At 44.1% G+C, this 72,089-nt stretch overlaps 1 protein-coding gene across 1 annotated transcript; it reads right to left on the bottom strand.

The window, feature by feature from the left end:
* Window positions 1-51,618: 51,618 nt before the first annotated feature.
* LOC116973768 (histidine-rich glycoprotein) lies at window positions 51,619-52,547 on the bottom strand. Its single transcript, XM_033022076.1, has 2 exons — window positions 52,490-52,547; window positions 51,619-52,274 (listed from the first exon to the last, which is right to left on the bottom strand). Exons 1-2 carry the CDS (start codon window positions 52,545-52,547, stop codon window positions 51,619-51,621), a joined length of 714 nt encoding a protein of 237 aa, XP_032877967.1.
* Between the last annotated feature and the right edge of the window lie 19,542 nt (window positions 52,548-72,089).

Here is a 72,089-nt window from a genome sequence, read left to right as displayed (position 1 = left end):
TCCTTGCAATCATAGAAACATAGAAACATAGAAATTAGGTGCAGGAGTAGGCCATTCGGCCCTTCGAGCCTGCACCGCCATTCAATATGATCATGGCTGATCATCCAACTCAGTATCCCGTACCTGTCTTCTCTCCATACCCTCTGATCCCCTTAGGCACAAGGGCCACATCTAACTCCCTCTTAAATATAGCCAATGAACTGGCCTCGACTACCCTCTGTGGCAGAGAGTTCCAGAGATTCACCACTCTCTGTGTGAAAAAAGTTCTTCTCATCTCGGTTTTAAAGGATTTCCCCCTTATCCTTAAGCTGTGACCCCTTGTCCTGGAAGCTGTGACCCCTTGTCCTGGAACCCTTGTCATCTCCATTATTCTTTGCTCACGGTCTGATATGCTCCTAAATGAATATCACCTGCATTCTTGGCTATCTTTCCTCTGTCCAAACCATTTCTATAAATGGAATTGAAGCAGTCCTAGCACGAAGTTCTGAGAACACCACAGCTTACATTAGCCGGGCATGTTTGCTGCCATTGACAGCATACCAATGGTAGAAGCCGCAAATGCCACATACACCTTTTCTCAAGGCGTGAACAGGGAGTTTCACTTTCCCAAGTTCCCAGGGAGTGTCACTGATTGCTGCGTTGATTGATGGCTTTGTATGAGCAGCTGGCCAGTTAAACTTGCAGCAGGTGTCCTCGGACTCCACCCAACCTCTCCCCGAAACTGGTTGCCAGCCTGAAAATGTTTCCATTGTCCTTGACACCTGACAATCTTTTCAGGTCAGGGATGGGCCTGCACCAGGTGCCTCACCCTTTCAACCTCCTCGAATCTTTCACATTACAGCCTCAGAAATACCACTGAAGTAGTTGGCACCATGAGGCCTAAAACGTCCCCGCTCGTTCCTGCCCACTGTCTTGACGAGAGCCGTTTCATGTCTCACCCTCCTTTATTTCCCATGATTTAAAATTGGATAGTTGCAACAGCTCTGGCGAGTGTCACATTTTTGGCACAGTGCATCCCATGTATTCTTGCTTCAGTGTGATATTTGCTTGAGAAACAACTTAGTTGTGTTTGCAGCTGTCTGCGCACTGCCATAGCATTGTTTGCTTTATCTTGTCTTGCAGCAGGCATGACATAATTAACTCCAGGTATGAGCGCACAGGTAGAAGTGCTGATTGGGGCTGTATTTATGCAGACATCTGGAGCAAGGTTTGCTGTGTATGGAGCTAAACAAGTGAGTTGTTATGGTAGCATTAGGACAAGCTTGTGGGTGGAACTATCATTTGCTATATAAATTAATCCAGTGGATGAAGAACCTTTCAACAGCCAAATGCATTAAAAATCTTTGGTGCAACATGAAAAAAAAAATTGCTGGAAAAGAATGTAAACAGGTGCTGCATAGATCAAAGTCCCTCACTAATGGGTTTACTGAGACAGATGGAAAAATAGGCAAAAGACCAGCGAGTGGATTAGAAGCTCAAGTCAGCCTCTTGCCAGATATACAAGAAATCTGAATCGGCAACATTGTAGCAAAGTTCTGACAGAATTCACTGTTTCTAGAATTCCCAAAGGTGCAGTTGATAAGTTTTGTAATAAACTGAATAAAAACGCGCAATGTTGCCACAGGTTTGTGCCAGTTGTATCAATCTAGGCATGTGGGAAGTTGTAAAAAGCTAAACCTTAAACCAAATTGCCTGGGTTTAGACTCCACACCGTGGGGAAAGGACTGTGGCTATTCACTCTCACTGTGCTCTCATGATTTCCTATAAGGTCACCGCTTCGGTAATTTCAACCCATCCTAGCTCTACGTCAGTCCCAGTCGATATCTGGAAAGGTAAAATCATCCACCATCGCAACCCTATTATTCTTCCACTATCTATGATCTTCTCCTCTTCGTCTTCTTTCTTATCGAGTTTAGAAGTTGTTCAGCCAGAGCTGAACACACTCTCGGCATCTGCACAATGGTGTCTGTCTTGCGCTTCTGTGCTTCTTGTGCGTGGTGGGGTTGCTATAGTATAATTTGTCAAACATATCACCTCCTTATTACAAAGTACTGGATTAACTCAGTGAGTCAAGCAGCATCTCTGGAGGACATGGGTAGGCAGTGCTTTGGGTTGGGACTCTACTGAACAAGGAGCCTGAAGAAGGGTTCCAGCCCAAAACATCACCTACCTGTGTCCTCCTCAGATGCTACCTGACACGCTGAATTACTCCGGCATTTTGTGGGGTTTTTTGTCAACTCTCATTTGCAGTTTCTTGTATCTTGACCCCCCCCCCCCCCTTTTTATTTCTTAATTCCACCCATATAGCCTCATTGGACAATCCCCCAAGAACATCCTCTCTAATGTTCCCCATAATCAAAAACACAACTACCCTTCTCTCTTCCCTCCCAGAATTGGAACTGCCAATCCTTCCATTACTCAACCGTGTTTCAGTAATAGCTACACTATATCCAATTCTTTCCTAACATATTTGAGTTTGTTTGCAAATATCATATTAAGTTATTTTAGTGTACTATCCCTTAAAAATCACAATGAAAGTAAGTGCTTGGCTACCATAGTCTAAACCACACGTGTCTAGGCGTGAATTCCGCCAGATCTGCACCAGATCAGTGGTAGTTAGAAGGTTAGGTATTTGAAGAGATGGAGACCCTGTAAATTTGACTACTTGTTCGCTAATGTGCAGCGATTTGCACCAAAGGGGAGAATGACCGAGCTTGCTGCCACGCCAGTTAATTATTATATTTTTAAAAATCAAATGTTTTACCACATTGGCACAAATCGGTGAAATTAAACAGCTCAGGTTAACCCTTATCAACCCTTATTTGAAACTCATAAAGTATCATGTACAATTATAGCAACTTGAAGAAGGATTTACAGGCAACAAATCAGACAATGCATACATTTGTGCACACTTACATTTGCCGTGATGTCAGGCACACTGATAAACACACACACACACACACTTCAAAGTATTTATGAACACAATCATGCACACATGAGCACAGAAATATTTGCAAATGTAATTATGTACCTTTAAACGCACGTCCACAATCCCAGACCTACACGTTTGCACAAAAGCACTGGTGTGTACTAAAGCACACATGTAAAGTCACCACCTACAGTGGAAAAGGCAACAGCAAAGTCCCAAGGGACACAAGACACTATAGATCCTGGAAAGCAAAGTCCCAGCATTAATATCAGATAATGTGTTGCAAAGGGCTTGACTGACACAGAAATATTAGCCAGAACACTGGGGATAACTCTCTCCCTCCACTTATTCAAAATGAAGCTCTTGGGTTTTGGATCCATAAGAGACCATGGTAAAGTCTCCTTTGAAAGACTGCTCCACCAGCTGCGTAGCATCACCCAACACTGGTTGTTATGTTCCCGTTTCCAGAGTGGGATTCAAACGCAGGATCTTCTGACTCGGAGACAAGGGGATCACCACCTGAGCCACTGCCCTTCGGCTGAGCCACAACCCTTCGGAAACAGGCCCTTCGACCCATCGAGTCCGTGCCGACCTCGTGCACTAGCACTATCCCTCACACGAGGGACAATCTATAATTTTTACCGAAGCCAATTAACCTACAACACTGTACACCTTTGGAGTGTGGGAGGAAATTGGAGCAACCACACGTTTGGAGAAAACACACGTGGTCACGGGGAGAAGTGCAAACTCCGTACAAACAGCACCCGTAGTCAGGATTGAGACTGGGTCCTCGGCGCTGTGAGGCAGCAACTCTACCGCTGCACCACTGTCCTTGCCACGTTCTCACTCCACAGATGCTGCCTGACATGGTGAGTTTTTCCATCAGCTTTTGTTTATTAGGACATGATGAACAATCACTCCCTAACCTTGTGCCGGGAAGGCCCTCTTGGCTCCCTGTGTGCAGTTGTCCAAATTCCTAGCAGGTTGCTCTGAAATAATAACGGGCAGTACAGCTAGCTGGTCCATTAATCTGTTCAGCACAGAACAGAGTGATCAGGCAATGTTGTTCAGCAGCGCAAAACACCCTTACCTTCCACATGGACCAATAATTCATTCTGGAATGCCCTCCACATCTAAATATTGTTTGCGATTATATTTACACAGCTAATGTATAGGACCAATGGCATTATATATAACATGTGGCGTTTCATGCACTCCCTCTCCCTCAAACACCACACATCACTATTTCTGCCACCCTGACAGATTAGACTATGGTTATTTTTCTTAAAAGACATAGACCAAAGCTGTCCTCACCTGACTTCCACAGACTTGTTATTTTCCCCTTTTTTTGCAAATTGCAGCACATAACTTGAGAAATATGGAACACAAAAATCAATATTCATATCCTGTCATTCAGATGCACAAAACAAGTCACGGCCTTTCAGAGGTTTCTTTGTGCAGTCACGCACTAAATGCCACCCTTTAATGAGAGGGAGTGATGGACCAGCTTTCCATGTTGTCCTCCCAAGCCCTGGGCTACTGACACAAATGCTGCCTCCACAGGATTAAATAATTGAGGCACATACGGCAGTAAAAATTTGTGCTTCTTAAAATAATATAACATGTCTTTACATTTGACGCCCAATCATGTTACTATGACAATTAAGTCTTTCTGGCGTAAACAACCAATATGAAGAGATGAATGCTATATTGGATAAGCAGAAATCCTTAGTGAATGGAGAAACTGCAATTGCTGGTTTAGAAAAAATGGCACAAAGTGCCGGAGTAACTCCATGGGTCGGGCAGCATCCATGGAGAACATGGATAGGTGACCTTTCAGGTCAGAACCCTTCCTGGAGAACATGGATTGGTGACCTTTCATGTTGGGATCCTTCTTCAAACTGAAGAAAGGTCCCGGTGTGAATTGTCACCTATCCATGTTCTCCAATGGTGCTGCCTGACCCGCTGAATTGCTCCAGCACTTTGTGTCTTTTTTTTTACGTGGAAACCCTTGCTTTTTAATTTTGTTTATTCAGTATTTTACCGCAAATGTTGTCATTCACCATAAGTTTCCTGTAAAATGTTGAAACTGCACATTTAATTGTTGCACGCATTAAGGCAAACATAGATACCGTGTGGTTAGGTTTATATGGTTAAGTATACATCATTGACTGCACTGGATAGTGAACATAAATATTATTTTAAGAAATTGGAACCCTTAAACCAAAGTTTATTTGATCTCTAAAAATCAAAAAGATTTAGTTATTAAATATTTAAGCATTCTATCTTGAGTGTGCTCAGGCCCTCTATGTCCGTTACTAAATAACAACGTTTGCCATTATACTTTGCTGGTACACTATCACCATCGAGAGCAAGCCAGTGTGTTTGGCATCAGGTCTTAGAGTCATAGTCATACAGAATGGAAACAGGCATTAGAACCAACTCGTCCATCCCAACTAATAAATAAATAAAAGTTGAACAAATGATGCAGCACCAATTCTTTCAAAGATCTGTCCTTCTCTCTAGTTCTTTTCTCATAGATCCTTTCTTCCCCCTTGCAATATATTGATCCAATTCACTTTACAAAGCTATCGGGACTTGTCAGCAAGCCAAGCAGCATCTGTGGAGGAATGGACAGGTGACATTAGATACATAGAAACATAGAAACATAGAAAATAGGTGCAGGAGAAGGCCATTCGGCCCTTCGAGCCAGCACCACCATTCATTGTGATCATGGCTGATCGTCCCCTATCAATAACCCGTGCCTGCCTTCTCCCCATATCCCTTGACTCCACTAGCCCCGAGAGCTCTATCTAACTCTCTCTTAAATCCATCCAGTGACTTGGCCTTCACTGCCCTCTGTGGCAGGGAATTCCATAAATTCACAACTCTCTGGGTGAAAAAGTTTTTCTCACCTCAGTCTTAAATGACCTCCCCTTTATTCTAAGACTGTGGCCCCTGGTTCTGGACTCACCCAAAATTGGGAACATTTTTCCTGCATCTAGCTTGTCCAGTCCTTTTATAATTTTATATGTTTCTATAAGATACATCCTTCTAAACTCCAGTGAATACAAGCCTAGTCTTTTCAATCTTTCCTCATATGACAGTCCCGCCATCCCAGGGATCAATCTCGTGAACCTACGCTGCACTGCCTCAATCACAAGGATGTCCTTCCTCAAATTAGGAGACCAAAACTGTACACAATACTCCAGATGTGGTCTCACCAGAGCACTATACAACTGCAGAAGAACCTCTTTACTCCTATACTGAAATCCTCTTGTTATACATTCTGGGTCAGGACCCATCTTTAGGCTGATGGAACAGGAGAAGAAAGCTGGAAGAGAGGTGGGAACGGGTCAAATCCTGGCAAGCGATAGTTGGAGATAGACACAAAATGCTTGGGGTTGATTGGCAGATGGGTGTTGATAGGCTAGTAAAAAGCCAGAGGTGAAAAGAGACAAAAGTGCATCAGATAAGGAAAGAATAGGTCTTGTGTTATAAAGGAGGCCACATCGGGAGCACCAAATTGAACTGACAGGGTTGGACGAGGTGCACATGAATCTCTGGCTCACCTGGAAGTGCTCCTGTGGGCGCTGGATGGAAATGAGAGAAGAGATGTAAGGACAGGTGTTACATCTTCTGCCGTCGCACGGAAAGTGACTGGAAAAAGGACAGGTTGGGTGGGAAGGGATGAGCAAACCAAGTTGCTGTGGAGAGAGTGGTCTCTACGAAAAGTTGAAAATGAAGATGTGGCTGGTGGTGTGATCACAATCTGAAACTCTTTCCTCTCCACAGATTTGCTGAGTGTTTCCAGCATTAATGATTTTTAATTACCGTAGGCAATAGGCAATAGACAATAGGTGCAGGAGTAGGCCATTTGGCCCTTCGAGCCAGCACTGCCATTCACCGTCCTTCCCACAAAGCACCATGGTTAACCCTAAGTTGGTGGTCTAAATTGGACTTTGACATTTTTATTTATATTTTTTTAATATTTAATTTATTATATAGCAAAATTCTTCGCCCCACCTGGACTTGCACATATTTCTCCCCTCCCTCTCCCCTTCCCCTCAGATTCCTTCCATCAACTTTCACAACTCCCAACTCCGATTCTTTTGTCTAACAGCTTCTGTCTTTTCATCTCTGGCCCTTGTCCACCTTTTGAAAAACACCCCCCTCAACTGCATCAACCTATGACCTGCCGTGCATTGTCTTGCCCCTCCTCTCTTCTTGCTTTTTTTCCACTCCCTAGAAATCAGCCTGAAGAAGGTCCTGACCTGATCCATGTTCTCCAGATATTGCCTGACCCGCTGCGTTACTCCAGCACTTTGTGTCTTTTTTTGTAACATCCACAATCATCAATTCCACTTTCAGAGTGAAAGTACTTTGTCTTGTTCAGATCTCGATTGGCTCATGCCAAGTCCTCTTGCCCTGATGGTATAGAGGCACGATCCTCCCACAGATATCAAAAACAAATGGATGTCACGAAGACCCTCTCCTTTGTTCCCATTGCATCACCCAATTGAACATAAATATGCTCTGATGCTCTGAAAGCATTAACACATTTACACATATACTACACCTTAACAAAAAATATAAATGTCTAAAAGGAAATAATACCGACCAGTTCCATTGAATGTATTGATACTTAAAACAGTGATTGTTTTTTTTTAAATTGCAGGGCGCAGCTTTGTAAACAAAGACTGCGTTCCACTAGACCAGCACATAGCGGGGAGCCACTTGACGCATGCGGCCCAGAAACTGATCGCAGTATTCATAGACAATCATCATATCCTCAACATCGACATGCTTACACATGAATTTGTTCAAAAGAAAATCTGAGGTGGGGCATGGATTCAACTTTACAAACAAGCGTTAGCTGGGGGGGGGGGGGGGCACTGAGAACTGAGGGGGGACACAGCTTGAGGGGACTGCAGAGAATGAAGGGGGACACAGAGAACGGATGAGTACTTTTTTGCAACTTTGTCAGCACCTTTGTGGTGACTCTTTTGTGCACTTTGTATGCAAAAAACAAAGAATTTCGCTGCACCTGTATCTTGCGAGATACAAGTGACAATCAAATATCATCATCATTATCAAACATATGGATCCATGGATAGAAAATCCATAGATAATGAGGAATGAGTGTGTGGAGAATGTATCGAATTTCATGCCTTTATTTCAGATTCCCAGATGTGGTGGTGTCTTTTATCACCAACACTAAATGATGGCCTTGAATGACATTCACTAGTAGCCCATATGTATGGTCCATATGTTGCTCCCACACACATTGCCAACAATATGGGAGTCTCGAGCAGAACCAGCTGATTTTACATGATGTGTTGCTTGTTTTTAGCCCCTGAGTATCGCTTCACTGTGGCAAAGTTACCAGTTAGCAACAAAACATAAAATCTGACAAAAAAGTTAGTTGTGAGTGGAAATGTTTATGTGCCTTGCCTTATGTGGAACTCAAAGGCTGCCCTGCTTTACTTCCTGCGATAGCAGGTACAAGGCAGTGCTGGTGTCTGGCAACTTCTCAAATGATGAACCTTTAAATCACTCACTTCTGAGAAGGTTTCTCACAACTGACAAGTGTTAATGCAAAACCTGGGGCACAAGAAGGGCCTGGCACCCACCCAATATTTGCACCTGCGTGTTTGCAGCCAAGCTCTCCTGTGCTTTTCCTGGCAACATTCCTTCTCAGCACTTGAGGCGTAATTTTCAAAATGTTTGGGGGAATAATTGGTTCTAATTTGTTCGCGTTCTCTTGAGAGGAAACAGTAAAACCAATCCAGTTGGACGAAGAGTGGGAAAGTTGCAAGGAAGAGTTGAAGCCACCTGGTGTGCCTGAAGGGCAGCTTGATTGTACAATCAGTACTGATGAAACAACTGCTTCCAGCTTTGGCCATTGACAATTCTCACCGTACCGGTAAAACCAGTGCTATCAATCTTTACAATTGAGAAATTCAGATTCTAACGTCGCCTTTTGTTCTGCTCCAGCTCCTGTGTGTCACACTTCAGTGTTAGAACATAGAACATAGAACAGCACAGAAGATAGACAAAAAAAAGCTGGAGTAACTCAGCGGGACAGGCAGCATCTCTGGAGAAAAGGAATGGGTGACATTTCAGGTCGAGACCTGTCTGAAGAAGGGTCTTGACCTGAAACGTCACCCTCAAAAGCAGATGCTGCCTGTCCAGCTGAGTTACTCCAGCTTTTTGTGTCGATCTTTGGTTTAAACCAGCATCTGCAGTTCCTTCTTATACATAGAACAGCACAAGAATAGGCCCTTCAGCCCACAATGTTTGTGCCTAACATGATGCTCAGATTAGATTAGATTAGATTAGATTATTTAATGACCACACAGTCAAGCTGGTGGAATTCAGGTTCAGTACAGGATGTTACAAGGTTCCCGTCAAACATAACATAAAACACAACATCATACAATATACAGTACATGCATGGGGAGGATATGTGCAGTTATCATAGTGTGTTCAGAATTCGGATTGCGTGTGGGTAAAAACTGTTTTTAAATCGAGATGTCTTGGCGGGCAGTGAGCTGTAGCGCCTTCCTGATGGCAGCAGGTGGAAGATGTGGTGAGCTGGGTGGGAGGGATCAGAGATGATTTTCTTCACCCTTGACACGGACCCTTCAACTCTTATCTGCCTGCACATGATCCATATTCTTCCATTTCCTCCATATCTATGTGGCTATACAAAAGTCTCTAAAATGATCGATCATATCTGCCTCTATCACCAGCCCTATGTTTCAGATACACACCTCCCTCTGTGTAAAACACTTGCCCTACACATCTCCTTTAAACATTGCCTATAAAGCATTCTCACACACACATCTTAGAATGTCAACAATTTATAACAGTTTACAATACCAGAGGTATTTACACCAAAAGCAGAAAGTGCTGGAAATGTCTATCAGGTCAGGCAGCATTGGACAGTTCTCAAATTAAGTAAATGGAATGGAATATCAGGTCGGCTGTAACATGGATACTCAATTTAATGCTGTTCACTTATAAAAATTGTTATGATTATTTCTGCACTTGAAAATTATAAATTCATTCAAAAGTTGGGTCCTGTTTTTCAGCATTTTTAGCTTTGTTTAGTTTGGATACCACCGGACACAACTGCCTACACTTTCTGGTGGTAAATGCCTGCCTATACAATTGCAGCATATCTATCTGCATATTACAATCCCATCTGCTTCAGGTACAATGTCGTGAAAAGGTGATCATTGCTATAGTGTGAAAGCATTGCAGGGAATTTGAAGGTAGAGAGAGAAGATGCAATCCCTGCCACGTCTGTGATAACAGCTTGCAGTCTATACATCACAAAACTCAACTTGATGCTGCTGTCGAGTTGAAGTGCTCGCTACAATCTTGATCAAAATAAAGTACCCACATAATTTTTCATCATCTTCATATCTTTCGTGAAGATTGGGTCTCTTAGTCGGTCATTCAAATGAAAATTGTGCTGGAAATTGAATTATTCAAATGAGCGGTTGCAAACTGGAGAACGTGAAAACATCACTGTCTGATCGTAAAGAAAAACCCAGTACCGACGTATTCAATGAACAGTTAAATAGGCCCTGCACATATTACGCTTGTTAAAAGGTACTGAGAGCCACCATATGATAACATTGCTCGACTTCTTTAAAACTAATATTGATTTCAATTGAGTGTCAGTGATTAGGGAGCGTGGCAGTAGATCACAATTTTCTAAATCTTGCAGAAAGAATAGGTTTCATTAAAGGAATGAAGGTGAATAATGCTAATAATGCTATCTGGCTCATGCGTAGGTTCAGAATGAACACCCTTTAATGAGAGCTTGAGGTGGAAAAGCACCATACACGCCACAAGACCCCTGATCGGAGCCTCTAATCTATGCAAATGTAACCAACCTTAGCTGAATGAGATAAAGAATGTACAATTGGTCCTAGGATTAAAGAGGGAAGAGATATCACTCAGCGTTTCCGCTTCTGAACATTAACAAAAGCACCTTTTGGAAAACGCTAATGAATAAATGATAAATTGCAATACGATCGAGCTCGCTTGTAAAGGCTCTGCGGTTGAACAGCCTGATTGGAATTCAAAATGGTAGAACTGGCACCCACTTGGGGAACAGGACTGATGGCCAGCAGGGAAAATGAAACTCAAAAGAATTAACATTACCTTGGTAAAGTTAGAAAGCAAATCTCTCTTTAAAATATTAGCCACAATATTGCTCCTTGGGGACAGCCTCATTCACAATGAACACTCCAAAGACGAAACACCCATTTCAATTAACACATTGGTGGGGACATTTTTGGAAAAGTAATCGTTCTTGTAACAAATACCCAAAGGTATGAAACCCTATATCATTAATACACTTTCAAATACACATCCTTCAATGTAAGTGTCCAATGGGATAAGTGCCTGAAGTAATACTCCTCCCCAACCCTCTCCCTCTTTCCTGTGATCCATCCATCCCAGTGCTTACCCACTATCCTGCCCAAATCCCCCTTATTCCTTTCCCCTCCTTCGTACATTTATCTCTCAACTCCGTGTCCCTAATTTCCATTCAATCCACTATTTTTCCCTGCCTCCTGTCTACTTCCATCCATATCCCTCCAACTGGCTTCACTGTTCTCCTTATCTGATACCCGTTTGGTCGCCTTTTCATCTCTAGTCTTTGTCACTTACTCCACCCATCTCCACGTCAACCTCCCCTCACCTATATCCACTTGCCAGGCTTTGCCTCATCCCCACCTCTTTTTTTACAGCCTCCTCCCGTCTGCTCCTATCAGTCTGAAGACAGGTCCTGAAATGAAATGTGTCCATTGCCATTGCAAATTCTGCCTGATCCTTTGGGTTTCTCTAGCAATTTGTGCTTTGCTCAAAATGCCTTCCATGGTTAGTGATAAATAAATGGGAATGAGCTTTGTGAATGTGAAATGGCCTTTGGAAAAAACATTTGTAATAGTGAATGACTGCGGGAGTGAAGATATTTCTCTGTGAGCGACCATGGCATGAAATCTGCTACAAACCCACTGACTCCCATGGCTATCTGGACTACACTTCTTCCCACCCTGCTTCCTGTAAGGACTCTATCCTCTACTCCCAATACCTCCCTCTAGGCCTTATCTGCACCCAGGATGATGTGTTCCAAACCTGGGCATCGGAAATGTCCTCATTCTTTAGGGAATGGGGATTCCCCTCTTCGACTATAGATGAGGTTCTCACCAGGGTCTCCTCTATATCCCGTAGCTCCACTCTCACTCCCCAGCCCCCCACTCATAACAAGGGCAGTCCCCCTTGTGCTCACCTTCCACCCTACCAGCCATCACATACAACAGATAATCCTCCGACATTTTCGCCACCTCCAACGGGATCCCACCACTGGCCACATCTTACTGCAGAGACCGCTCCCTCCGTAACTCCCTGGCCAATTCGTCCCTTCCCACCAAAACCATCCCCTTCCCTGGTACTTTCTCTTGCAACCGCAGTAAATGCTACACTTGTCGCTTTACCTCCCCCCTCGACCCCATCCAAGGACCCAAGCAGTCTTTCCAGGTGAGGCAGAGGTTCACCTGCACCTCCTCCAACCTCATCTATTGCATCTGCTGTTCTAGGTGTCAACTGCTCTACATCGGTGAGACCAAGCGCAGGCTTGGCGATCGTTTCGCCCAACACCTCGGCTCAGTTCGCATTAACCAACCTGATCTGTCGGTGGCTCAGCACTTCAACTCCCCCTCCCATTCCGAATCCGACCTTTCTTTCCTGGGTCTCCTCCATGGCCAGAATGTCCCACCACAAATTGGAGGAGCAGCACCTCATATTTTGCTTGGGTAGTTTACACCCCAGCGGTATGAACATTGACTTCTCCAATTTCAGGTAGTCCTTACTTTCTCCCTCCTTCCCCTCCCCTTCCCAGCTCTCCCACAGCCTACTGTCTCCGCCTCTTCCTTTCTTCTTACCACCCCCCCCCCCCCCAACACCCGCACATCAGTCTGAAGAAGGGTCTCGACCCAAAACGTCACCCATTCCTTCACTCCATTGATGCTGCCTCACCCGCTGAGTTTCTCCATGTTTTTGTCTACATTCAATTTTTCCAGCATCTGCAGTTCTTTCTTAAACATGGCATGAAATCCCTTCACTGGATAACCATGGGAATGGTTCAATCCATGTGACCATTTATAGGAGCTCCGTGCACTATGAGTGGCCATGGAAGTGATATCCCTTCACTTTAAGTGGCCAGTGGAATATGTTCCCTTCACCGTGAGGTCCAATAAAGTGAGCTCCTTTCCCATGTTTAGTGAGGCACAATGAGAGTAAGGACCCTTCATAAGGTCATAAGTAATAGGAGCAGAATTAGACCATTCGGCCCATCATGTCTACGCCGCCATTCAAATCAAGAATCTATCTATTTCTGCCTTAAGAATATCCATTGACTTGGCCCCCACAGCCTTCTGTGCCAATTAATTCCACAGATTCATCACCCACTGACTAAAGAAATTCCTTTTCATCTTCCTAAAGGAGCGTCCTTTAATTCTTAGGCTATGACCTCTAGTGGAAACATCCTCTTCACATCCACCCTATCCAAGCCTTTCACTATGAGTATGTTTCAATGTTTCTCATACTTCTAAACTCCAATGAGTACTGGCCCAGTGCCGTCAAACGCTCTTCATAAGTTAACCCACTCATTCCTTGGATCATTCTTGTAAACCTCCTTTGGACCCACTCCAGGGCCAGCACATTCTTCCTCAGATATGGTGCCTAGAATTGCTCAAAATACTCCAAGTGAGGCCGGACCAGCGCCTTATAGATCCTCAACATTACATGCACTTAGATCCCTTAGGGCGGCTCAGTGTCGCAGCAGTAGAGTTGCTGCCTTACAGTGCCAGAGACCCGGGTTTCATCCTGACCACGGGTGTTGTCTATAAGAAATGTGTAACCACGCGGGTTTTATCCGGGTGCTTCAGTTTCCTCCCACACTCCAAAGACCTGCAGGTTTGAAGGTTCATTGGCTTTTGCAAATTTCCTCCAATTGTGTAGGATCGAGTTGGTGTACGGGTGATCGCTGATCAGCTCAGACACAATGGGCCGAGGGCCTGTTTCCACGCTATATCTCTAAACACTATAAGTATCCATGGGTATGAGCTCCCTTCACTGCGATCAATGACAGGAGTGAACTCCCTTCACTTTGAGACACCATGGGAATGAATTCCCTCCACCATGAGTAACCCTGGCAGTGAGCTCTCTTCACTGTGAGTAAACATGGGACTGAGCTCTTTATTTCATCGATAAAGGTTCTTTAGCATGTGTTCACCAGATTGACATTGATGATTTTCAGCACAACAGCCTTTTTATTGCACTTTTCATTATCTATGTTTTGCAGCTAATTACCGGGAGGTAAATTCTTCTCATTCTTACGTTCAGCTATAAGATTTTCTGAACATAACATCTGGAGTTTGACAGCTGCGCCATTCAATGTCAGTGATTGTGATATGATGCACATCTATGAAATAAATGCCCCTTCTTTACCTTAATATCATTTTTGTACAGAATTCAAAAAAATGCAGCCAAAAACTGCATGCAATCATTTCACATTCATTTCATACTTCACTTTTATGTTTATTGGTTCTTCTCAGGATCATTTTACTGTGACTATGTCATATCTTATTATTGCAAAATACATTTTGGTCATCCCAGTAATAGTGGTTATTTCTCTCTTCTGCCTGCAATATTTAAATGCAACCTCTCAAGGATTCAGTTAGTATAAGGCCCTGTTAAATCTATATTACTAAAAGTGTGACCACTTCCTGTTGTTCTGTATATTGATTTTAGAAATAAACGTTGCCACATACGGCTGTGATTTTTGGCCATCTTACTCAGAGTCCCCCTCCTCTGCGCAGGACAAGAAGATTTTCCCCATCGATGAAAAATAAAAGAGTTATTAGTGTTTAAAAAATGTTGAGATTCTCTCTCCTGAAGGCCACGCCCCTTCCGGAGAGGGACTATAAAACTCAGAAGTGTTGAGTGCCTCAGTCAGTCTCTGCAAGATGGGTGAGCGAGAGGGTCACGTCTCTCAGTCTGAGCTGTGAATAACACTGAACACATGTCTACTAAACTGAGTGGTTTTACTGACCTTTCAGTGCCGTTAATGTGGTTTGAAACTATAGTTTGGAAATGCTACTGTGTTGCCTTTGGTTTGGAAATACTAAAGCTGTGTTGTCTTTGGTTTGGAAATGCTAAAGCTGTATTGCCTTTGGTTTGGAAATGCTAAAGCTGTGTTCGCTAATTAAAGTTGCCTCGCCTAATTAAAGTTTCATTGCCTAATTAAAGTTGCTTTGCCTAATTAAAGTTGCCTTGCCGAATTAAAGTTGCCTTGCCTTGTATATAATTAAAAGTCTAATCTTGACCACTTCCTGCTTGCGCTTTATATTGATTTTAGGAAAAACGCTACCATGTACGGCTGTGATTTTTTCGCCATCTTACTCAGTCCCCCTCCGCTCATCAGGTGCCAATACTTTTTCCCATCGATGAAAAATAAAAGAGTTATTAGTGTTTAAAAAATGTTGAGATTCTCTCTCCTGTCAATAACGCCATGAAGGCCACGCCCCTTCTGGTAGGAGGGGGCGAGGGACTATAAAACCCAGAAGTGTGGGCATGGCTCAGTCTCTGCAAGATGGAGGAGGGAGAGTTCACGACTCGCTGTCTTTAGTGGACTTGCACCCTGCTTGAAATGGTATGAAACTGCACTTGAATTTGGTGGCCTTGCACCCTGATTGAAGTGGTAAAAAACTGCACTTGAATCTGGTGGCCTTGCACCCTGCTTGAAATGGAATTTCAAGGAATAGCCGAGAATCAACTGCCAGCCCACTAGCCGTGAGTGAGTGAGCTGCCAGCACAACAGGTTTGAGTGACTGAGCCGCCAGCCCAAGAATCCATTTGGCCCACAATGTCCATACTAACCCTCTGTAAACCAGTCCCTTCAGCCCACAACTCCCATACTAGCGCTCCAGAAAGCCCCCCCCCCCCCCCACTGGCCACCAATATTGGAATTGGTGGAGAGGTGGAATATTGCGTTGGGGGACCAGCCCTTCCGTGTGATGCTGGGACCCAACGGGTCCCACTTAGTCTAGTAAATATATAAAATTTCCACTCCTATAGAAGAGTTTCTAATATTACGAATGTTCGATGAAATATTTGTTAATAGATGAAACGCCACCTCATTGAAGGAAGGAGGAGCATCTTACAGTCTGCGGCTTGGTTCATGCCTTGTGCATTTTATTTTAACATATCAGATTTTGATTTTGTATTTACCTTGCCCTTATTTTCTCATTCCTCTCTGACTAGATTTTAAAAATATACGCCACCAGAGAATGAGATGCATACAGACAGAGATAGTGAGATGCATACAGACAGAGAAAATGGCGCGGCCCTGTCCAGTCACCGTTGTGGCAGCTCCGCGAATATTGTGTGTGTTTTTAACTTTTATGTTCCTTTTTAACTTATTTCTAATTTCTAACTCCCTAGTACGAACAAAGTATGACAGGGAAACCCTCTTAAATCTAAACTCCAGGGCAAACGGAGACTTTTTAAACTCTGTACTTACCGATCCAGCATGGCCAGCAGAGATCAGCAGAAGCTGCTGCAACAACAATGGGAGCTCGGCTGCAAGGAAAACCCGGAGAAAACATCGATGGAAGCGGGTGGGGATTCGGAATAGGCTGAAAGCCCAAGCCTTTCGTCCACCTCTGCCCAGCATTCTTCTGGCGAATGTCCAGTCCCTGGAAAATAAGCTGGATGACCTCAGGGCGAGGGTCAGATTCCAGCGGGACATAAGGGACTGCAACATCCTCTGCCTGACTGAAACATGGCTGATCTCGCTGATTCCGGATCAGGTAATCTGCCCAACCGAGTCCTTCACTGTCCACCATGCTGACAGAACAGAAGCATCTGGGAAATCCAAGGGTGGAGGAGTCTGCTTCATGACCAATAACAACTGGTGCAACCCTGGAAATATCAAGATGCTTTCCCGTTCCTGCTCGCCAGACCTGGAGCACCTGACGATCTCATGCCGCCCATTCTACCTTCCCCGGGAGTTCGGCTCAGTGATCGTCACAGCCGTCTACATTCCACCGCAGGCGGACACCGACGTGGCACTATCGGCCCTACACGATGTGCTATGTCGACATCAAAACAAGTACCCAGATGCTGCTATGGTGGTGGCTGGAGATTTTAATAAATCAAATCTCAAGAAGGTCATGCCAAACTTCTACCAACACATCACGTGTGCCACCAGGGGGGAGAGAACGTTGGACCACTGCTACACACCATTCAGGAAGGGCTACAAGGCCGTTTCACTCCCTCCCCTAGGAAAATCTGACTACGCTGCCATTTTCCTGTTGCCGGAGTATAAACAGAGGATAGTTCGGGAAGCGGTAGAGACGAGGGACGTAAAGCGGTGGTCCGACCAGTCAGAGGCCATGCTGCAAGATGCACTGAGTGATGTCGACTGGAATATGTTCGAAGCAAGTTCCAGTGACGTCAGTGAGTTCGCGGAAGCAGTCACGGACTTCATCGCAACAGTAACCGACAACATCGTCCCCACGGTAAGGGTAAGCACCTTTCCAAACCAAAAACCCTGGGTAGACAGGTCTGTTCGTGTGGCCCTGAATGCTCGCACTGCTGCCTACAACTCGGGCCTGGCATCAGGAAACATGGACGTCTACAAGGCAGAGTCCTACCGACTGCGAAGGGTGGTGAAGGACGCAAAGAGAAGGTACAGAGACAAGATGGAGTTACAGATGGAGCAGCAGGACACCAGAAGCCTGTGGCAGGGGCTACGGATTGTAACCAACTACCGGAGCACCCCTCCCTCATCCGCAAGTGCCGGCACCTCCATAGCTGATGACCTGAACTCCTTTTACGCTCGTTTCGAGAGGGGCAACACCACCCCAGGTCTGCCGACTATCGACAATACCGCCAGCGGGCTGGCTACCGAAGCTGAAGGGAGGAATGTGCACACATTCTCGCTGTCCAAGCATGACGTGAGGAGGGCTCTGACACGGGTGAACACGAGAAAAGCTGCAGGCCCCGATGGCATCTCGGGGCGAGTACTCAAGTCCTGTGCTACGCAGCTAGCTCCAGTGCTCACTACATTATTCAACCTCTCCCTGGACAAGTCCGTGGTCCCTGCCTGCTTAAAAAAATCCATCATTGTACCGGTACCAAAAAATGCCTCCCCAGCCTGTCTGAATGACTACCGTCCGGTGGCCCTTACCTCGGTAGTCATGAAATGCTTTGAGAGGCTGGTGAAGAAACACATCTGCGCCTTCCTCCCTCGGAACATGGACCCGTTGCAGCTTCGCATACCGTCCGAACCGATCCACGGACGATGCGGTCTCCCAGGTCTTGCACACCGCTCTCTCCCATCTGGACAGCCAGAAGGGGGGCTACGTGAGGATGCTGTTCATAGACTACAGTTCAGCCTTCAACACGATAGTCCCCACCAGACTGGCCGGGAAGCTAATGGAATTGGGGCTCAACACCTCCCTGTGTGCCTGGGTCCTGGACTTTCTCACCGCCAGGCCCCAGGTAGTCAAGATGGGAGGGAATACATCGAAGTCCCTCACCCTGAGCACAGGATCGCCCCAGGGTTGCGTCCTCAGCCCCCTATTGTACTCCCTGTACACACATGACTGTGTGGCTAGGTTCAGCTCCAACTCAATAATTAAGTTTGCTGATGACACTGTGGTGGTGGGCCTGATCTCAGACAACGACGAGAAGGCCTACCGGGAGGAGGTGGCTGGTCTAGCACTCTGGTGCCAGGATAACAGCCTCCTCTTGAACATCAAAAAAACGAAGGAGCTGATCATGGACTTTAGGAGGGCACATCATCCGAGGACGTACACTCCATTGAGGATAAATGGGGATCCTGTGGATAGGGTGAACTGTTTTAAATATCTGGGAGTCCACATCTCCGAGGATATGACATGGGCATCACACGCCTCAGCACTCGTGAGTAAGGCAAGGCAGCGCCTTTACCACCTCAGGCAATTGAGGAAATTCAGAGTGTCTCCGAGGATCCTCCAGTGCTTCTACGCAGCGGCGGTGGAAAGCATCTTGTCCGGGAACATTACCATCTGGTTTGGGAATTGCTCTGCCAAGGACAAGAAGGATCTGCAGAGAGTAGTGCGTTCGGCCGAACGCACTATGGGAACTTCACTTGCCCCCCTGCAGGAACTATACATCAGGAGGTGCAACTCCAGAGCCAACAATATCATGAGAGACCCCTTCCACCCCTGCAACGGACTGTTCCAGCTGCTACGGTCAGGCAAACGCTTCCGTTGCCATGCGGTGAGAACGGAGAGGTTGAGAAGGAGTTTCTTCCCAGAGGCCATTCGGACTGTAAACGCCTATCTCACCAGGGACTAACTCTACTGAACGTTTTTCCTTCCATTATTTATTATGTAAAAGAATATGTGTGCTATGATTATGTTTATAGTTTGTTTGGTTGTTTGTCTTTTTGCACAAAAGTCCGCGAGCATTGCCACTTTTATTTCACTGCACATCTCGTATGTGTATGTGACAAATAAACTTGACTTAACTTGACTTGAGAAAGAGTCGACACAAATATGACTTGGGCAAATGGGATGAGGGCAAGTGGACAAAGTGGTCAGCATGGCAGTGGTGGGTCGAAGGGCCTGGTTTTGTGCCGTATTTCACTGCAATCCTGGGACTCTATAATAATACTGCCTTTGGACAGTCAAAATGTAGAAACAAGGAACTGCAGATGCTGGTAGGAAGAAGGGTTCTGACCCAACACGTCACCTATCCATTTTCTCTGGAGTTACTGCCTGACCCGTTGAGTTATTCCAGCATTTTAGGTCTATCCTTTGACTTATGAGTGCATGGATCTCAAATTCCTCTGCTCACTGGTTTAAGGGAGTTGATTGCCTCTGCTGAGATATCTCACTAACTACACTAAATGGGCTGGTATTCTATCCTCAATTTTAGTGAGAAAGAGACCGCAGACATCCAGTCTGAAGAAGGGTCTCGACCCGAAACTTTACCCATTTTTCTCTCCAGAGATGCTGCCTGTCCCACTGATTTACTCCAGCATGTTGTGTCTACCGCAGACATACACACCATTTATCGTGAGATGAGAACCAGCTTCTCAGGTGCACAGCGTTTTGTAAATCTCTCAATAAGAGGGGAGCCGGCAAAATATACCTTCTATTTAAAGTAGTTCTCCTTCACTCAAAAATACTGATACTTCCTGCCTTGTTTGAAACATTTTCACTGTTTGCAGAATATTTATAACTATGTTCAGATCTCCTTGTTGATCTGTGTGTCCTGAGCTGGCTCCTCAGGAGTTGTTTCAACCTAACTTGTCTGATGGTCTGGAACCCCAAATGGTAAAGAAATCAGGAATGAGTAATTACGCGTAGCTGGAGGAGGAAGCTTGGAGATGTCGTTCTGGGGTGGCTCTGGGAGTGGCAGCAAAGGACTCAAAGCCCACGGGCTAAGGAAAGGATGTGTCAGACTGATTGTTACTCAGTAACCCCTGTTAGAAAACATGGACATTGGGCCACTGAAGTCAAGCTAGGTGCCTTCTAAAAATGAAACTCATTACTATCAAAGTTGAAACCCGGGATTGATCCTAACCTCAGGTGCTGCCTGTGTAGAGTTTGCATGTTCACCCTGTGACCCCAGACAGTTTCCTCAGGTGCTCTGGTTTCCTCCCACATTCTAAAGATGTGCGGGTTTCTAGGTTAATTGGCCTCTGCAAATAACCCAATTGCGTGGGGAATGCATGCAATACTGGGATAACATAGAACTAGTGAGAAGGGGTGATCGAAGGTCAACACAGACATGGTGGGCAGAAGGGCCTATTTCCATTTTCCATACTGTATCTGTCAATCAATCAATTAATGACATTCACTGATCTAGGTGGCCGTTTCCAAAGCATCCTCTCTGATGAAGGGTTTGGGAGACTGCTGCTTCCGAAGGAACAGTTTCCTTCCTAAGGAAGCATGGATCACTGTCTCCGAGACAAGGCATTAAAATGCATGGGGGGGGAGAGAAAGAGTGTAGAGAAATCCATGATATGCACATATGCTATCTTTTATAATTTACAATGCTTTCTAAGTCTCTCATCTATTTATGTGATAAAAATCAAATAAAGAGCCATCAGTTAATGCAGATGTAGGACACAATTGGAATTTGAATGAAATGCTGTGAATAGTGGTTACAGAAATTATTAAAATGAGAGGCAGATGTAGAATTGAAATCACTTTCATATTTTCCCTAAATATTTCACATTTTCTTATGATATTGAAGGAGTACTTATGGCTCAAGCTCCCAGACCATTTCCATCGGTCTGAAGAAGGATCCGGACCCAAAACGTCTCCAGAGATGCTGCCTGACCCTCTGAGTTATTCCCACTATACCCATGTCCATTCACACTATACCCTTCATTCCCATTATACCGTCTACTCCCACTTTTTTTTTTCCATTATCCTTCCAAGGACTTTATTCAATCATTTCATATTATAGTGTACCAAAAGATACAAAAACGTTCAATATCAAAAATGTTTAAGAAGGAACTGCAGATGCTGGAAAATCGAAGATAGACAAAAATGCTGGAGAAACTCAGCCGGTGAGGCAGCATCTATGGAGCGAAGGAAATAGGTAACGTTTCGGGTCGAGACCCTTCTTCAGACTGAACAATAGTCACATTGCATCAGGCGATCATTATAATACAATAGTAGCATCTTTACCGACAATGCACTCGACCCCCCGCGACGACCAGCTTTCACGGAAGGCCTCTAGAGATCTCGTGGACACCGCGTGTTCCCTCTCCAGGGACACGTCCATTCCCACTGTGCCCTTCATCGGGGACCTAGGGTGGAGAGTGTTGCACAGAGCTGTGGCCTGCAACAGATATTTAAGTCGGTTCACGGACTCGCCAACCGCCTGTCACATCTACGGCGAGGAAGAACAGTGTTCCATATGTACAGGGAATGTGAGAGGTTGCAGCCCCTGTTTGATTATCTGAAGGGGCTGCTCCTCAAGCTTTGGCTGCACTTTTACCCCACGCTCCTGATATTTGGTCACCCGGTACAGGGGGTCGGGGGGGGGGGGTCGGGAGGGAGGGGGGGTCGGGAGGGAGGGGGGGGGGGTCGGGAGGGAGGGGGGGTCGGGAGGGAGGGGGGGTTCTCCCTGTTGGTTTGTTCCTGGGCCTGACCAAGATGGCCATTCGCGGGTCCAGGCAGCGGGTAGTCGAATGTCACACCAGAGTCGACTGCCTGCCCCCCTTCCGGGCCTAAATCCGTGCTCGCGTGTTGCTGGAGAGGGAACACCTGGTGTCCACAGGGACTCTGGAGGCCTTCCGTGAACGCTGGTCGCCGCGGGAGATCGAGTGTATTGTTGATAAAGTTGCCGATATTTGAATTTGATAACTGTTTGTAAACTGCCAATATACTACTCTGTATTTCTGTTTGTTTTGAATAAAAGCATTTTGTATCATAAAAAACTATGTCGTCCATTCCCACTGAGCCGTCCATTCCCACCGTGCCGTCATTGCTCCTGTGCCATGCATTACTCCTGTGCCATGCATTGCTCCTGTGCCATGCATTACTCCTGTGCCATGCATTGCTCCTGTGCCATGCATTACTCCTGTGCCATGCATTACTCCTGTGGCATGCATTGCTCCTGTGCCATGCATTGCTCCTGTGCCATGCATTACTGCTGTGGCATGCATTGCTCCTGTGGCATGCATTGCTCCTGTGGCATGCATTGCTCCTGTGGCATCCATCTTCTTCCAATTATAATATCATTTATTACAGATGAAATATGATAAAATATGATTTTTCTAAAAATTAAATTTAAAATGTGCTGACACAGTCAGGACCTCTGGAAAATTAGCCAGAGTCAAAATGGTTTCATGAAAAAGAAATAGGAGTTGACAGATTTGTGAGGGTTCTTTGAAAATACAACTAGCAGGGTGAATTAAAGGAGACGTGGTGTATTTGGCTTCCATAGGACTATTGAGCCACAGAATCAAAGCATGGACACAGGGCCCTTCAGCCCATATCATTATGCCTTTGAAAATGCTGCTCTAAGCTAGTCCCAATTGCCCATATTTTATGACCTGTCACATAATTCCGGAAGTGGCGGCGCTGCCTTGCAGCTGCGGCTCGCCTGCAGTCCGTTTGCCTTTTCTTTTTTTGTTTTCTTTTGACCCGTTGTTACAGTATTTCAGTTTATTTTAGTTGTGTATGTGTGGGGAGTGGGAGGAACATGTTTTTTGACTCTTCCTTCGGGGGGGATGCGACCATTCTTGCCATATCCCCCGTCTATGTGTCCGTCTGCGCTGAGGCCTATCGCGGAGCTGGCGGCCTCCAACTGGGACCAACCTCGAGGCTCCAGAGGCAGAGCCAGCCAGGACTTACCAACACGAGGCTGGCCGACTTCGGGGCTGTGGTTGTGGGGCGACCCAACTTCTGACCCGACTTTGCAGCCTCGGAGGCTCGGCCGCGGGCCAGTAGACGACATCGTCGGGAGCTCGCAGGTCACAAGTTGGTGACCTGTTTTTCCGGAGCTCCCGCAACTACAGCTGCATCCGCTGGACTGGAGGGCTTCGGCAGCTTCGACCGCCTCGAGCCGCGGAGTTTGATCCGGCCCGTTTGCGGAGCTCGGATTCAGCCGCGGGACTTGCTCACCATCACCCGGCGGGGTCACAACAACGGAGGACTGGATTGCCTCAGCGCAGAGGGAGAGCAAGGAGGAAGAGACAATGACTTTTGGACTTTAAACTGTGTTGAGTGTTTGTTTTGTTATTTATTCTATGTTATGACTGCAGGCTAAACCATTTCGTTGCACTGAAAAGTGCAATGACAATAAAATTGAATCTAATCCAATCCAATAGGCTTCTCCATAAGATGAGCTCAGGGTATCAACAGTTATTTTTTAGCAACAGTGAAGGACTGGTTAACTGGCAGAAGGCAAGGAGTTAGAAGAAATGATTCATTGACAAACTAAAACTAGATTCTGAATTTGAATCTCAACTATTTGCAAACTATATTAATATCTAAGATGAAAGGACTGAGGGCATTGTATCTACATTGACATGATTTGAAAGTTAATTATTAAGGAACATTAGGGAATATTCAGGAGTTATTGAGTTATGTGGATCAGATATATTTATTAAACCAGGAACCAGACTTCTATACAACCTGTTCACAATTTGGAAACAAGGAACGTCTGCAGAATCTGAAGAAGGGCCCCGACCCGAAATGTCACCTATCCACGTTCTCCAGAGATGCTGCCTGACCCACTGAGTTACTCCAACACTTTGTATCCTGAATTGTCTGTTGGTGTCTTTAAAAATATTAACACAATTAACTTTGAGTTTGGAAATTCTGAGGGTTTCCAAATGACTGTCCACTTCTCCTGATGAATAAAGTCATTTAAAATCACCTTCAGAGTGACTTAGTTCACGTCATTACGAGGAGAACATTAAAACATTTGCTGAGAGATTTGGACAGGTTAAGTGAATGGGTGAAAAGGTGACATATGGAATATAAATGTCAGAAATGTGAAGATATCTAGTTTTGGGAGCTAGAATAGAAAATATGACTATTCTTTATATGTTGTGAGACGAATGCTGCTTTCAGAAAGATGTGGGCACACTCGTACATGAAAGACCAAAGGTGAGCATGCAAGTAAATGAGAAGGCACTTGGAATATTGGCCTTCATTCCAGTGGGGTGGAAGGAAAATTAGAAACTCTGACTGAAACTCTGTGGAGTAATGGGAATGAAACAAAACTGCCACCGAAGATTAGATAGGACATGATCTGATTGAAGATCGAGGAGATGCATGGCCTACTCCTGCTCCAGTTTCCAATGTTCAAATCAGCAGGCATCCAATTATTTTTCCCCAATAAGTGCAATGTGTGTATCCAGATCGATCTCACCCAGCATCGTATTTTTCCCTCATGAGTGGGCAGATTGGAGTTTGATGGTGGTCATGGGAGCAGTGGAAGGGCACTCCTTTTATTCTTTAATATGACTTATTTAAGGAAGTGTCGTTACAGAAATTGTATAACAATAACTGTAGCAATAGAAAATACTCTCACATAGAGCAATAAATGCAAGGGTGTTCTTGTTCAGGACTTTGGTAGGATCAATGATTAGCATAACAAAATCAAATTCAGTTTGAAGAGGGGTCCCGATCCAAAACATCGCCTGTCCATTCCCTCCACAGATACTAGCCGACCCACTGAATTCCCCCAACAACAAAAATCAACCATTAGCCATGTAAAAATCATCCCTCTATGACCTTTAACATTGCTCTAACCTGTTCCATGCAAAATTTGTCTCAATATCTTTTTATATTTTTTAATGTCATGGTCATGTTAAGATTTGAAAACGCTGACGTGCAGATTTTAATTATTTTTGCCCACATTTGCATCGATTGGCTTTGGTACAGAGGTTTTCTTGCCTTCTGAACTGAATGGCCATTCACTGCACATTTTCTCTTTGTACAGACCTGTGAAATTTAGCACTTATTCACATAGGTTTAATATGAATAGTTGCAGCATTTCAATTGTTTCACAGAGTAATGGATTAGTCTGCCTTTTTTTGAAGATAAAAACAGTTAGAATGTAGGTGACCATAAATCATGAGACGTCACTTTCTCATTAAGCTTACATTAAATGGCACACCTTAAGCACTTACAGGTGACAATAACATGGTTGTTTAGAGGCTAGGAAACAATAGAGGTTATTCCACATTACCAGGTGTTATGACCAGAGCTAACTGCATGGGAAGCCCTGGCAACTCGACTTAGGTCATAAAAAGTGGTTCAATAAATTGGCACACCCTTAAAGTGGTGCTTTTTTAATGGCTTTTATGAAATGTGTTGACTTAACATACAATACTGCAGGCACGCAGCTGTGTTCTGGAGTGGATGGAGTCACTAACATGCGAGCCAATTTTAAGGGCAGAAGCAGGTGAAACGACAGATTTACTGACCGATATCTGGCAAGCAGGGCCACTCAATGCTGTGCTCTTGCCTTTTGAAGTATTATGTCCAACACTGGCCGCAACCCTTCAGGAAATAGATGAAATAGAAAAGGTGTGGAAAAAATTTGCCAGAATGGTTCCAGTTATGAGCTTCCAGTTACAAGGTTAGAGTGGAGAAGCTGGTATTATTGTCCTTGCAGCAAAGGAGGTTGTGAGGAGATTTGATGGAGGTTTCAACTCAAGAGTCAAGAGTGTTTGAGCCCAGGAGCAATTAGGGACAGGCATGAAATGAGTGATGGTCATATGAATAAATAAATAAAATTAGACCTGTATTTGCGTTGTTTAATTAAGAGTGCAAATTTTAATATTCACTATTGTGTATAAATTCTGAACTCACATCTCTCAATTTACACTGAGATTTGAATGTTGGAAGTACAATTTGTATATGGGGTTGTAAGCTAACACCACATTTAGATAATGAACCATCCAGTCCATATATGTCAGACTTATGTACATAAAAATGCTGGAGAAACTCAGCGGGTGCAGCAGCATCTATGGAGCGAAGGAAATAGGCAACGTTTCGGGCCAAAACCCTTCTTCATCATAGATGCTGCTGCACCCGCTGAGTTTCTCCAGCATTTTTGTGTACCTTCGATTTTCCAGCATCTGCAGTTCCTTCTTAAACACTATGTCAGTCTTAGTGTTGATTAAATATACTGTTGGATTTTCTGATTTGTTTTAAGAATATACCTTTATTTCAATGTACACCAAATTATTTATAATGTGGAAATACTAGATTTCTCATCTATTCTGAAAGGTAAAGATTACTGGCACAGCACAGATAACATCTAAATGCTTCATCATCATCACCTGAGATTTCTTAATTGTTTTGGTAAGGAGCTCCAATTAGAGGCCAAGAGTGAACAGAACATGGAGAAAAACAAGCTCCAGTGAGAACCTCATCTCCTTCTCCCTTTTTTTTTTCTAAATTTGACATAGTAGAACATTTCACATCCTGCAATCCAGCAATGGAACAATCAACTGCCTCATAAATTATGGGCCGATGGTAATATAAACTGATGTGTGTTCTACCAAGAGTGTAAAATGTGTGTTGGCTTGTAAATGTAATTAAACAACAGGTGCATAATCAGGTCATATGGTTTTGATGTGTCCTGTGCGAATGTGATGATTAGATTGCTTCATATGTACCTCACTTAGATGCAAATACACATCAGCATTTGGTGACGTGCTGCGTATACAAGTGGACCCTCTCCCTCCGTCACAGAGAAAGTTAGGATTGGATTGTGGAAACAAAGCACAGTTTAATGTTGTGGTTACCCTTGGCATTAATATAGTTCGGCAGAGTTAAATGGCTTAGACATAGATGATTCTGAGACGGAGGCAATTTGTTGATGTAAGCTATAGTGGAAATTCAGTAAGGAATAATTTATTCCATGAAAGAAGAGTAATCCATCCCGAGTATTTCTTCTTGACATGTTATTATTTCTGTGATAAATGAAGCTACTTTCTTAATTATCATTCTGAAATAAGGAAATTAAACCTGCACTTTTTTTGCAGATGTGCATTAATAATTCCATGCACTGTGCCATCAATTTACCATATATAAGAGTCAAAAGATTTAGCCACGTTGATGTGACTTCAGTAAATTTAGTCCAGGAACATAATTAACCTTCACAAGCCACCTTCTCCAGCTTGGTCCTGGTGACGTTAAATGATTGAGTTGAGAATGCGCTCATCTTTCATCTTATCTCATTTTACTTACACTGCAGTTGTCCACCTGAATCCATGAATACACTACTTCCTGACTTTTTTGCTGGACAATAAACTATGAAGTAACGTCAAAAACGTTGACACTGCCGTACTCCCTGGGTCAAGATTCAAGAGAGTTTATTGTCATGTGTCCCAGATAGCACAATGAAATTCTTGCTTTGCTTCAGCACAACAGAATATTGTAGGCATAAATAAATACAGAACAGATCAGTGTGTCCATATACCATTGAATACATATATACACACATAAATAAGCATATAAAGGCTATTAAAGTTCAGATTTTTGTTTGAGTTGTGTTTAATAGTCTGATGGCTGTGGGGAAGTAGCTATTCCTGAACCTGGATGTTGCAGATTTCAGGCTCCTGTACCTTCTACCTGAAGGCAGCGGGGAGATGAGTGAGTGGCCAGGATGATGTGGGTCCTTGATGATGCTGCCAGCCTTTTTTGAGGCAGCGACTGTGGTAGATCCCCTCGATGGTAGGGAGGCCAGAGCCGATGATGGACTGGGCAGTGTTTACTACTTTATGTAGTCTTTTCCGCTCCTGGGCGAACCAAGCCACGATGCAACCGGTCAGCATGCTCTCTACTGTGCACCTGTAGAAGTTCGAGAGAGTCCTCCTCGACATACCGACTCTCCGTAATCTTCTGAGAGTGGTGAATGGAACTCTCTGCCACAGAAGGTAGTTGAGGCCAGTTCATTGGTTATATTTAAGAGGGAGTTAGACGTGGCCCTTGTGGCTAAAGGGATCAGGGAGTATGGAGAGAAGGCAGGTACAGGATACTGAGTTGGATGATCAGCCATGATCATATTGAATGGCGGTGCAAGCTCGAAGGGCCGAATGGACTACTCCTGCACCTATTTTCTATGTTTCTCAGGAAGTAGCGGTGCTGATGTGCTTTCTTTATGATTGCATCAGTGTTCTGGGACCAGGAGAGATCTTCGGAAATATGCACACCTAGGAATTTGAAGCTCTTGACCCTTTCCACCACCGACCCATTGATATAAACGGGACTGTGGGTCCCCATCCTACCCCTTCCACAATCAGTTCCTTGGTTGTTTCTCAACACAGAAGAGCACCATATTCTTATTATATAAGCGCACCATATTCTTGATTAGTACAGGTGTCAGAGGTTATGGGGAGAAGACAGGAGAATGGAGTTAGGAGAGGGAGATAGATCCGCCATGATAGAAAGGCAGAGTAGACTTGATGGGCCAAATGGCCTAATTCTGCTACTATCACTTATGATATGCTGCAGCACATGATCAACCCTGTGTTTAATGTTATTAATGGGGTGGAAGATTGCAACCTTCACGTGGTCCACCCTGTTTCGACGAATGCAATCAACCTGGCGTGCACAATCAAATAAGATCAAATAGTACACGTTGTCCTACAACTTTAGGCTGTGCACGCCATACGCAAGAAGAAGAAGATGTTATTAATATTGGATTGCCTTCCCCTGGTTGTACATTGCCTATGGGTAGTACACGCTGAAAATTACTTTTCTCATTGTTATTCCCAATTTTCTTTTGAAAATTATCCATTTCTTTGACCATTGTGCATGCCATCTACCTCCATCCTCTATGTGCCGTCTGTTGCCTTCAATATGGTGATCATCTGATTCACTCCCTTTTATCATTGTACAGCTTAATGGAACTCATCTTTGAAGAGCAAATATTGAGCTGTTCGAGGTTATAGCTCAGTCAATGTCAATATCTTTGACCCTGATTGCAATCACTCATTATTGAAACACATTACACCTCTGACATCATGTTGAACCTACTCTCTGCATATAATCCCAAAGCCTCCCGACAACAAAGAATGCTTCCTTTCATTTCCGTAACAATCTCCATCCTTGTTCACTCCAAAGATAGAGACAAAAAGCTGGAGTAACTCAGTGGGACAGGCAGCATCTCTGGAGAGAAGAAACATAGAAACATAGAAAATAGGTGCAGGAGTAGGCCATTCGGCCCTTCGAGCCTGCACCGCCATTCAATATGATCATGGCTGATCATCCAACTCAGTATCCTGTACCTGCCTTGTCTCCATACCCCCTGATCCCTTTAGCCACAAGGGCCACATCTAACTCCCTCTTAAATATAGCCAATGAACTGGCCTCAACTACCTTCTGTGGCAGAGAATTCCAGAGATTCACCACTCTCTGTGTGAAAAATGTTTTTCTCATCTCGGTCCTCTAGATTTGTCTCGATCCGAAACGTCACCCATTCCTTCTCTCCAGAGATGTTGCCTGTCCCTCTGAGTTACTCCAGCTTTTTGAGTCCATCTTTGGTTTAAACCAGCATCTGCAGTTCCTTCCTACACACTTGTTCATTCCTAAATTGTCTAACAGCCCAACTTTTTATCCATGCCTTTATTGGTTCTATAAGCAACTAGTTACATAGAAACATAGAAACATAGAAAATAGGTGCAGGAGGCGGCCATTCGGCCCCTCGAGCCAACGCCGCCATTCATTGTGATCATGGCTGATCGTCCCCTATCAATAACCCGTGCCTGCCTTCTCCCCATATCATATAACCATATAACCATATAACAATTACAGCACGGAAACAGGCCATCTCGGCCCTACAAGTCCGTGCCGAACACTTATTTTCCCCTAGTCCCATCTACCTGCACTCAGACCATAACCCTCCATTCCTTTCCCATCCATATACCTATCCAATTTATTTTTAAATGATAAAATCGAACCTGCCTCCACCACTTCCACTGGAAGCTCATTCCACACAGCTACCACTCTCTGAGAAAAGAAGTTCCCCCTCATGTTACCCCTAAACTTCTGTCCCTTAATTCTGAAGTCATGTCCTCTTGTTTGAATCTTCCCTACTCTCAATCGGAAAATTCCTCGAAATCTTGCCTACCCATGTAACTGTCCAAATGATGTTTTAATGTTGGTCTAGTACCTACTACCTCCTCCAGCAGCTCATTCCATATACCCACCACCCTTTGTGTGAAAAAGTTCCCCGTAGGTTCCTTAGTTTAGTTTGGTTTAGTTTAGAGATGTAGCGTGGAAACAAGCCCTTTGGCTCACCAAGTCTGTGCCGACCAACAATCACCCGTACGTACTCATTCTATCCCACACAGGCTAGGGATAATTCACAGAGGCCAATTAACCTACAAACATGCACATCTTTGGAATGCTGGCGGAAACCGGAGCAACCGGAGAAAACCCACGCGGTCACAGGGAGAATGTATAAACACGGTACCGGCAGCACCTGTAGTCAGGATCGCACCCGGGTCTGTGGCACTTAAAGGCAGCACCTCTACAGCTGCGCTACTGTGACACTGCTATTGCATTGTTGCCCTCTCACCTTAAACCTATGTCTCCTGGTTCTTGATTCCCCTACTCTGGATAAAAGACTGCAAATTTACCTAATCTATTCCCCCTTGATCATATATATCTCCATAATATCATCCCTCATCCTCCTGCGCTCCAGGGAATACAGTCTTAGCCTGCACAACCTCTCCCTATAGTTCAGGCCCTCAAATCCTGGCAACATCTTCCCTCGACTCCATTAGCCCAGAGAGCTCTATCTAACTCTCTCTTAAATCCATCCAGTGACTTGGCCTCCACTGCCCTCTGTGGCAGGGAATTCCATAAATTCACAACTCTCTGGGTGAAAACGTTTTTCTCACCTCAGTCTTAAATGACCTCCCATTTATTCTAAGACTGTGGCCCCTGGTTCTGGGCTCGCCCAACATTGGGAACATTTTTCCTGCATCTAGCTTGTCCAGTCCTTTTATAATTTTATATGTTTCTATAAGATAGCCCCTCATCCTTCTAAACTCCAGTGAATACAAGCCTAGTCTTTTCAATCTTTCCTCATATGACAGTCCCGCCATCCCAGGGATCAATCTCGTGAACCTACGCTGCACTGCCTCAATCACAAGGATGTCCTTCCTCAAATTAGGAGACCAAAACTGTACACAATAGTTCAACTAATTAATTATTTCCATTTTTTCCAGGGGTGCTGCTTGACCCCCTGAGTTACTTCAGCACTTTGTGTCTTGTTTTCCACTATTTCAATGTTCTCAGAAACTTATTTTCTTCCAAAATGAACAAGGATGTTTTGTAATTAAGTCTTTACCCTGTGCCTGGAATAGTTCTGGCAGAGCCAACAGGCCTACGGTGTTATTCTAGCTCTAGGACTGAATTGGCAAGCAATATCAGAAGAGGGCCATCATCTTTTAGGTCATGAGTGATAGGAGTAGAATTAGGCCATTTGGCCCATCAAGTCTACTCCGCCATTCAATCATGGCTGATCTATCTCTCCCTCCTTACCCCTTCTCCTGCCATCTCCCCATAATTCCTGCCACCCATATTAATCAAGAATCTATCTATCTCTGCCTTAACAATATCCATCGACGGCCTCCACAGCTTTCTCTGGCAAATAATTCCACAGATTAACCACTCTCTGACTAAATACATTTCTCCTCATCTCCTTCCTTAAAAGAATGTCCTTTAATTCTGAGGCTATGACCTCTAATCCTAGACTCTTCCACTAGTGGAAACATCCTCTCCACATTCATCTTTGGAGGTCTGATGCAGAAGTGCCCAACAAAATTGCACCCACAATAGGAGATCATATTATGCACTAGCAATGACCCATCTCCACAGCTACTGCTTATAGGTCCAGTGTAGCATTTGCCATTATACAAACATACTCAACATCCATACCTTTATTTCATGCAAATTCTGCGACAAAAGACAAGTTTTATCAAATCAGTCCAATCAACAACTAAATATTAATTGCAACAGCATCCAGCTGGGATGTTTATTGAATTGTTCACCTTGAGAGCTTCAACTTTAAAATAAAATACAATTTTTCCCCAGCACCTATCCAATGATTCTTGCTCTGAACGCTAGCAGGAAGTGTGAAGTCTAATGCACCCTGAAAACTTGTTGGTTTAGCCCACATCCATTATGTCAAATGAAAAGCTTTCTCATAATGAAAAATAATTGCCGCCTCTGCTAAACTGATGACTTGCAAAATGCTCTTTGCTCTCCTTTGCACAAGGCTTATTAATTGCAACAAGTCGCATAATCAACTCATGGGCAGTGTTGTAATTATTCAAACTGATATTCACACTCACAAAATGTGCCTCTACGGCAGTCATATATTGAAAATATTTTTGCATACGCAGGCAAAACAATTAAGCATTACCTGATGTATTGTACATTTGGATACATTGTGACACTTTCAAACAGAGAAAGAAAATCAATGCTCCGACCATTTCCTGAAGCAGGGAGCAGTGAACAGGAAAAGGAAAAGATCTACGTGGGAATAATATTAATGGTATTACACAGAAGTCATTTGTGAATATTTTATTTTGGAATTAACCAGCTTAGTGTTCCCTTCCCAAAGTTTCTATTACCAATCAAGGCACAAAAAGCTGGAGTTACTCAGCAGGACAGGCAGCATCTCCGGAGAGAAGGAATGGAAGACGTTTCGGGTCGAGACCCTTCTTCAGACTGATGTCAGGTGAGAGGGCGAGACAGAGATAGAATGTAGTCGGAGACAGTAAGACTGGTGGGAGAACTGTGAACGGGGAGGGGATGGAGAGAGAGGAAGCAAGGACTATTTGAAGTTAGAGAAGTCAATGTTCATACCGCTGGGGTGTAAGCTATCCAAGCAAAAAATATGAGGTGCTGCTCCTCCAATTTGCGCTGGGCCTCACTCTGACAATGGAGGCCCAGGACAGAAAGATCAGATTGGGAATGAGAGGGGGGAGTTAAAGTGCTGAGCAACCGGGAGATCGGGTAGGTTAAGGCGGACTAAGCGGAGGTGTTCAGCGAAATGATCGCCGAGCCTGTGCTTGGCCTCGCCGATGAACAGAAGTTGACACCTGGAACAGCAGATACAGTAGATGTGGTTGGAGGAGGTGCAAGTGAACCTCTGCCTCACCTGGAGAGACTGTTGGGGTCTTTGGATGGAGTCGAGGGAGGAGGTAAAGGGACAGGTGTTGCATCTTCTGCAGTTGCAGGGGGAAGTACCTGGGGAGGGAGTGGTTTGGGTGGAAAGGGATGTTGACCAGGGAGTTGCGGAGGGAACGGTCTCTGCGGAACTATGGTGATCGTGATGCTTTCTACCCCAGTCTCGCTTGCCTGCATTATGCCCGGATCTTCCAAGTACCTGTACAAATGCCTTTTAAATGTTGTAATTGTATCTGCCTCTGCCACCTTTTCGAGCTTCATCTTCTTCTTCCCTCTGTTCAAGATATTGAATGCCAGCTGAGATACAACAAGAATCAAGATTCAAGAGAGTTTATTGTCATGTGTCCCAGATAGGACAATGGAATTCTTGCTTTGCTTCAGCACAACAGAATATAGTAGCATAAATACAGATCAGTGTGTTCATTGAATATATATATATATATATATATATATATATATACACACATAAATAAATAAACAGATAAAGTGCAATGGGCTATTAATGTTCAGTTTTGTTAGTTGAGTTTAATAGCCTGATGGCTGTGGGGAAGAAACAACAGACAGATTTACCCCTCTCTTAACTCACAAAATTATTTCCTCTTTTCCATGAGCCCTGAGGCTTTTCTTCCATTTGATCCTGTTTCAGGGGAACATGCACAGTCCTCTACACATTTTCTATTCGTGAGGCTGAAAAATATTCCATCAATGTTTAGACCAGATGAACAAACACATAAAAGCACAAGAAATAGTAGCTGGCATTACCCGACCTCTGAGGTTGACCATTCACAAGGTCCCTGCCTAACTCAGTGTTCACTCCTTCACCCCATATCACTCAAAAGTCAACAACCTTACTCTTGAATATACTCGATAACTGAGCATTTACAACCCTGCGGAGGTGATTATCTCAAGGTTATCAACCCGCAAGATAGTTATCCGCACTACAGTTGCAAATAACGGACCCATGCCTGAAACTGTCAAGTTATTCTTATAATAAGGCTCGTACAACGACGTAATCGGAGTCTGTCTTTATTTAGCAACTCTCTACAACAGCAGCAGGCTCGTGTGCATGCCCGGGCATTCCCTCACACCACCCGGTAACCACGTCACCTCCGGTTACGCCCACAGCGCCAACTTCAGGCCGGATGCCGTCACTGCAGCCTGACCACTGGCAGCAGCGCCCCCTTCCGGTTACTACAAAATAAAGGCATTCCTTACACTATTATTCCATAATACCACATCTCCCTTTCTTTGAGAACAAAGGGTGGACTACCTTTGTCTCTGCAGGTCTTAATGGGGGTTATTCTGCCCTTTTGCTGGAAGACCTGTCCCTGATCTGTCCCTGTTTCAAGCATGCAAAATAGCAATAAAATAACTTACGCGTTACCATACTGTGAACTATTACTTTAGCAGGCTGTGTTCTTCAAAACTTAAACTCTCAGGTGTCAGGTAAATGTAACAGGTTTAGCAGAACAATTTCACAATCACATTTCACTCTCTTTTTCTTTACCGTAGAAAACAAATCAATAAATCACCAATCAAGTCTCTTCGGCTTTCTAACCTCTCTCCCACACCTGGTCCGCACAGTCTCTGTGGTGGGGCCCTCTCTGCTGGGTGATGTTGTCACTGGTGGAGCTGGCTCTGGTGTAGGTGAATCTTCTCCCACCGGTGGCTCATCCGCGTGGACTACCCCACTGTTGGTCTGCAGCGGCACCAAGTGATGCCGGTTCCTCCTCAGTGTGCCCTGAGGCACCTGGACGATATAAGAGCGAGGGGTATTGTGTGTAGATAGCACTGTGCCCTGGACTCGTGCATCGGTGATCCACACATCCTCCCCAGGTACGAGTGGCTCCAGATTTCTCGCTCCGTGCCTCTTGTCGAAGGATCTTGCGTCGTTCCTCCTCTTCTCCCTTTCTTTGGCCCCCAGCGCGTTGTAGTCAGGCAAAACTGGATTCAGCAGGGTTGGAAGGGCAGGAACTGTAGTGCGGAGGCGGCACCCCATCAACAGCTTGGCCGGGCTATAGCCGTTCTGTAGAGGGGTTGCTCTGTAGGTCAGCAATGCAAGATATGGGTCTGATGCCTTTGTTAGCAGGTTTTTCACGGTTTGTACAGCGCGTTCCGCCTCCCCATTGCTCTGAGGAAACTTGGGGCTGCTCGTGATGTGCACAAAGCCATACTCTGCTGCAAAGGCTTTAAAGTGGCTACCTGAGAACTGGGGCCCATTGTCACTTTTAAGAAATTCACAAATTCCATGACGAGAAAACATGGATTTCAGGTGCACCACCACATCTGTGGACCTTGTGGGTGACAGCAGCGCAACTTCCACATACCTTGAGAAATAATCTACTACTAGTAGATAAGTCTTGTCTTTCAGCGTGAACAGGTCAGCTCCCAACGTTTGCCAAGGCCTGTCTGGCATCTCCGTTGGCATCAGCGGCTCTTTGACGTTCCTTCTCTCTTGGATGCAGGTTCTACATTTCAGCACCATGTCATTCAGCTGGCTGCTGAGTCCTGGCCACCATACCGTCTGTTTGGCCCGGCCCCTGCACTTTGTCACCCCCAGGTGTCCCTCATGTAGTCTCTGCAGCACATCACCTTGTAAGGCTGATGGGATGACGAGCCTCGTGCCCCGCAGCAGCAGCCCATCGTGCACAGTCAGCACTGCTCTATCAGCCCAGTAATGTCTCAGCACTCCCTGCAGTTGGCTTTTGTCGGGCCAGCCGCCTGTGCAGTACTCCATCAGTGCAGAGCATGTGCTGTCTGCCTTCAGGTGCTCACGTAGGCTGCTCAGATAATCTCCACTGACAGGAAAGTTGCTGATGACAGAGTCTACATAGATGTTGGTGTCCTCTAATAGGCTTGTGTCTGTGTGTGTTCTTGCGGCTCTCAGAGGAGCACGAGATAAGGTGTCGGCTGTCCACAGGCTTTTGCCAGGGACATGATCGACTGTATAGTTGTACCTCATGAGTCTCATCCTAAATCTTTGGACTCTTGGTGGGAGGTCATCCAAAGCTTTCCCTCCCAGCAGACTCACCAACGGCTTATGGTCAGTTTCCAGCTCGAATGGTCTTCCCAGGATGAAACAGCTGAACCTTTCACATGCCCACGTTGCAGCCAATGCCTCCTTCTCTACTTGAGCATAGCGCTGCTCTGTTGGTGTCATTGGCCTGGACGCATATGCCACAGGTGACCACATGGCATCGCTCTTCCGCAGCAGGACTGCCCCCAGGCCAAAGGAAGAGGCATCAGCAGAGATCTTTAGAGCACTGTTTGGGTTGTATAATGTGAGCACTGGTGTGGATGACAGCTCTGTTTTTAACTGATCAAAGGCGGCCTGCTGCTCTGTCCCCCAGTACCAGTGGTTCTTCTTGGACAGCAGGTCTCGTAGCACTTTGTCTTTTTCAGCCAGGTTAGGCAAGAAGCGGCCCAGCTGATTGACCATGCCCAGAAAACTCCTGAGTTCGCTGACATTTTTGGGTGCATCCATCTCTTGTACTGCTCTCGTCTTCTCTGGATCTGGCTTCACTCCATCTGCTGAAATCACATCACCCAGGAATCTGACTGTGTGGCGTGTGAGCTCACATTTGTCCATGTTGAGCGTAATGCCGGCCTTATGTGCCTTCTCTAGCACCGCATGTAGCCGCACATCATGCTCCTCCTGCGTCTGTCCCCAGACCAGGATGTCATCCATGTGACACAGTACCCCCTCCAGGCCACCGGTCACTTCTGTCATCATCATCCTTTGAAAGTGCTTGGGGGCTGATGCTATGCCAAAGGGTAGACGGTTAAAATAGTAGCGCCTAAAAGGCGTGATGAAGGTGGTGTATTTGGCAGACTGTTTTGTCAATGGTACTTGTCAAAAGCCCATGTTGGCATCTAATTTGCTGAATACTGTTGCGCCAGCTAGCATGCCCAGAGTGTGCTCGACAGAAGGCAGGATAAACTTTTCTCTGCATACTGATTCATTCATCATTGTGAAGTCCACACAAATGCGAACATCACCTGCTTTTTTCGGCACCACCACCATCCCGGCACACCAATCAGTCGGCTCCTCAATCTTGGTGATTACGCCCATCTTCTCCATACGGTCTATCTCCTCCTTCACCTTTCCCATAAGCGGCAGAGGGACTCTGCGTGGCGTGTGGAGAGAGAAGGGCACAGCCTCTGGCTTCAATTTAATTGAGTATGGCCTCCGAACAAGACCCAAGCCGCTACACAGCTTCGGATATTGTTGTTTCACTGATTCCAAGGTGATGCCGTCAACCCTGCACACAAGCTGAAGCCGTTCTATGGCAGGCCTTCCCAACAGTGCAGTGTGCAGGTCTTTTACTACATAAATGTTCTCTATGGCTGTCTTTTTGCCTCTGCGCAGTGTTTCTCTGGCTACACCCAGGACAGAGAGTGCATTGCCCCCTGGCCCAAACAATGGGCGTGTCGACACTGCCAGGCGCTTCACATCATGCCCCCCTGTAATGTCATGGTACACCTCGGCTGGCATGGCGGTGACATCAGCACCAGTGTCTATTTTAAAGCACACTTTTTTTTGTCTCACTTGTAGCTGCACCGTCCACGGGTCTTTTCCAGCATCCACGGCTCCCAGGAAAAAGCTCTCTTCTTCCTCTGTAGTGACAGCATTGAGAGATTTTGCACTGTTTCTGCACACTTTGCCATAATGTCCCTTTTTGCCACAGTTGTGACACACAGCATCTTTAGCAGGGCATTCCAATTTTCCATGCGAGGGCATTTTCCCACATCTATAACAGGCCTTTGAACCTGGCTGTGGCCGTGTATTAAGTTTATTTTTGCCTGGTGTTTGTGCTTGTGGCTGAGGCTTTGAGGGAAATTTGGGTTTTCTGTAGCTTTTAGCATGCACAGCATCAACATTAGAGCACTTGCTAGCACTGCTATTTTCTCCTCTTAAGTCAGACCGCTGTCGTCTAACTTCTTCAGACTGCCTTGTCTTTGTTATAGCAGTTCCAAGGGTTAGGTCTCTGTCCAGCTGTAGCTTTTCTGACAATGAGACGTTTCTCAGCCCGACCACTAACCTGTCGCGGATCAGCTCGTTCTGTAACTGTCCATAGTTGCAGTGTTCAGCTAATCCGTATAGAGCAGTGATGAAGGAATCCACCGTTTCTCCTTGCAGTTGCACACGCTGATTGAACTTGGCTCTTTCGTAGATTACATTCTTTTTAGGCACAAAAAATGCATCAAAGCCCGCCTTGACATCCGTGTACATCTTCCTCTCATCTGCAGTTAGCGTTAGCCCCTTTAGCACATCTTCGGCTTCATCGCCCATGCAATACACTAACGTGTTCACCTGGTTTTCTGCCGACGTCGCGTTTAAGTTGCTTGCAAGCCGAAAGCGGTCGAATCTCCTGATCCAACGCTCCCATTCTTGAGGCTTGGTAAAATCGAATGGCTCTGGAGGTTGTATTGTGAACGTAGCAGTTGGTGTAGGTTGCGCCATATCTGCCGGCTCGTCTCCCATTTCCCGCCAAAATGATACACTTCCACTTCTTCTTTTTTTTTTTTTTCGCTTACAAGTCTCCCATTTCTGACACCATGTCAAGTTATTTTATAATAAGGCTCGTACAACGACGTAATCGGAGTCTGTCTTTATTTAGCAACTCTCTACAGCAGCAGCAGGCTCGTGTGCATGCCCGGGCATTCCCTCACACCACCCGGTAACCACGTCACCTCCGGTTACGCCCACAGCGCCAAGTTCAGGCCGGATGCCGTCACTGCAGCCTGACCACTGGCAGCAGCGCCCCCTTCCGGTTACTACAAAATAAAGGCATTCCTTACACTATTATTCCATAATACCACAGAAACCATGACCCCCTGACTGTAGACAGCATGACAGGATCTCTCCGGTCCGCTGAGATCGACAGACATATCCAAGAGTCGACTATGGTTCAAAGTGCCCTTCCACTCAATGTCTGTGCCTTATTTTCCATCACATCTGATTGTGCCAGTGATAAAACTAATTGATCAAGGAGCTCCCATCCCTTGTTTTGTCATCTCCACTCCATTTGTCTTACAAGAGCGCAGCCAAGATTATGTCATTGCATTAGGCATTTGACGCCCAACCACCTTCACTTTCAACACAACACTCCTAACCCCCCAACCCCACAACCCCCCACACCACACAACACCACTCACTATATTGACAGGGCAATAAATGGAATCCCTCAACATTTCAGCTCTGTGGAACCCTGTTTAGTAGAGAAAGAACAAGGCTGACATGTTGTTATTTTTTCCCATATTAATCTTACTCACGCAGGTGTTTGACTTTGTTTCTCATTCGCTTGATATGCCTTTCCCACAGCACACTGTTCACACGTTCAGCTTGTTGCACAATGGGTGTTGCAGTCACCTGATAGATGTACAAGAGCAATGGAATGGCTTCCTTTCTTTCCAAGTTGATCAGTGCTTTTCTTCGCCCAGGTGCTAAAGTGTAATTGTCTCACCTCATATTATGCTGGGATCTGACCTGCTAGCAATCAAATCTAGAAGATCCCTGATCTGTAATACTCAAAACCAGGTGCAACTCTGCTTTTTATCTACTTGGCCATCGGGGAAGCCATCTTTGCTTAATGCAAACAATTATTTGTTTCTTTTTAAAGTCAATTGTGCACCTTAACTAATTAATTTTGCTCTTGTTCCACTGATTCAAAATCTGACTTTAGATGTTTATGTTCGGAAACCTGAGCATGCTGGAACAATTCCAAGGAAAATATGATTAAAAACAAACATCAGCTTTGACCTCAGGCGGTAAGCTAATTGAACACAGGTGAAAATATTATGCTAAGGAGGAGAGATAAAACAACACCTCGCAAACTGCAGGTGAACTGTTTTTGGGCGTTGGGAACACCTTGAGGCAAATAGAAAAATTACACATTAGGTAATTATCAGTCAGCAGTGACCGGTGGAGTGTATGAAGGATTCACAAAAACTAGCAGCTGCAGGAACTAGACAATTCTTCTGATGATGGAACAAAACAATTTCTGTCACAACCAAAGTCCAAACATAGGAAACGTGTTTTTTTTAACTGATTCGCACTCTATTTTTATATATTCCCTAATCCTGTCGTTCTACTGGTGGACAATGTTTACAACTATAATGGTGCTACCCTATGTAAGGTCATAAGATGAATGGAAAAGACAAAGGCCATTAGGTCCAGTGGTGCTAGAAGAACATTTAGTTTGGGAAATGGGTCAGTTTAATTTATTGTCACGTGCACCGAGGTACAGTGAAAAGCTTTTTGTTGCGTGCTAACCAGTCAGCACAAAGACAATGCATAATTACAATCGATCCATTTAGTGCATAGATACATGATAAGGAAATAATGTTTGGTGCAAGGTAAAACCGGTTAATGATAGTCCGAGCGTCATCAAAGAGGTAGATAGTAGTTCAGCATTGCTCTCTGGTTGTGGTAGGATGATTCAGTTGCCTGATACCAGATGGGAAGAAACTGTCCCTGAATCTGTGTGCGTTTTCACACTTCTATACCATTTGCCTGATGGGAGAGGGGAGAAGAGGGAGTTGCCAGGGTGCGACTCGTCCTCGATTATGCTGCTGGCCTTGCCGAGGCAGCGTGAAGTACAAATGGAGTCAAAAGAAGGGAGGTTGGTTTGTGTGATGGTCTGGGCTGCGTTCACAATTCGCTGCAATATTTGGTGAGAAATGTAACCAAGAAGATATATTTGAACATCCATTAAAAGCAAGTTGCAAGATATTGAAAACAAATTGTTCCTGAGATTCTCTTCCAAAGAATGGGTTTAACATAAATAGCATGATCTTTATTTCTCCTGTTATTGTATTTTCCATCAAATGTCAATAATTACTTTGGTTCCCACACATTTAACATTAGCATCAGGGACCAGCAAGCTAATGCAGGGTCTCGACCCAGAAGCCTGATGCAGGGTCTCAACTCAAAACATCAACCATCACTTTGCCTTCACAGATGCTGCCTGACCCACTTAGTCTGAAGAAGGGTCTCGACCTGAAACTTCACCCATTCATTCTCTCCAGAGATGCTGCCTGTCCCGCTGAGTTACTCCATCAGTTTAGTTTTGCTTCAGAGATTAGCAATCTGCTAACTCTTTTGTCACCAGCAAGCTCTCACCTGAACAGGGCTAATGTTATGCTGTAATATCCTTGAAGAACAAAAGGACTTGCTCAACACAGTTGCCAGAAACATAAGTTATATTACCACAAAGTAATTCTGTAAGTATTTTTTTTATATTGGCTAAAGCACCTCAAAAGACTGCCGAGCTTGAGGATCATTAGACATGTGTTACTTCTGTAATGAATAAGCTTAATAATGTATACTGAAATGCAATGAAGTGCTGTATATCTGAAATGAACCTTATTGGAATATCTATAGTCAGAGGCTATTAACTCTGTGCACCCTTAATCAGAAAATCGCTGTCTGCAGCAAATTGCTTTTCCTGGTTAGACGGAAGTAGCTTGTTTGAATTTGTATGTACATGTTGAAGCTCTGATTAATAAAATAAGAGAGAATGTTATGCGGTGGAAAATTGAACTTGCATTCCAAGATGAATAACAATTTTGATCTTTATACAGCTGAGGTTTTCCACATCCCACAACAAATCAGATCAGAGAAGTGTGATGCAGGAGAGATGCTTGGACATAAACCATGTAATAAAGGACAAGAAGGGTGTGGCACTGAACTGATGAATTATGCCCACTGGACAAGCAGTGAGATTAATCTCATACAATGTACCAATATTCATGGTAGATTTACAGTATATTATTTGTAGCACCTTATTATCCAGGGATAATCCTTTTTAGATCCAATCTGATATCATGTTGTTATTCCACATTTGAATCCACTATATATATCAATCATTATGTTCAAAAGGGATAAGTGACTAAATAGGTTTTACATTGATTTCAAGGCATAAATAATAAAGGGATAGTCATGGAGTTGTACAGCATGGAAATGGGCCATTTAGCCCACCCTGTTCATGCCGACCAAGTTGGTTTATTAAACTAGTCCCACGTCGGCATTAACCCATATCCTTCAAAACCTTTCCTATCCATATAACTGTCCAAATGTCTTTGAAAAGTCATATTTGTATCTGCTTCTATACCTTCCTCTGGCAACTCATTCCAGATACGTGAAAAAGATGCCTCCGAGATTCCTCTTAAATCTCTTCCCTCTCAAGCCCATGCTCTCTAGTTTGTGAATCCTCTACCCTGGGAAAAAAGACTGTGAACATTCACCTTATCCATTACCCTCGCGGTCTTGTACATTTCAACAAGGCCACCCAAGCTTGCCAAATGCCTTGTTCACCACAAAAGAAGACACAATGTGCTGGAGTAACGGAGTGGGTCAGGCAGCCAGAGATATGCTAAAGAACATACTCAAATAATAATAGGGGTCTACAGGACTGAAGACCTTTTAGCGAGACATGAGTAACACCTTACGAGATGTAGATACTAGAAATTGAGGCATTATTGGACTCGGAGCAGACAGAAAACAGTGAGACGTACAGTATTTGGAACTGGTTAGAAAAAGTCAATTTCTCCTTCCTACTTTTTCTTCCAACACATATTAAATCATACTTTGCTACATGCCTTAACTTAATGTTTGCAGGTTCTGTATCTACGAATGATGGTGTCCTTTATTTTTATTTATGAGTGATGCCAACATAAATATACATCAGTGAAGCAACCTTACCACTGTTTTCTAGGTTGGAGAAACTTACTGCCTTTCAATTGTATCTCTATTAATATCACTGCACTCCCTTGCGCACTCCCTTGCACCCTCCCCCATACCACCCCACCCCCCAACCTCAACTCCCTCATTACCTAATTTCATGTACCACTAATTTTACTTAAATTACTTTATGAAATGATTGCTTGGAACCCATATAAATCACTTTCATTGTTTTTCCCTTACCTGTTATTTCTTTATTGAATGCCCTAAGATTTTCAAGCATATTCAATCTACCTTGTATAAACCTCAGCTGATAATCTAATATCCCAGTGCTCATTTTCTGTACCCCTTGCACATTTCTGATGCAGTCAAAGACCCGAAACATCACCTATTCCTTTTCTCCAGAGATGCTGGAGATATTTCCCTCATACACATTTTAGCTGCATTTATTCGTCACTTGGTCACTTACATAGCCTTATCTCAGTCACTGTTGCATTGTCCAGCAGCAGGGCAAGTCACTGCATCATCTCTACCCAGATACTCAAATTGCAACATATAAAGATTGAACATAATGCAAGGAAATCCTTTAGTCTGGTAGTTTAACAAAATCAATAGGCTGGTTACTTTAAATTGGAAACATCCTCATTAACTTGCCAGACAGGCTAATTTTATATAAACATATGGGGCACTTTCAATGATAAATTTCTTGCACTGATGAGTGTAATTAGAGATAGAATTACATAGAATTTACTGCAGAGAAACAGGCCATTTGGCCCGACTGGTAATGCTAATGTACTCCAAACAACCTCCTCCCAACCCATTAATCTTTTTAATCACTCCACTATTGCCAGCCATGCCTTCAGCTGCCAAGCCCCTAAGCTCTGGAATTCCCTCCCTGAATCTATCCTTGTTTTCCTGCTTTAAGGCAATCTGTAAAGCCTTTCTCCCTTACACACTCAGTGTGTTGCCCCTTAAATTAATTTCTGATTTTCATTTCACCCACTCTATGCAGAAGCCAGCCCTCAATTTCGAACCATTCTCTGGATTAAAATGTTTCCCATGGCATTCTTACTGGAAAGGTTAGGGACTGGCTTCTTGTAGTGACCCCTGGATTCCCAATTGGAATTATTTGTGTGAACAACAGAAAACTGGGGCAATTTTGCTGCCAGTTTGTCAAAGGGAAACATTGGCAGATTTAACTGCTGGCTATTAGTTCCCGAGATCCAGGCATGGAATTCCTAACAATAATAATGCAAAAGTGTCAGAGCATTAACCAAATAAGGTGCACAAAGGGGAGACTGCTGACTCCATAAACTTTCTCTGGATTGGATACAAGATTAATTTCCAACCCATCCATTTTGTCGGTGCTGGTGCCGGTTACTAAATTGTTTTGTGTCGGAACCCTGCCATGGAAATTGGCCTTGTAAAAGATGGCTTTGCCTCTCCTCAACGCAATTGCACATTGATTTCACAAGACTTCTTCGCTCAGAAGGCTGTAATTTTTATTTGTGTTCTCGTGAAATGTGAACTTTGCAATGTTCCTTTCATGCGGTCTGCTTTGGAGAAAATTCACTGTGCATTATTAGCTGGTATTTCCACACAAAACAAACTGAAAGGGAGTTTCGGAATGAAAATTTTCACTGAGAATGCCTGAAGTTTCTTTAATTAGGTTATCCCAATCCTTTGTACCGTTGCAAAATCTGGTATTTGTATCCTAAGACCTCGATGCATGCTTACCGCTGTTGGAAGTTACAGCATCACTGCAGAAACACTTATTGACCAATGCTTTGTTTTGGCTTTTGGTTTGAAGGTGAGGGAACTCAATTAACATAGAAACATAGAAAATAGGTGCAGGAGTAGGCTATTCGTCCATTCGAGCCAGCACCAGCACGATTCAATATGATCATGGCTGATCATCCAAAATCAGCACCCCGTTCCTGCTTTCTCCCCATATCCCTTGATTCCATTAACCCCAGAGCTAAAGCTAACTCTCTCTTGAAAACATCGTAAATTGGCCTCCACTGCCTTCTATGACAAAGAATTCCACAGATTCACAACTCTCTGGGTGAAAATGTTTTTTCCTCAACTCAGTCCTAAATGGCCTACTCCTTATTCTTAAACTGTGACCCCTGGTTCTGGACTTCCCCAATATTGGGTAAATTTTTTCCTGCATCTAGCCTGTCCAATCCCTTAAGAAGTTTATATATTTCAATAGGATCCCCTCTCGTCGTTCTAAATTCCAGTGAATATAAGCCCAGTCGATCCATAACTTTCTGATATGCTGTAAAAAATCTGAAGAGATGTGTTGACCTTGTACGTTGGATAGTCCAACTTGCCGTCAGGGCAGAAATCCTGTCTGCCTTTGACAAAGTAATTACATTTCCAGCAGTAGCCCGCTCCTACAGTAGCGGTCAGATTCAAAGCAGGGACATTGTCCATTGTTACGAACGAATCCACATGCTCAATAGGAACCAGGCAACCCTCTGGATGTCACCGTACCAGGTACTTTGTGGGGTACAGGTGGACCACGGTGCCCAGACCAGAGGGACCTCAACTGTGTGAGTAACTTGAACTCAGTGTAACGAGACAGCTCGTGTTTTTTTTCATAAATGAAAATAAATGGACTCCCCTTACACTGGGGCTGACAAAAGTATGGTCATTGTTGGTGAGGAGGTGAACACGCTCACAATGCAATGTGTGCCAGGGCTTCGGGTCACATGGGGCAAGTGGCAGATGTGCCTAAAAGGGACAAGTGGTCACCCCAACCTAGCTGGTGTAGTCAGGTGCCAAATAATTCCAGAGCCAAGGTATTACAGGAAACATCACCAATTCGTTCATATTCAATTTCTCACATTTTAGCAGAATTATCTCATGAAAATGGCCTCAACAAATGCTTAAAAGTCCAAACAATGACATCAAATTGCGACAATCTTATATTCTTTACATTTTTGCACTTATCCACAATTAGCAGGATAGGTCAGTGCATTATCTTGTAGGAAGGAACTGCAGATGTTGGTTTAAACCAAAGATAGACACAAAATGCTGGAGTAAATCAGCGGGACAGGCAGCATCTCTAGAGAGAAGGAATGGATGACGTTTCGGGTTGAGACCCTTCTTCTGTCTGAAGAAGGGGCTCGACCCGAAACATCACCCATTCCTTCTACTCAGAGATGTTGCGTATGCCGCTGATTTACTCCAGCATTTTGTGTCTATGTTGTTACATTATATACAGTATGCCCTAAACATGCAAGAATCACACTGTAATCCAAATCATGCTGTTACATAGTGGACAAATTGGCATTCAGTCCATCAGACAAGTATCATCTCCTTGTACCTTTGCAGTTCAAGCTGATCGTCATCCCCCCACTCTTCTCTCTGACATATTTCACCCTGTGCCGATGAGAAAGCTCCTACAGGATGTATATCACCAGTGGGCAGTGCACCAAACCAAACACACTGACCACAATTCAGCTCAGCCTGCTCGTTGTCAACCCTGATTTGTATTTCTGTGTAGCTTAATGTCTCTCTATCAGCCCCAGTAAAATGGCGATTGTTCAAGTTCAAGTTCAAGTTCAAATTTTATTTGGTCACATACACCTTTAGGTGTAGTGAAATTCTTTTTGCCATGCAGCACATAAAAAAAAGAATACAACATGACAGTAATAGATAGTTTCAACATCAAAACATCCCCCCACAATGGTTCCCATTGTGGGGAAAGGCACAAAGTCCAGTCCCATCCCCATGTCCACCCATAGTCGGGCCTCCTTACTCGAGACCGTGGCTTCCGGAGCCGACAGGGCCGCGCCGAATGGAGCTCAACTGGCGATCTCAACAAGAGATCCCAGGCTCCTGATGGAAAGTTCAGCGCCGCCGCCCGCAGCCGCTCCACAGACCCGCAGCTCCGCAACGGACCCAGCTCCAGTTACCGGAGTTTCAGCGAAGTCACCGCCAACCCCGCAATGGCGCTCCAGCGCTGCACTGCCGTCCTCCGACCCGCAGCTCCGCCGCCGCCGATGCCGAGCCGGTACCGCTGCCTCCGGTGCCGCCGCCGCTGCTGAGCCGGTGCCGCCGCCGCCGCTGCTGAGCCGGTGCCGCCGCCGAGTCGGTGCCGCCGCCGCTGAGACGGTGCCGGTGCCGCCGCCGCTGCTGAGCCGGTGCCGATGCTGATGCCGAAGCTCCAGGCGGTCCCCTCAGGAGACGCCGCTCCAGGCCCGCTGGTAGGCCGAATGTGAAAAATCTATTGCGCTTGGAATTGCTTGGAAGTTGTATTGGCAAATCAGATTTGTGGAAATTGTCACTTGGCTAAACAAAGATATTTGCAAAATGTAATGTTGTTGTTAGCAATGAATGTATTTGCATTCAATGTTTATGTCCACAATTAGAAATAGCCAAGAGGAATTGTGGACAAATATCACAATGTCTTTCATTTTCAACCCAGATAGAAAATGCTGATGAACCTTTGCTGAACTAAATCTTTTTGCTGAACTAAATCTAAACCTGAAGCTTTTTATTCCATAATGATGAGTTTTATTTTAAATTGAGGGAAGATTGAAAGTTCAATTCAGTGTCAGTGCAGATCAGTGTCCCCTTTATGTGCGCGTTTGCTGGTTTTGTAGCAGACTTCAGGCAGAAAATACAATGCTTAAAAGAGAATAATCAATACTTAATTTAAGCAAAATATTTCCTCTCGTGGAATCGTACACATTCACAATATTAAAGGAGGAGAATCAGTCCATCAGGTCGATGCTGGCCAATAAAGATTAATTCATAATAATCCAACTGCCTAGCTCTTGGCCCACAGACTTGGGAGCTCATCTGAGCAATTTTTTATGTCGGAAGGATTTTTCAATCACCCTAACATTAAAGCTATTCCAGACTACAACAAATCTTGGGTGAGAACATTTTTTTCCTCAGCTTGTCTCGAATTTGTGGACCTGTACTCCAAGTTACCTCTGTTCATCTACCTGACTCATGATACTTCCATTTCCTACTTGCTCTCCCCAGAGCATAACCTCACACTTCTCTTGGTTACCTAGAACATAGAACGATACAGAATAGGAACAGGCCCTTTGGCACACAATCTCTGTGCCGAACATAATGCCAATATAAACTAATCTCCTCTGCCTACGCATGATTCACACCCCTCCATTCCTTGCACATCCGTGTGTCTGTCTAAAAGCCTCTTAATGCCACTATTGTCTCTGCCTTCTCCACCACCACCCCTGGCAGTAAGTTCCAGGCACTCATCATCCTCTCTGTAAGAACTTGCCCCGCACCTCTTCTTTAAACTCTTTGACATTTTCACGCTAGGTAAAAGGTTTTGTCTGTCTACCCTGTCTGTGCCTCTCATCATTTTAGATACTTCTATCAGGTCCCCCCAACCTGCAACATTCTGGAGAAAACAATTCAAGTTTGTCCAACTTCTCTTTGTAGCTAATGCTCCCTAATCCAGGTGGCTGTTTGGTAAACCTCTTCTGCACCCTCTCCAAAGACTCTGCATCCTTCCAGTAATGCAGTAATGGGGCAACCAGAACAACACCCAATACTCCCAAAGCAGCCTAAGCAACAAAGTCCTGTACAGCTGCTACATGACTTGCTGACTCTTATACTCAAAACCCCAACCAATGAAGGCAAGCACATGAAACACATGAAACACCTTCTTTACCATTCCATCTACTTGTGCTGCCACTTTCAAGAAGCTATGCACAAGATCCCTCTATACATTAATGCTGTTAAGGGTCTTGCATACATTTCCCTTATATTTAATCACCCAAAGTGCAACATCCCAACTTGATTCCCATCTGCCATTTCTCTCCCCACCTGACCAGTGTAACAATATCTCCCTATTGACCTTATTTTCGTTCTTTTCTACAAATCAAGAGTTTTGGGGCATCTATGCAAAGTTCTAAACCTATTTTGTGCTTTTTCTTTCAGTATTTTTAATATTACAAAAAGATTACTGAAGTTGAAAAAGTAACATTTATGAATTAAATTAGGAAGTTGGGCCCCCAAGAAAGCTTAAGCAACTTATAGAAGGACAATATGCCATAATCGGCGGTAACTCGAAACAAATATGACTGTCCTTCTCTTGTCCATGGGGTTGTCTACTTGTGGGTCTGCAGATGTCTGTAGAGGCCAATCCACGATCCACACATCTTGGTGCAACGTGAGCAGTGGAGACTGGCGGTAGTTGGTAGTCGTCGAGCCTCCTTCTCTCTCTCCTTACGATGCTGTCGCTTTGTCTCTGCGACACGGCGTAGTTCCGTTTCATGACGTGCAGCTCCTTCCTGCACGGATTTCCTCCAGGAGCGACAGTCCAGTGCAATTTGCTCCCAGTTGCTCGATGTGATGTGGAATTTCTTCAGATTGTTCTTGATGTTGTCCTTGAAGCGTTTCTTTGGCCCACCGGGGGCTCGCCGACCTTCCTTCAGTTGAGAGTTTAGGGAGACGCGTGTTGGACATGTGGATGACATGGCCAGTCCATCGAAGTTGGTGCTGCATTATTGTGGTGGTGATGCTGGTCATGTTGGCTTCCTCCAAAACGCGCATGTTAGTACATTTGTCCTCCCAGCTGATCCTCGGAATCTTTCGTAAGGATCTTTGATGGTATTGTTCCAGGGCTCTCGGCTGCCTGCTGTAGGTGGTCCATGAGTCGGCTCCATACAACAGGGTGGGGAGGACAACGGCTCTGTAGACCAGCAGTTTTATTTGAGCCTTTAGGTCTCGGTCTTCAAAGACACTTTTCCTGAGTCTGGCGTAGGCTCCAACAACATGGAACAGTATTCTTACAGGTCTTTTTGTCGTAAAGAAAGACACTGGAGGAACCTTTTTGCTACTGGCCATCCAGTCAAGACTCCTGACCAGATATTATAGAATATCACTTGCTTCCTGCCATCCAACTAAGCAACGCCACTTGCTTTGTTTTCTTTAAAATTAGATTATTCTTCCTTTCAAGTTTTGAACCAAACATGGAATCATAAGTTAGCCCCTTAACTCCTTGAACCTGCCTTACCATTCAAATCAGACTGTGCCAACTCTATATTTTAACTGTTTACCTGCTTTAGCTCCATCACCTTCCAGTCCCTTATGTAATATAGGTGTGATTTTAGTATTTCCCCTGGTTGCATCCATGTATCTTATTAAGTTGTGTGTAGAGTGTGATAATTACCGTTCATTTCTCACATCCAAGCTCTTTCCTAACATCGAGCCTTTGTTCCCATTTGCTGGCAAAAACCTGTTAACACATTTGAATCCTCAAATGCAGAGACTTGGCACTTGTCCTTCCTAACCCACACGCTATCGGTAATAATGTGAAAATTAGTTAACTCTTGTGTCGCATGGGCTGAATCCAACTCGCAAAAACAAACTCACACAAATGATCACCAAGGCAGGCCATCAATTTCTTTGTGGCCAGATTTTCAATTGTGGATTTTGATTGACACGCAAAGGAGCATTACTAATGGAGCACAGCTGTATTAAGCTGGCAGCATGTTAAGATGTAATTTGCTAAAGGTGGGACTGAATGGATTGTCAGCTGAAAGTCCTTGGCCCACCTCATTTCCAGATGTATGCAGTTATTTGTGTATGCAGATGAGAAGTGGTGTCCATTTACTGGGTAATTGGTCATATGGTAGCACATACCTCCATGCACTGCTACTGCATCAGTTCAGGTAAGGACCAGTGGAAATAATATGTAATAAGGTTAATTCTTGGAAAAGCAAAGTCCTCATGTTGCTTGCTAACCTCGAGCAGAAATGCACCCTGCAAAGTATTTTTTTCATCTACAGGCTGCAGAGAAACTGCTTCTAGTTTCAATACAGTCCGAATCCAGAAAGACGAGTGCACTAAATGAGGATGCTATACCTTGTGCCAGTTCACACTGGCCAAGCCTGGAGATGTGTGGCCAGGCTGTTAGCCCTGCATAGAGCTGCCACTGGCTCGCCACCACCAATGCAGTTTGTGCTTAAGGAAGACCTCATGTCAGCAATACAGGGGCCACTGCATTTTAATCAATTCAGCTTTGCCAAAAACCAACTGAAGAGCTTCATAGCTACATTTCTTTCTGGTCGGTATTTCTTTGAGTTTTGTCTCAAACTAAAACTTTATTAACGTGCCATTTTGAATTAGCTGACATCTACAGGTGACTTCTTCTTTGATCATTTCATCCTCGGGATGTATTTATTCCATTTCCAGTTGCACTGAAAGCAGTAGTAGCAGTAGCAATAGTGGTAGTACTAGTGGAAGTAGCAGTAGTGGAAGTAGCAGTAGCAGTAGTGGTAGTGGCAGTGGAAGTACCTGTAGCAGTAGTGGTAGTAGTAATGGAAGTAGTAGTAGCTGTAGTGGTAGTAGTAATGGAAGTAGCAGTAGCTGTAGTGGTAGTAGTAATGGAAGTAGTAGTAGCTGTAGTGGTAGTAGTAATAGAAGTAGCAGTAGCTGTAGTGGTAGTAGTAATGGAAGTAGTAGTAGCTGTAGTGGTAGTAGTAATAGAAGTAGCAGTAGCTGTAGTGGTAGTAGTAATGGAAGTAGTAGTAGCTGTAGTGGTAGTAGTAATATAAGTAGTAGTAGCTGTAGTGGTAGTAGTAATAGAAGTAGCAGTAGCTGTAGTGGTAGTAGTAATAGAAGTAGCAGTAGCTGTAGTGGTAGTAGTAATGGAAGTAGTAGTAGCTGTAGTGGTAGTAATAATGGAAGTAATAGTAGCGGTAGTGGTAGTAGTAATGGAAGTAGTAGTAGCTGTAGTGGTAGTAGTAATGGAAGTAGTAGTAGCTGTAGTGGTAGTAATAATGGAAGTACCCGTAGTGGTAGTAGTAATGGAAGTAGCAGTAGCTGTAGTGGTAGTAATAATGGAAGTAGTAGTAACAGTAGTGGTAGTAGTAGTGCAAGGGTTCCCAACCTGATGTAAATTTACCCCCATGGGGTAAATTTCACCTATCTAGGGAGTAAATTTGTTGATTCTGGATTTGTACATATTTTTTCTCATTCACTGACTGTGTTTGGTTCTGGTACACCAGTATCTGTTCATCATTAGTTGTTCATAAATAAGTGAAATAACATTGTTATGTGCTATTAAAGTTTCCAGAGGTAAACGGGACGAAAAAGGTTGGGAACCCCTGCAGTAGTAGAAGGAGCAGTAGTGGTAGTAGTAGTGGAAGTAGTAGTTAGTCATTACTCGAGTGCCACATGTACCTAGATATAATGAAATGCTTTGTTTTGCATACAAACCAGTAAAATCATACTATACACAGGCACAATCATATTACATATAGCCACAATCATACATAGGTTAAAGTGTAGGAAGGAACTGCAGATGCTGGTTTACACCGAAGGTAGTCCGGGTCGAGACAGTCCAAAGAAGGGTCTCAATCTGAAACGTCGCCCATTCCTTCTATACTTCAGTGTTACTCAACATTTTTGTTTCTATCATGGGTAAAAAAAGTGCATCCACCCAACCCACAGGGATACCCACAGCTTTGATATAATCAAGTACCTTGCTAGTATAGGACTGGGGAAACATAAAGATCACAGCCTCGTAAAGGACATATATTAACTTGTTGTGCTTTTGCAGTAACTAAAGAGCAATTTATCATTAACGGATATTAAAAACGCACACAGATTCTCAAACTTTAACTGGTCTACCACTTGGGTGCAAAGCTCTAATTCTGCTACAACCCACACCACATCTATACATTAAATTAACAATAAGTTCAATCAGATGATGTCTGCTCTATCCTGATCTCCACAGTAACTGGTCCTCTGATGATCTGGGAATTGTATTGTATTGTATTATTGTATTGTATTGTATTTCCCTCCTGGGATAAATAAAGTGATATTGTATCATATTGTATTACATGGTGCAAAGCAGTCTTTCAAAAATTGGCCTTACCTACAGAGGAAGATAGTGTATGGTACCCTGTACCAAGTTCTATCATGCCTCCATAGTGAAACAATATATTGACAACATAAAGGGTAGACACAAGAGTAGTTAAAGAGTAGTTGGTTAGATGATGAGAAGGGTCTCAACCCGAAACGTCACCCATTCCCTTCTCTCCAGAGATGCTGCTTGGCCCGCTGAGTTGCTCCAGTTTTTGTGTCTATCTACAATTCTTGCAGTTGTTACATATGTTGTACCCTTCACCAGTGTGAAGTTCGGCTTTGTTAACATTGCTAATGGTTTTCTATGGGTTTTGAGGCCAATGATGACTAGCCCGGTATCTCTACCTAGTCAGCATGTTCTAGGCAGGTCAAAGGGCCTCTTTCTGTGCTGTGCAACTCTATGAGTCAGAGCTAGCAGCAAAGCAGCAACACGTGACTGTGGGCGAAGGTACTCCTGTTACCTGTTCTTTCTCATTATTTAAGTGAATGCACCACTGGTAGTTAAATGGAGCTTCATAGAAACATAGAAAATAGGTGCAGGAGGAGGCCATTCGGCCCTTCGAGCCAGCACCGCCATTCATTTTGATCATGGCTGCTCGTCCCCAATCAATAACCCGTGCCTGCCTTCTCCCCATATGCCTTGACTCCACTAGCCCCTAGAGCTCTATCTAACTCTCTCTTAAATCCATCCAGTAATTTGGCCTCCACTGCCTTCCACAAATTCACAACTCTCTGGGTGAAAAAGTTTTTTCTCACCTCAGTCTTAAATGGCCTCCTCTTTATTCTAAGACTGTGGCCCCTGGTTCTAGACTCGCCCAACATTGGGAACATTTTTCCTGCATCTAGCTTGTCCAGCCCCATTATAATTTTATATGTTTCTATAAGATCTCCCCCTCATCCTTCTAAACTCCAGTGAATACAAGCCTAGTCTTTTCAATCTTTCCTCATATGACAGTCCCGCCATCCCAGGGATCATGCTTGTGAACCGCCGCTGCACTGCCTCAACTACAAGGATGTCCTTCCTCAAATTAGGAGACCAAAACTGTACACAATACTCCAAAAGTGGTCTTACCAGAGCCCTATACAACTGCAGAAGAACCTCTCTACTCCTATACTGAAATCCTCGTGTTATGAAGGCCAACATTCCATTCGCTTTCTTCACTGCCTGCTGCACCTGCACGCCAACTTTCAGTGACTGGTGTACAAGGCCACCCAGGTCTCGCTGTACCTCCCCCTTACCAAACCTAACCCCATTGGGATAATAATCTGCTCCCTTGTTTTTGCCACCAAAGTGGATAACCTCATATTTATCTATACTATACTGCATCTGCCACACATCTGCCCACTCACTCAACCTGTCCAGGTCACCCTGCAACCTCCTTACATCCTCTTCACAGTTCACACTGCCACCCAGCTTTGTGTCATCTGCAAACTTGCTAGTGTTGCTCCTAATTATCTCTTCCAAATCATTAATATCTATGTTAAACAGTTACAGCCCCAACACCGAGCCTTGCGGCACTCCACTCGCCACTGCCTGCCATTCTGAAAAGGACCCGTTCACTCCCACTCTTTGCTTCCGGTCTGCCAACCAATTTTCTATCCATGTCAACACCCTACCCCCAATACCATGTGCTCTAATTTTAGTCACCAGTCTCCCGTGCGGGACCTTATCAAAGGCTTTCTGAAAGTCTAGATACATTACATCCACTGGCACGCCTTCATCCATTTTACTTGTCACATCCACAAAAAATTCCAGAAGATTAGTCAAGCATGATTTTCCTTTCATAAATCCATGCTGACTTGGACTAATCCTTTTACTGCTATCCAAATGCCCCATTATTACCTCTTTAATAATTGACTCCAGCATATTTCCCACCACTGAAGTCAGGCTAACTGGCCTGTAATTCCCCCTTTTCTCTCTAGCTCCTTTTTTGAAAAGTGGGATAACATTAGTTATCCTCCAATCCACAGGAACTGACCTTGAAGCTACTGAACTTTGGAAAATGATCACCAATGCGTCCACTATTTCTAGAGCCACCTCACTGAGGACCCTGGGATGCAGACCATCAGGCCCAGGGGATTTAATTCCTTCGTGATTAAAGTTACCAGAGCAAGAGAGATAGTTTGTAAAAAGACCATGCCATGTAAACTGGGCTACCTCAAAAGGCTGAGAGCTGATCTGAAGTCCTGCTTCAGTTCACGCACAGATCATTCAAATCAAACTCCAGACATGTCCCACTTACGCAGTGGTGTTGTGACATCACTCGTGGAGATGGAAAAGTCAAAGGAATCGCCTGGTGGCCCCCACTTGAACGATGAAACAAGACTGCTCTTCCCTGGCTCAGGTTTTGCCGACCCTCTCCGTGATCACTCTAAAGAAGGGTCCCGACCTGAAACATTGCCTGTCCATTCTCTCCACAGATGCTGCTTGACACGCTGAGTTCCTTCAGCAGTTTGTTTATTTTTGCTCAAGATTCCAGCATCTGCAGTCTCTTGTGCCTCCTCTCTGCTGTCTCACCAGTGCTTAGAGTAAAACAAAGTCTGTGTCTTTCCAATACTCTATTCACAAGCTAATAGCACAAATGAAACATTTTATTTTTCTCACTAATAAAAGGAATGAACTGGTGCATTTGACTTTACTACACTGATCGATGAAATGGAACCACTGAACTGCTACGGTGCAGCAGGAGCCCATTCCTCCTCATAAAGCAATGTCATGAGTCCCATTCCCCCATGACAAAATATCTTCTCTCAAATATCTGAACATTTCCCTGTCAAAGATATTGATTTTACTTCGGAGTCACGTGAGTGACTACGTGAAGAAGGGCCGTCCGTCTGCGTGCGCGTCAATACGTCTGAACGCAACGCGCAATGGACTGGCAGAGGCACTGCGTCCTCCCAGGCCATTAGGATGGCAGGTAAGGAAAGTTGAATCACTTACCTGCGTTCTTTCGGGCTTGAAACTTTTTGTAGTTTCAGTAGCAATGTTACAAAATTTTGAGATTTTAAAAATCAAGTCTGTAATTTATCCCATCAGATAAAGCATAAAAATAAGTTTAATTTAACACCTAATTCACTTTCATATCTCAAGTATTTAAAAAGTTATGGCCATTTTCATACTGGGAAATGAGCATCTTGTTCCCTATTGATTTTCTATGGACATAACAAAAAAGCTGTGATTGTGAACAGTCAAAAGCCCATAACTTTCTTAAGAATTAAGAGAACTGAATGAAACTTTCAGTTATCATAGATTGAAGCATTCTGAAACAAATATAAAATAATCTTACTTGGATGACCTGAAATTAAAGCATATAATTAGTTAGTTACCTAATTGTAGCTAATTTCAGACTTCAATTACTAGATCTAAACATCTATCCATTTCTTAATAAATGATTAACATTTTTAAATAGCCTAAATGTCCAAATAATATTCACAAATAATTCACAATAAAACATGATTTTTAAATCTCATTTACATTAATTTATAGGCCAAATGGAAGGAATTTAGTGTTTAATTGCTGTAAATAAATGTCCATTTAAATCAGCTTTCTAGTGGGTCCCCGTGGAACGCGCTGGTTTAGAACGTTCACATTGCGCTAGATTTGTGCCTCAAATGCCGAGAAAAATACTGCGGGATATAATGGGCCCAAAATGAGCTGCTCGCAATATTAAACTTTGTATAAAGGGATCTTTAGAAGCCCTTTTTAATGTAAAAATATACAGCTTACCTTCTGTGGTCTGCTTTATGAGACCCTGCGGTTGCTGGCGGTCGCGGGTTTAGAGATTGATTTTTAAACTACTATAACTATTATACGAGGCCTTTAAACCTAATAATAGCTTTTGCGACGGGGTCTTTCAGCGATTTTACGTTAATAATTAACTAGGCTGAACATTTTCGATTGGAACAGCCTAGAGAAAATCGCGTTTTAAACCCGCCCCCTCTAAACGGGGCCAAAATCGCGCACACCCGCAACGGCAGATTTTCAGCGACGCTTCAGGTAGGCTTTGCAACATACCTAGTTTCAGGGCCCAGATGTCGAGGATACGGTCCGCGGGGAAGTCGGCTGCCGAAGACCGCAGCATTTCCCAGTAGCGGGCAACGGTGTTTCCCGACATTTATCACCGGCAGGAGGCTTGTTGCAGGAGGAGAGCTCCGTTGGTGGTCCTGCAGTACGGGAAAATCCACCCGCAAGTCAAACAACCCGTTGACTCAGAAGAGTCCGGGGAGGGAAAGGGATACCCTCCCTCAACGGAGAGCGTCTGAGGATGACTCTCCCACATAGGAGCAACATTTTGGAGAAGTTGCTCCAACAATGACCTGCTCTAAGGAGAGAGCTGTGTCAGCCCGGGGCCTACAGCAGCAGGCAGTACCGGGAGCCTCGCATAATGGGGCAACCCAATGTCTTCCCCATTGGAGGGGGAAGTACATATGGAAGAAACCACTCTGAATCAGAGTACAAAAGCAGGGGGGGGGGGAACCTTCCCAGGGACAAGCAGAAGAAAGGAAGTAAGTAAGTAACTTTTACTTATATAGCACTGTTTAAGTTAACTTGCACCAAAGAGCTTTACATAAAATAAATAATAAGCACAAAAGAAAAGAAATACTTCTGCAATCATCCAGGTTCCACTGGGTGCTTCCCTGGATAGAGATCTACAAAATGTCTCCTGCTCTGAGGAGAGGAGCATTCACGTTCAGTTTCAGTCTGACCCAAAGCAAGAATCTCATTTAGGCCCGCTGGAGGGGCCATGTCAGCGCAGGTATCCTGAGGGGCCTGCGGCAGCACCTGTTTTCAGGGCTACCTACAAATCTCACTCTCAATGGAGGGGAGTGTGAGTGATCAGTAGGTAACTGATCTCGAATTACAATACTATACAATACCATTTATTTGTCATTTGAGCCTCACATAACGTTCAAACGAAATTTGGTTTCGAGATCAGTAGGTAACTGATCTCGAATTAAAGTATGAACATACTGAAGCACATGCATATGGCCTCAAGAGACAGCAGTTGGCAGAATATCCACACAAATGCCGGCAAGGGAACAGCGCTATCAGGGTGACTTTGGAGAAACCAGCCGCCGAATCCTCTCTTCAGGTAAGACCAGAAGAAGGAAGCAAAAGCTGTCGGACCAATCAAGGTACCAACGATAAGCAAATTTCATCAGTAGGCGACAACACACCCCACATCTCCATAGGGGGAAAGCAGTTCACTGAAGCCGGTGGTAGCTTGAAAGCTGGGCACGGAAATATGATCAGAGTCGTCTTTCAAGGCAGACTCAGAATTATGGCCAGAATTGTCCGACAAGGCAGACTCAGTATGATAAGGTTTTCAGACCAAGACCCAAGCAGAGGTCAGGAGAAACATGGAATCCACACTTCCTACCAGTCCAACTCCCAATCAAGGAGAGAAAAGGAACCCGCATCAGGGGCCTTTGGGCTTACCACAAGACCACCGGTAGCCATGGAGGTAGGTGGGTCTGGGTTTACTGAAACAAGGGATTGTGGACCAGTTACATGTTGGTAATTTTACTGTTGTGTTTTTGTTCAAAATGACAATAACATGAATTTCAGATCTGGTTTTTAAAAAACAGATAACAACATGTGATTATTTTTTACTGCACAACATACATAGGTTCCAAGCAGACTTGGAACTCGGACCGGAATTGTCTTCAAGGCAGGCCCAGTATTTTGGGCAGGATTGCCTTCTAGGACAGGTGACAGATGGAGGATGTCACTTCATCCAGGTTTAACTCATTTGTGCAGTACAGACTTTTAGAAACAGCAATTTTTTGTTACGGTCTAACTACTGTTTTATAGGAGCTTCCTATAAAATGGTCCCATGGCATGCATCGACCTCAAAGATGCATACCATTCGGTGTCTAATCATTAAGAACAGGAGATATTTGAAGTTTAACTGGATGGAATGGCTCTGCCAAATGGGTTGACATCAGCTCCTAGACTATTGACTAAACTACGGAAACCAATTCTGGGACTACAAAGGTCTCAAAACCACATAGTAATGGCATATTTGGAGGACATTTTCATTTTGGAGTCACCAAGAATTGGCAGAAACATCAGTCAAGCAAACCAAAACCCTGTTTGAAAGAATTGGTTACCTCATCCATCCAGTTAAATCAAAATTGACACCTACAAGGGTAATTGATTACCTAGAATTTACTATCAAAAACAGTAAATATGTTGGTGACTTTGCCTAGGGGCAAACGACAATATTAATTAAGCCTGCAATGACCTGATAGTCAAATTCTAGCCATCTATCAGGCAAACAGCAAGTGTAATTGGCAAATAGTAGCTGCATTCCCAGCAGTACGGGCCTTTGCATTACCAGAACTTACAGCAAGCAAAGGAACGAACACTCAGATTACATGCAGGCCGAATTGGCAAACTATGGATTGCCAGCAGAGGCCATTGTTGAATAACTATGGTGGATAATGAATGGGAGACAGCTCAGGGAAATTTTGCTCGAAAGCCATCGAGGGTTCTTCAGACCTATGCAAGCGGCTAAGGATGGGGAGACACCAACACAGTCTAAAGCTGTGGGGGCAGATGGAATGAGCAGGAGTCTGTAATTCCCCAACACATGGAATCAATTACCCAGAATTGTTTGGGGCACAATATGGACTCAAGGTTCTCTGTAGCGATATGCAACCGGTGCTTGTTCAAATTCAGATTGATAACACCACTGCGGTGGCATATATCCATTAACAAGGGTGGTGTAAATCTGTATCTTACGACAGATTGTCGAACCTCATTTGGCACTGGTGTATCGATAGGAATATTTGGGAAATCTACGAGGTAGATATAACACGGTGACAGATGCTGGATCACGAATGTTTAATAACAACACAGAATGGATGTTGAATCAGACAGTATTTAACAAAATAACTACACGATTTGGCATACCAGATGTTGATCCGTTTGCATCTAGACTAACCATTAGTTACCCAGATATGTGTCCTGCGAGCTGGATCCAGGAGCAAGGCAGTGGATGCTTTCTCCCTCAATTGGGGAGGAATGTTTATGTATGCTTTCCGCCAATTTGTCTCACAAACCGATGCTTGACAAAAATCAAGCAAGACTAAGCCACAGGCATATTGGTAGTGCCAGATTGGCCTACTCAAGCCTGGTCCCCAAAAATGTTGGGAATTATAGTCCAGCCAGTAATGGCTGTACCCAAGAGCAGGGACCTCCTAGTGAACCCAGTTACAGGGAGCAATCATCCACTACATGAACGTATAACTTGTTGGTCTGCAGATTCTGAGGAGGCCATTTCAAGGCATAGGACTGACGAACAAATACAACACAGTTCGGATAACGGATGTCTTGGAGTTCCTATCAACTGTACTATAACTATAAACTAAGTTATAGTGCATCTATAGTGCCAGAGGCGCACTCTCCTCCAATCTGATGCCAGAAGCAGGGCACAGTTCGATAGGAACGCACCCCTTTACAACAAAATTCATGAAGGGAATTTACAATTTAAGACCTCCAAGGCCAAGGTACACTGACACATGGGATGTGAGCGTGGTACAAACCCTACTTTGACAGTGGGGATCACCTATAACTAACCCTGAAGGTGGTATGCTGACAAAGAGTCCAGACACTGCAAAAGCTACGGTTGGACTACATGACCACCAATATGAACAACATAACATTCCTAATCAGGAACCTGATAAAACAGAGCAGGCCAGGAATGCCAGGGATGGAGATCCAGTTCTTGGCATATCCAGAGGACCAACGGTTGTGTGGGTGGTAACATACTAACACCACTATCTGAGAGTTACGGAGAACCTCAGAGGCTCAGAACAATCGGTCCTCATCAGCCATAAAAAAAAAAATTTTAAACCACACCAAAAGGTGTCAACTCAAACCATCTCCAGATGGTCAAAAGAGGTAATGGCGGTAGCAGGAGTAAACATTTATATGGCTAAATCTCACTCCACCAGGGCTGCATCTACGTCGGCAGCAAGAGCTATGGACGTGCCCCTTGACGACATCCTAGTGGCTGCAGGATGGACGAATGAAATAACGGTCCACCGGTTTTATAACAAACCCATAACCGGACTGGGGGTGTTTGCACGTACCATTTTAAGTTCTGTCCCTTAGTTTCCCCCCCCCCCCCAAGGTTGGGAGGGGTAACTTTTTTTTTAACTTTTCTTTCATTTAAAGCATCAGTTTCTTTACTTAACTACGTAATGTCTGAATGCTTTAATGATTACACGCATCCATGGTCAATCCATTCAGTGTGTGACGCCTGGATTCGTAACCGGCGTAAAATCACAGAGCTTTGAAATCTTCACGTAGTCACTCACGTGACTCCGAAGTAAAATAGTAAGATTAAACGAGAACTTACCAGTTTGAAGTTTGATCTTGATTTTATGAGGCGTTACGATGAGCGATTACGTGCCCACCGCTCCCACCCTCATACTATCAAGGTCATATGGAAGTTCTAGTTTCTTCACAATCTTACTATTCTCAGGTCTTCTTTTTTATCTGTGATTTAACACCGCTGCTTTGAAGATTGACGCGCACGCAGACGGACGGCCCTTCTTCACGTAATCGCTCATCGTAACTCCTCATAAAATCAAGATCAAACTTCAAACTGGTAAGTTCTCGTTTAATCTTTCTATTAATTCTGTTTCCACCACCAAAACCAGCAGCAAATTCCAAATCAAAGTCTACCTGTACACATGAAATGTTCTCCCTCTCTTCCCCTCTGTCTCTTTTGCTCCAAAACATTGTGTTTGTGTCATTGAACTGTCTAATGGGAATTGTTCTTAAAGGGCAGTGCACTTAAACAGAACCAAGACCAGCTCTTGGATGGGATGCTAACCCACTAAGATATTTGCATGATTATACATTACAGATGACTGACCACTGATCATCAGAGGGATTCAATTTAAGCATTAAATCCATGAAAGGTGACAATTCAGATGAGAGTGACGGCAAATATGTACCAGCTCCCTGCATTGCACTGAAGTTGCAGGTGTCAACTTGTCCGGCATCGAACGAAAATCTATTAGAGATGAAGACAGACACAAAAAGCTGGAGTAACTCAGCGGGTCAGGCAGCATCTCTGGAGAACAGGAATAGGTTACGTTTCGGGTCAAGACCCTTCTTCAGACGGATTGAAGGTGTGCTGCCAGCTCTTTCCTGGGAGTGTAGCCGTGTGTCTGTGCTGAGAACAGAGCTGTGATTCGAAGCCTCCTCTGCTTGACATGTGCTGAAGAAGTGCCTCTCCAGAAATGGGAAGGGAATGAGATGGAAAATATAATAAACCTAAATACAAAGGCATCTCCAGCCCCTGCCCCAGCAGAAACTATGGTTGATCGCATTTGAATAACAGATGATTTTAGCACCATTAATTGTTTCATTCTGTCTGCAATGGGCTGCTGAAAGCTGTGACTGAGTAAATATTTAATGCAACTGTAATTCTTTTACGGAATACTATTCCTCACTTCTACTTAATTTATGTTATGGAATCACCAGATCTTAATCATTGTCTTAAATTCTTGGACAGGAAATAAAAAATACAATCCATCTCTTATTTTCAGTCTTGATTCTTGACTTCGGAATAATTTGTGTCATTAGCCAATACTACCATGTTCAGTACTTCAAATCCAATCAGATCCTCATACCTTCATCAACACTGCATTGAAATTAAAGCATTCAGGAAATCAGTCTTTACCGAAAGAACATTGACCTGAAATGGTCATTGATCTGAAACTGTTTCTCTCTGCACAGAAGCTTCCTGACCTGGTCAATTTGCCATTTTTTTTTCTGATTTCATGTTACACAGAAGACATTTTTCTTCTGATGGATTTCTCCAATGGATTAAGAAATACAGAGATGGAATAAATCTCCCATTTCCTTACAAGCTAGAAGGGGGACATTCCTGAAAATAGGTCTGACAACACTTTGACAACATAAAAATGTAAGTCATGCTACTCTGCGAAACATGTCCAAATTACATTGCTGGGTCCATCAATGCACCATTAGCCACTACGATCTGAAATCTAAAGGTCCATTGACAAGAAACGTTAACCATGTTTCTCTCTGCATATGTAATAACTGATCTGCTGAATATTTCTCATGATTTTTTAAATTTGCTCTATGATGCCTGCCCTGCAAAAGGGGGCAAGAAGTGGTGTCTGTCTGAGAAAAAGCAATTATATTCAGGTGAAAGAGGCTCTTGTATAAACACACATGGACTAGTTTGGTTGAAGGGCTTGTTTCTGGGATATAATCTGTGGATTTTGATATTCCTGGATCACCTATGCTGCTGAAAATCAAAAAGCTGCAGAGGCTAGAAGTCTGAAATTAAGAGAGAAAACACACAGAAATACGGGCACGCCTGTGGAAAGTGTAACAAAACCCATGTCAGAATGTAGTGGAGCAGTCAATGTCAACTCTGTTTCCCTTTCCACAATTGCAGCCTGACTGCTGTGCGTTTCCTAAATTCTATATCATGCAGGCTCATGCTTTGTAAAGTCATATTTTCTATTCTCTACTCCATCTATAGGCCAGATTGTAAAATATTCAGCGATGTATTCTGCTTCACAGACATCGCAAGGAAGTCTTTTGTCTCAAAACCTTTTTAAGTTCTGTGTTGTAACACCACCATCTGCTGGCTAGGCGGCATATCGTAGAGCAGTGTGTAGGAAGGAACTGCAGATGTTGTTTTAAACCGAAGATAGACACAAAATGCTGGAGTAACTCAGCGGGACAGGCAGCATCTCTGGAGAGGAGGAATGGGTGACGTTTCGAGTCGAGACCCTTCTGAGTCTGAAGAAGGGTCTCGACCTGAAATGTTACCCATTCCTTCTCTCCAGAGAAGCTGCCTGGCCCGCTGAGTTACTCCAGCATTTTGTGTTCATATTTTGCCAGTGACTGAGTTGTTCCATCAGGCATCTTATAAGTAGCCAAGGTGCAATAACAATCGTATTACCAAAGAGGGAAAATGTAAAGAGCGCGAGTCATGGGCCTAATAGTCCTGGGCCAGATCTAGCTCAGGGAATTGCCGCGTGTGATCCAGCCAGCCACATTCACCTTGACCAGAGATAGAGTGCCAGTCCTATTTACCCATGGTCAGGATTGAGCCTGGGTCCCTGGCATGTAAGGCAGCAACTCTACCACTACACTACTGTGGCCAGCCCTTTAAAAGTCTCTTGATAGAACATAGAAGTTTCTTAATAGAATATAGGAAATACATAATTATGTATGGCACGATCGGCATGAATGAGGTGGGCTAAATGGGCCTGTCTCTGTTCTGTACTTTTCTATGTCTTTGTGTTGATTAGCTCTCAAATGGTGTAATGCTGGGACCAAACTTTGAAATACCCTTCCTTAAGGTAAATGGCAGGGAGGTGCTTTGGGTTCTGTCAAAACCTGCAATGCAAGAATTTCTAAATATCCCCTACATGCAAAGAATTAAGAAGGTAAACAATTTTAACATTTGAAAATAAAATTTAAATTATTTAATACAACAAAAGTAAAGTAAAAACAAATAAGCATTTCCTGAGAGGTTAAGTTGAACCAAAGTATAAATGACGTTTAAAATTACTGTTTCTGAATGGGCGGGCCCGGAGTCACGCCAAAAATGAGTGGGTCTGATCTGGCATATGACCAGAGATGTTACCTCCAGACATGACACTAAGGTATCCCAGCAAGACTGGGCTCTGCTGTCAGACTCTGTGGACTTCAGCGACAGAACACAGTGACAGATGCAAGGCCATCTGTCACTCGGCAACTCACAGATTTACAACACATTTGCCTAAATCCAGGATTACTTCTACAGATACAGCAGAATGCCTGCAGTTCCCTTCTGAGCTTTCTGCCACAGTCAGGATAATTCACTCCATCAATATTTTTTGTTCTCCAGACATTAGAGATACTGCGTGGAAACAGGTCCTTCAGCCCACCGAGTCTGCGATCATCCCATACACTAACATTATCCTACACAGGAGGGACATTTACAATTTTTACCAAAGCCAATTAACCTACAAACATGCACTTCTTCGGAGTGTGGAAGGAAACTGGAGCTCTCGGAGAAAGCCCACGGGGTCACAGGGAGAACGTACAAACTCTGTACAGACAGCACCCGTAGTCAGGATCAAATCCAGGTCTCTGGCGCTGCAAGACAGCACCTCTACCGCTGCGCCACTGTGCCGCCCTGTACATGTTTAGTTTAAAAACAAAGGAAAAGTATACAATTCCTTGACTAAAGGGTGTTACACCATTTGGGTGGACAGGACAAAGAAGAGGAATTCCTGCCCAGACTACAAAGTTCCAGGCCGTCCTTTCAATGGACATTGGGCTGTGAATTGACTCTGAGGTAGTTGCCCACTGCTGGGGAAGACCATTTGGGCTCGAGGTTGCACCAGGCTACATTCTAGTGGCTGTGAGTGGGAGTGAGAATTGGCACCAGTATTGTGGAAACCCCCTGATTCTAATCCAAAAGAGATATGCACAACAGAACACATTTTAAGTCCACACAGATCTTCCAACCTCTAGCAAATGCAGAGTGGGTGGTGGAGGTCAATAGGGCCCCAGATCATGGGAATGAGAAGCAGGATTGAGGTTCCACTGGGAGTGTTGCCGTGGGGGGGTGGGGAAGAGTCTGAACGGATTGGGATAGAGTGCCGGGACCAGTCAGAGAGATTGATCATGGTTTTGGAGAGAGGTGGGGTTTGTGGGTTAATGATGGTTAAAGAGGCGATCAAGGGCGCTGTGGCACACAGACCCAGACAATGGAACATCTACTACAATGCCCATCGCTGGATAATCCATGTACTATTGCAGAACTTGCTCTTAACACTCCAATAGTCAACAATGTGTGCAGCAGGGGCGAGCCACTATATAGCATAAGGACACGGAAAGAAGAAGAAGAAGGGCGCTGAAGACAATGGCAGCAAAATGGCTGGAGGTGGGAGTGAATAATAAAATGCCGACCTATCCTAAATGATGGATCACCGGGGACCTCAAAAACAACTTTTGGTGTTTTTTTCAATGAGAAACACGGCTTTTGGAGCTGTCTGAAGAAGGGTCTCGACCCGAAACATCACCCATACCTTATCTCCAGAGATGCTGCCTGTCCCGCTGAGTTACTCCAGCATTTTGTGTCTATCTTTCTTCAATGTGACATCCTTTCAGTTTCAACATCCTCAAGATCAGTGGTAACTGGGGATTGGGCGATCTCTCGACAGTAAAAACCCTTTCCTCCAGAAAATTACTAATGTTAAAAAAAAAGATTTTAATATCTGGTATCAAAACTAACAGTGGTGATTAGGAAGACATCTTTGCCTTGATTTGTTTTCCTCGGGCACATTTATTGCTTGCATTGTTTACATCAGTGGTCCACACTGGCCTGGTTTTAACAATAAGTGGTTTAACATGTTCTTACCAAGTTACTGCTTTGTTATTTTACACACAGACATCTATTTGCATGAGCACCTATTACTGGAGCCAAAATGCTGTCCTGTAAGTGCGAAACAACTGCAGATCCACACCCATGCAGCCAAACTTACAGCTGTGGAGATATACAATGGTAGCCAGGATCCCCATGGGTCATCCCCCACAGGGCATCTGTCATGGTCCCTGCACATCCCGCTGCTGACCACTGAGGGTGGCATAGACTGTGTTGTCTTTTGTTCAATCATGTTTAAGTATTTTCACCTGTGAGTCATTATCATTTGTATCATCTATTACATTCCATATTTAAGTGCTGATGTTCAGCTGTTTTTGCTCAGTCTTGGATTTTCTCACGCAAAGCCTGGTATTGTTGCTCAGGATTTCTTCATGCTGAGCTTTAGTCATAGTCATACACCATGGAAACAGGGCCCTCAGCTTTCCTTGGACACATTTACTGCTTAAATTGTTTTCATCCGTGATCCACACTGGTGTGGTTTAACAATAAACATGTAATGTATTTGCACGAGCACCTATCACTGGAGCCAAATGCTGTCCTGCAAATGCTAATCCAACTACAGATCCACACCCATGCAGCCAAAGCTACAGCTGTGGAGATAGCCAATGGTAGCCAATATCCCCAAGGGTCATAGGGGCAGCTAAATGCATGTGATTGTAGTTGAGGCCAGTTCATTGGCTATATTTAAGAGGAAGTTAGATGTGGCCCTTGTGGCGAAAGGGATCAGGGGGTATGGAGAGAAGGCAGGTACAGGATACTGAGTTGAATGATCAGCCATGATCATATTGAATGGCGGTGCAGGCTTGAAGTGCCGATTGGCCTACTCTTGCACCTATTTTCTATGTTTCTATGATCCTGGAAGGGCCTATTTCCATGTTGTATCTGTAAACTAAACTAAGTTGATGGGAATTTGGGGAAAATGGGGCTTTGAGTTAAGTTGAGTAGATGTTTAGTTTACCAAGGTACGGTGAAAAGTTTTTGTTTTGGTCAGCTCAAGCTCATATTTAGTTTACGTGCGTCATCTCTGGCAATGTCTCAAATCCATCATAAGAACTCTAAATGTTGTTTGTTACATGTGAGAAAGCAAGTCTCGTCATAATAGGAAAATAAAAATCAATCTCCAGTCTCGCTTGAGGCTTGTGATTCTGTGATGTCTGTGTCATACGATCAATTGATGATAATACTGCCTCTGTCATATTGTTTTGCGGATTAATAAGATCCTTTCTCAATTTTCCTTTAGCTAACTACGATTCTATGGGCCTTTATGTGGGACTGGTGGTCCCAAAGTGTTTTTTTTTTGATAAATCCTTTCTTTGTCTCTGGAGCATCAATGTACTTTTGAAATCGGAGCTCCAAAAATAAATCAAGAAAATGAAAAACACAATGATAATTTGGAAATGTGTCCAGGGTATAGAGCATGTGGCAATAGGACAATGTAAGGGGGGGTCAGATTTACGGTGGAAGAATAGGGAGTCAAGGTGGGCATCTGTCATGGTCCCTGCACATCCCGCTGCTGACCAATGAGGGTGGCATAGACTGTGTTGTTTTTTGTTCAATCATGTTTAAGTATTTTCACCTGTGAGTCATTATCATTTGTATCATCTATTACATTCCCTATTTAAGTGCTGATGTTCAACTGTTTTTGATCAGTCTTGGATTTTCTCACGCAAAGCCTGGTTTTGTTGCTCAGGATATTTTCATGCTGAGCTTTAGTCATAGTCATACACCATGGAAACAGGCCCCTCAGCTTTCCTTGGGCACATTTAGTGCTTACAGTGATTTCATCTGTGGTCCACACTGGTGTGATTTAACAATAAACATGTAATGTATTTGCACGAGCACCTATCACTGGAGCCAAATGCTGTCCTGCAAATGCTAATCCAACTACAGATCCACACCCATGCAGCCAAAGCTACAGCTGTGGAGATACCCAATGGTAGCCAATATCCCCAAAGATTAGATTAGATTAGATTCAACTTTATTGTTATTGCACAAATACAAGTACAGGTACAACGAAATGCAGTTTAGCATCTAACCAGAGTGCAAAGTAGTAAAATGCTGATTAAAACAATATATACAAATGAGGATATATATTGATCTATGTACATAGGCATATACATATATACAGATAAAAGATTGACATGTGCTATATTCTGGTGAATAGAGCTTAACTGTAAATTATATAAACTATAAATAATACTGATGAGAAGTGGGGGGGGGGGCTAGCGTGGGGCCTGTGAGTTCAGCAGGGTAATGGTGTTTTGGAAGAAGCTGTTTCTTAGCCTGCTGTTGCGAGACCTGAGGCTCCTGTACCGTCTCCCTGATGGGAGGAGGGCAAACAGTCCATGGTTGGGGTGTGAGGGGTCCTTAATGATTTTGCCAGCCCGTCTCAGACACCGTGTGCGGTGAAGGGCAGCCATGGCAGGGAGCGGGGCACCGATGATGTGATGGGCGCTTTTCACCACCCGTTCATAGGGTGGTGAAAAGGTCATAGGGTCAGCTAAATGCATGTGATCCTGGAAGGGCCTATTTCCATGTTGTATCCGTAAACTAAACTAAGTTGATGGGAATATGGGGAAAATGGGGCTTTGAGTTAAGTTGAGTAGATGTTTAGTTTATCGAGGTACGGTGAAAAGTTTTTGTTTTGGTCAGCTCAAGCTCATATTTATTTTACTTGCGTCATCTCTGGCAATGTCTCAAATCCATCGTGAGAACTCTAATGTTGTTTGTTACTTGTGAGAAAGCAAGTCTCGTCAAATAAGGAGAAATAAAATTCACCTCGTCTTGCATAAGGCTTGTGATTCCACGATGTCAGCGTAAACAGTCAGCCCAACTTGCTGACACCAACCAACATGTCGCATCTACACTAGTTCCACCTGCCTGTGTTTGGCTCATATCCCTCTGAGCCTGTCCTATCCATGTACCTGCTTAAATCTTTCTTAAATGTTGCGATAGTTCCTCCCCCAACTACCTCCTCTGGCAGCTTGTTCCATACACCCACCACCCTTTGTGTGAAAAAGTGACCCCTTGGGTTCCTATTAAATCTTTCCACCCTCAACTTAAACCTATGTCCTATGGTTCACAATTCCCCAACTCTGGGCAAGACTCTGTGCGTCTACCTGATCCATTCTTCTTATGATTTTGTACACCTCTAAAAGATCCAAAGGATAGAGTCCTAGCCTGCTCAACCACTCCCTATAGTTCAGGCGCTCGAGTCCTAGCAACATCCTCGGAAATCTTCTCTGTACCTTTTTCAGCTTGACAGCATAAAGACCCTTGTTCAAAATTCTTGTAAAAGCTTTTATGTTTAACTTACTGCTGTTTCCAGTGTCTTCTCTGTGCTTGGATTCTGCTCGTCTCTTGATATTGTTACTGGTATCTGCAAATCCCTCACTGGTGCAGAGAGAAATCAAGACAATTTCTAAATTATGTGCAGGAAGGAACTGCAGATGCTGGTTTAAACCGAAGATAGACACAAAATGCTAGAGTAACTCAGCAGGACAGGCAGCATCTCTAGAGAGAAGGAATGGGTGACGTTTTGGGTCGAGATCCTTCTTCAGACTGAAAGTCACGGGAAAGGGAAACGAGAGATATAGACAATGATGTAGAGAGATGTAGACCAAATTAATGAAAGATATGCAAAAAAGTAACAATGATAAAGGAAACAGGCCATTGCTAGCTGTAGCTAGGTGATAACAAAAAGCTGGTGTGACGGGTGGGGGAGCAATGGAGAGAGAGAGAATCTAGGGGTTAGTTGAAGTTAGAGAAATTAATATTCATACCCCTGGGTTGTAAGCTACCCAAGCGAAATATGAGATGCTGTTCCTCCAATTTGCATTTAGCTTCACTCTGACAATGGAGGAGGCCTAGGACAGAAAGGTAAGTGTAGGAAGGGGAATTAAAGTGTTTAGCAACCAGGAGATCAGGTAGGTCCAGGCAGACTAAGTGAAGGTGTTCAGCGAAATGATCGCCCAGTCTATGTTTGGTCTCGCTGATGTATAAGAGTCCACATCTTGAACAACGGATACAGTAGATGAGGTTGGAGGTGGTGCAAGTGAACCTCTGCCTAACCTGAAAGGACTGTCGGAGTCCCTGGACAGAGTCGAGGGAGGAGGTATAAGGACAGGTATTGCATCTCCTGCAGTTGCTAGGGAAGGTACCTGGAGAGGGTATAGTTTGGGTGGGAAGGTATGAGTTAACCAGGGAGTTGCCGAGGGAACGGTCTCTGCGGAAGACCGGGAGATAAGAAGATGTGATTAGTGGTGGGATTCCATTGGAGGTGGCAAAAATGTTGGAGGATTATGCTTTGTATGCGACAGCTGATGGGGTGAAAGGTAAGGACTAGGGGCACTCTGTCCCTGTTGTGACTAGTGGGAGGGGGAGCAAAGGCGGAGCTGCGGGAAACCGAGGAGACACGTGTGAACAATGTACCTCGGTGACTGCCAATCACCCCCCCCTCCCCCCCGGACACTCCTCCCACAGGAAAAACACTATGACTGTATGCATGTAAATAGATTTATTTATTGAAATCATATTCTATGTCACTCTACCAGGGAGATGCTAACTGCATTTCGTTGTCTCTGTACTGTACACTGACAATGACAATTAAAGTTGAATCTGAATCTGAATCTGAAGGCCTCATCTATGATGGGAGGGGGGAACCCTCCCACACTCCAAAGGCGTAAAAGTTTGTAAGTTAATTGGCTTCTGTACATTGTAGATTGTCCCTAATGTGCAGGATAGTACTAGTGTATGGAGTGATGACTGGTCGGTATGTACTCAGTGGGCCGAAGGGCCTGTTTCCGCGCTATATCTCTAAAGTCTAAAGTCTAAAGACCACCATCACCACAGCAGAGTGTCTAATTATTATCATGCAGCTGTTTGTAGAGGCTTGCCTACCACTTTTTCATGTTATAAAATGCCTTCATTTTCCTTGTATTTTTTGTGGATCTACGTCTTGCAGAATTTCACGTAATTCATGGATAATTTATGTTTTTGGGTGTTTTCTGAGACTCCATACCTGTGATTCTGCTGCAAGCGAAATTTTCATTGTACCTGTACCTCACCATACTTGTGCATATGACAATAATTTCAAATGAACTTGACTAGTGTTCAATTCAAAATGACTTCACCGGCCATAAAGCATTTCGGACATCCTTAAGTCAGAAAAAAAGTGGAACAGTAGCAACAATTATTTTTCTTTATGAAATGAATAGATGAGAACATTTTGTTGATGTTAATGACTATTATTTGCTATTGATCAGAAAAATAAGCTGTAGGGCTGAAGAAATATATTGTTTTCCAATGATAAATTAGTGTTGATTCTTAGTTTAGTTTAGTTTAGTTTAGTTTAGTTTAGAGATGCAGCGTGGAAACAGGCCCTTCGGCCCACC

The sequence above is a fragment of the Amblyraja radiata genome, chromosome 5 (genome assembly GCF_010909765.2).
Source record: "Amblyraja radiata isolate CabotCenter1 chromosome 5, sAmbRad1.1.pri, whole genome shotgun sequence".
NCBI lineage: Eukaryota > Metazoa > Chordata > Chondrichthyes > Rajiformes > Rajidae > Amblyraja > Amblyraja radiata.
Note: the sequence above shows the minus strand (reverse complement) of the source record. Positions and strands in the feature narration are given on the sequence as shown.

What these genes read in the sequence shown, in the direction of transcription:
- LOC116973768 (XM_033022076.1), bottom strand. Translation starts at nt 52,547, where the DNA reads ATGACTAACTACTACTTCCACTACTACTACCACTACTGCTCCTTCTAC. An exon ending in CTCCTTCTACTACTGCAGGG is followed by an intron (nt 52,275 to 52,489) that starts GTTCCCAACCTT and finishes AATTTACATCAG; the next exon opens with GTTGGGAACCCTTGCACTAC.